This window comes from Heterodontus francisci, chromosome 48 (assembly GCF_036365525.1).
Source record: "Heterodontus francisci isolate sHetFra1 chromosome 48, sHetFra1.hap1, whole genome shotgun sequence".
Taxonomy (NCBI): Eukaryota; Metazoa; Chordata; class Chondrichthyes; order Heterodontiformes; family Heterodontidae; genus Heterodontus; species Heterodontus francisci.
This window is the reverse complement of record NC_090418.1, coordinates 5,974,407-6,031,249: the sequence shown is the minus strand read 5'-3', so window position 1 is coordinate 6,031,249 and position 56,843 is coordinate 5,974,407. Positions and strand designations below refer to the sequence as shown.

Below are 56,843 nucleotides of genomic sequence, written 5' to 3'. Positions count from 1 at the left end.
ACAGCTGCCATCTGAAAGCAAAACAAGAGAAAAAAGAGTAAAACTGAAACCTGCAAAGAAAATCGGGGGCAAAGGTTATGGCCTGACATTGTTGAAGTCAATGTTGAGTCCAAAAGACTATAAAGTGCCTAATTGAAAACTGAGGGGTTTCTCAAGCTTACATAGACCCTCAACTGGGGAAATCTATTTACTGCACTTCTGCTCTCATCCAGAACCATAATAGGGTTCCCCTTGTCCTCGCCTTCCACCCTGTCAGCCTCCATATTCAACAGATTTTCCTCTGCCCTCACCAAACACATCCTCCCCTTCCCTTTCAGCATTTCAAAGGGACCATTCCCTCCAAGGCATCCTGGTCCGCTCAATCATCTCCAACATCCCCTCCCCTCGCACCTTGCCATGCAGTCTGCTCCACACTGGGGAGACCCTCTGTTCCGTCTGCACGACCCTGAGCTTCAAGTCACCTGTCATTTTAATTCTGCACTTTGAGTTTGACAATTTCAGACCTTAATCTCAGCCCCTCCCCCCCCCCCCCCCCCCCCATTTTGTTTTCTTTCTCTTTACACATTTTGGTTTTCCTGCAGGTTCTCTTGTTTTTGCTTTTGGACGGCAAATGTTCATGTTGCCATTCACACCTCCTCTAGACACCTTTGGTTTTTACTTGTCCCATTACCACTCCCCTTTGGCTTTGTGCCACCAACATTGTCATTTCATCTCTCCTGTCTTCCATCCTATCACAGAACTTCCCTTTTGTTCTTGTGACCTCCCCCCACCACCACTTTTACTCACTCAAAACCGACTGCATTTCCAACTCTTCTCAGTTCTGTTGAAAGGTCACAGACCTGAAACGTTAACTCTGTTTCTCTCTCTACTGATGCTGCCAGACCTGCTGAGTATTTCCAGTATTTTCGGTTTTTATTGGAAAGTCTACTTAAGTCTCAACTGTTGGGGAGAGGGATGGGCGCAGTAGCAAGGAAGTCTGTATCTCAAAATATAATTTACATGTCAATGAATACTAACCTCCTGCTATCTCACTAGGCAGCCTTTGACATTCAATGGCATTACCATCACTGAATCCCCCACTATCAACATCCTAGGGACTACCATTGACTAGAAACTGGAGTAGCCATATAAATACCATGGCTACAAGAGGTCAGAGACTAGGAATCCTGCGGTGAGTAACTCACCTCTTGACTCCCCAAAGCCTGTCCACCATCTACAAGGCACAAGTCAGGAGTGTGATGGAATACTCTCCACTTGCCTGGATGGGTGCAGCTCCAACAACGCTCAAGAAGCTCGACACCATCCAGGACAAAGCAGCCCACTTGATTGGCACCCCATCTACAAACATTCACTCCCTCCACCACCGACGCACAGTGGCAGCAGTGTGTACCATCTACAAGATGCACTGCAGCAACGCACCAAGGCTCCTTAGACAGCACCTTCCAAACCCGCGACCTCTACCAACAAGGACAAGGGCAGCAAATGCATGGGAATACCAACACCTGCAAGTTCCCCTCCAAGTCACACACCATCCTGACTTGGAACTATATCGCCGTTCCTTCACTGTCGCTGTGTCAAAATCCTGGAACTCCCTTCCTAACAGCATTGTGGGTGTACCTACCCCACAAGGACTGCAGCAGTTCAAGAAGGCAGCTCACCACCACCTTCTCAAGGGCAATTAGGGATGGGCAATAAATGCTGGCCTGGCCAGCGACACCCACATCCCATGAATGAATTAAAAAAAAAAGCCTGTCCCATAGATTGATACACTTGCTCACAGAAATGTTTCTGCGGATTAGCTCTGAATTGACACCCCTTCAAGCACAGGCCATGTGCTCTGATTCTACCGTTCTTGATTTGTCAATGTTATCTAGTTCCCTTATAACCCATAAACAGTCACAATACTTCCTAACCTGCAACTTTCTGTGAGAACATGTCCATTGGACATAAACGTTCCTCATGATCCAATCCCTCTGTCTCAATCATTCAGATGCGTGAATTGGGGAAAACACTCCATTTCCCATCGAAGATATCCTTCAGAACAGCACAAATCAAAACAAAAACATACCTGAAACAACATCCAAAGCATCTTGCAACATTGGAATAGGCAGCTGGACTTATTTTAACACCTCCATTTCAAAATCGCCACCTGTGCGTTCAAATCCCTCCCTGGCCGTGCCCCTCCCCATCTCTAATATGCAGCCTGACAACCCCCTCCCCCCCCCCCCCCCCCGGGAGATCTCAGCACTCCTCTGATTTTGGTCTCTCGTGCATCCCTGATTTTAATCGCCTCATCAGTGGCGGCCGTCCCTTCGGCTGCCTGGGCCCTAACCTCGGGCATTTCCTCCCCAAACCTCTCCGCCTCTCTGTCCTCAAAGACTCTCCTTAAAACCCACCTCTTTGACCAAGCTATTGGTCACCAGTCCTAACATCTTGTTGATGTGGTTCGGAGTCAAGATTTTGAGTAAATTCCGTGAAACATCCTGGGAATATTTTACTACGTTAAAGGCAAGTAGTTGTTGTATAGTCTTGCCACAATGTTCTTCTAATGACCTACCTCTCCTCCAGTTAGAACAGCTGCAAAGAAACTCACCATCCTCAGCATGAGATAAGTGATGGTGCTGTACAAAACCTTCACATGGCAGCGATGCTTTCAAACGTCAGGGAGCACATTAACCTTTCAATGAAGAACAACTTTATGAAATGACCTTTATTCTAAAAAAAAACAATTGGGTACAGTTGTGTAAATTGGGACAACTTGTGTGATGATTTGTGTTGAGTTTTTTTTGCCCAGAGGCTCTGGTTGCTGTACCCTGTTGTGTCAGTATTTACATAGGTCTGCATCCCTCCCGGCAGGTGGCACTGCCCACCTCCCCTTTCCACCCCCCCCTGCACCCTGCTGCAAACCCTGCAGAGGCTGGCAGGACTTCAGTCGTCCTCTTTTCAGGCTGCTTGGAATGCAGAGGTAATCTTCCGTTCAACGTCTTCTGCCGGGCATTATCGAAAACCCCCCGAAAGGGGCTCTGTCTGCTACATCGAGGCTTACTGCCCCTTCACCTTCCGGCGAGACTTAGCCTGTGCCGGATCCGTGCGCACTCCTACGACTCACTCACCGCACTTGCTGAGTTTGTTTCCTATACACCAATTTCCCCCCCCCCCCCCCCAACTCTCCCAGTTAGCGGAGGACAGGTAGGAGCTGCAAGAGACAGAGGGAGAGTCAGCAATGGGATTCATTTAGGTGAGTGCTGCTGCAAGGTGTTGTTATTGGACTGGGCTTTGCTTTCCGAGGCCGAGGGGAGAGACACCACAATGTATTTCTGAGTGTTCCCAGTCACTGTGCTGCTAGGCGCAGTCTGCGAGGTAGAGACCAGCTTGACGATCGGCTGAATACTGGCCACTGTCGTGGTGACAGGAGATGTACTGCCAGTCCCACAAGGAGTCGTCCTCAGTGTTATCACCTGAAAAGAGAAACAAAAAGAAGAAAATGAGATTCCGACTGCATTCCTCTTCCATTGTATCCTCCGATCGTTGATTAAAACGGGACGGGAATGGGTTTTCGCTCAACTCTTTTACGTCTACCCGAGCGGGCAGACAAGGCCTTGGTTTAATGTCGCATCTGAAAGACGCCACCTCAGACAGTGCAACACTCCTTCAGTAATGCACTGGAGTGTCAGTCTTGATTTTGGAGCTTTTGTCGAGCAGGAGTAGACCATTCGGCCCCTCGAGCCTGCTCCACCATTCAATAAGATCATGGCTGATCATCTACCTCAACTCCACTCTCCTGCCCTACTCCCACATCCTTTCATGTCTAAAAAAAAATCTAGCGACCTCAGTCTTGAATATACTCATCGACTGAGCTCTCTGGAGTAGAGAATTCCAAAGATTGACAACCCTCTGAGTGAAGAAATTTCTCATCACTGTCCGAAATGGCTGACCCTTTATTATGAGACAGTGACTCCACGTTCTAGACTCTCCAGCCAGGGGGAAACAGCCTCTCAGCATCTACCCTGTTAAGCCCTCTAAGAGTTTTATACATTTCAACGAGATCACCTCCCATTCTTCTAAACTCCAGAGAATATAGACCCATTCTACTCAATCTCTCCTCATAGGACAACTCTCTCTCATCCCAGGAATCAGTCTAGTGAACCTTCACTACACCGCCTCTAAGGCAAGTATATCCAGGTGAGTCAGCTCCCACCCCTGTTCATCTCACCTCCACCACCCCCACCAACATATCTTCTATTCCTTCCTCCTGCATGTGTTCATCCAGATTCCCCTGAAATGGATCAGTACTATTCACCTCAACTACTCCATCTGGTGGTGAGTTCCACATTCTCACCATTGTAGTCCCTCCTGAATTCTTTTTATTGGATTGATCAGCAACTACCTTAATGTTTATGGCCCCTGGTTCTGGTCTTCTGCAAGTGAAAACATCTTCATGTTTACCCCTTCGAACCCATTCATAATGCTGAAGACCTCCATCAGGTCACCCCTCAAGCCTTCTTTCCTCAGTCTGTGTTCACAGAATGGTAACATGGTTCCCTCAGCCCTGGGGCTGGGAGGCAGCAAGGGTCAGGACTGATGGCAATGTCGCGGGAAACTGCCCTCCTCACTCCAAAGTGCTTGAGGCTCAGTGTGTGTGGTCTGCAGTGCTCGAGGGAGGCACTCGGAGGGAGTCAACGTTAAGGAGTGTTACTCTACATGTGTCCCCTTGCTTGGCCTGACCTTTCGTTACAGCAAATGCTGGGACAGTATTCCGTAGAACATTTCAGAATCCCTCTCACCCGCCCCACCTCAGACAAACACCGACTTCAGCCAACAGCAACTGTGGGGGCTGAAAAGGGTTAAATTACAAGGACAACCTGCACAAACTAGGCTTGCATTTCTTCAAGTATAGCAGATTAAAGAGGAGTTTAAAATGGTTAAAAGGATTTGATTGGGTAGAGAGAGAAACGACTTTCCCTGGTGGGTAGAGCCAGGCTGTTCAGGGATGATGTCAGGAAGCACTTCTCCACACAAAGTGGGTGTGGGAATCTGGAACTCTCTCCCCCTAAAACGGCTGTTGATGATGAAGGTCACTTGGAAAATTCAACACTCAGACAAGGCAGGTAGATGGAGCCAAGATACAAATCAGCCATGATGTAATGGAATAGAATGGCAGAACAGGCTTGGGGGGCAGAACGAAAGGTCTCCTCCTGTTCTCATCCTCGTTTTCAAATCCCTCCCTCTTCCCCGTGTCCATAACCTTCACAAACCTGGCCTCATGCTTCCAAGATTTGCACTGCCTTTCCATTGGTGGCCGTGCCTTCAGCTGCCTGGGCCCCAAACTCTGGAATTCCCTCCCTAAACCTCTCCGCCTCTCTCTCCTCCCTTAAAGATGCTCCTTAACCCCCACAACACTGTTCTGTCCCAACATCGCCTAAAGGGGTTCAGTGCCAAATATTGTTTGATGGTGCTCTTGTGAAACACCAGGACATTTTATGTTAAAGGTGCTATATAAATGCAAGTTGCCATTATCAAGCACAGTTAGATACTGAGCTACAGAAGGAGATATTTGAACAGATGGCCAAGAGCTTGGTCAAAGGTTTTAAGGAGGAGAGACAGGCGGAGAGGTTTAGAGAGGGAATTCCAGATGGAGTTAAGATACAGACCAGCCTGGATCTAACAGAATGGCGGAACAGGTTCAAGGGGCTGAATGGCCTACACTCCAGTCACAATGTCCCTCACCCATTTGCTCACCTGTTGAGTGCTGGAGGAGCCGGAGCTCGAAGACATTACGATGTAGTTGGTTGGAGATGGGGACGACTGGGTCGGGGTGGATGGGCGTGTGAGCAGCGTCTGCATGGGCAATGTGATGGAGCTGGGGACCTTGAAGATGCTGGGGCTGGTCGAGGGTTGTGACGACTGTGGACTTTGGGAGATCGTCAGCGTCGGTCTGGGCTGCAACACAAAGACAGACAGACGTGAAGTGAACGCACTGTAGTTTCAGACACGCCCCACACTACACGACAGGAATATTATATAATCCGATAGGTCCAATCATCCCCGCTCTCCACCCTAGCTCGAGTGGGAAGGCCTGCAATCAGCTTAATCTTCCCTAAATCCCGTGGATGAGCTGCTAGCTTCCTCACTTCACTGTAATACTGAAGGAGCGCTGCACAGTCAGAGGCTCCACCTTCCAGATGAGATGTTAAACCAAAGCCCAGTCTGCCCTTCAGGTAGACATAAAAGATCCCACAGCCACTACTGTGAAGAGCAGAGGAGTTCTCCCTGGTGTCCTGGGGCCAATATTTATCCCTCAACCAACATCACAAAAAAAACATATGATCTGGTCATTGTCACATTGCTGTTTGTGGAAGCTTGCCATGTGCTATTTAGACCCCATGGGGGTAAGGAACCCCCCCCCCCACCCTCCCGAGGGAGTGGGGGGTCAGCCAAGGGCAGGGGCTTCTGCAAGGCAGCCTGGCTGCTTTGGCCGGTGGCACAGCAGGGAGAGCACAATGTACTTTAGGACGTGGCTGGTCACTGTGCTGCTGGGGGCAGTCAGAGAGGCAGCGGCTAGCTAGCTGGCTAGTGGCCGAACATTGGGCATAGCAGCAGTGAGAGGAGACGCAGTGACAGTTCCACAAGGCGAAGTGCTGAGGGTAATTAGCTAAAAAAAAAATTAAATTGGGCTTCATTCTTGGTTCGATAACCATTGCCTGCTTTCCCCCCCCTCCACCACCACCCCCTCATACTCCTCCCCAAGAAGCTAAGACTGCAGGTCCATTGAAAATAAATTTTAACACTGACATCGATAGCTTTTTGTTAGGCAGAGTTATTAAAGGTGACAGAACCAAGGTGGGACGATGGAGTTAAGACCAGCTGCGATCGAACTGAAGGGCTGCAACTGGGTGAATGGGCTGAATGGCCTCCAGCTGCTGCTATGTTCCTTCGAGCCCCCTCACTTTGTACTGCTCTGAGCATGCATTCTCAAGAGAGGTAAAGGAATCCTTTGAGAAGGCATCAAAAATGATGGGGAGGAGTGCTGCTCCCAGCCTTCATGCTCAGATTGCTGGAGGCAGCCTTGCTACAAGCAGAGGTGGTTTGTGCAGGTCTAACTGCACCCCCTCACTGACTCTTCTCCCCCGCCTCCGCTCTCCTCAGTCCCTCAGGTAGGACGTTCCACTGTTACAAAGGTACGTGTCTCAATGGTCCAAGAGATGGGGACACTTTTACATGCCCAGCGAGCGGATGAGAGTGACAACCAACGGTCAGGAGCTCTAAGCCCCTCAGACCATCACCACAGGAATAGTGAGAGGGTTTACAAAGGACTAACACAGAAACAGACCATTTGGCCCAACAGGTCCATGCTGGTGTTTATGCTCCACAAGAGCTTCCTCCCACGTCTGTTCACTCACCCTATTAGCATACCCTTCTATTCCTTTCTCCCTCATGCGTTTATCCAGCTTCCCCTTAAATGTATCTGTACAACTCGCCTCAACCACTCCCTGTGGTAGCGAGTTCCACGATCTCACCACTCTCTGGGAGAAGAAATTTCTCCTGATTCCCTATTGGATTTATTCGTGACTATTTACGGCTCCTGGTTTTGGTGTCTCCAACATGCGGAAACATCTCTACAAACCTCTTCATAACGTTAAAGCCCTCCATCAGATTGCCCTGTCCGTTTTCTCCTTTCTAGAGAAAAGAGCCCCAGCCTGTGGCGTCTTTCCTGATGGGTATAACCTCTCTATTATGGCATCGTTTGAGTAAATCTTTTTAGCACCTTCTGCAGTGGCTCTGTAATCTTTACGATACGGAGACGAGAACTGTGCACAATATTTCCAAGTGTGGTCTAACCAAGGTTCTATCTAAGTTTAAGAAGGCTCCCCTACCTCTCAACACCATCCCTTGTGGAAAGTCATTTTACGGCAACACTTTTAACTCCGGAAAGAAACTTTTCCTCCTGTTGTAAACTTGTGCGGGGGAACAAAGATACCCTAGGGTGCTTACCTGCTGCGTGCTGGAAGAGCCCGACGAAGACGACATCATGATGAATTTAGTCGCTGGGGGCGAGGGCTGGGTTGGGGTCGATGGGCGCGCAGAGACCAGAGTCTGCATGGGCAGCGTGATGGAGCTGGGGACTTTGATGATGCTGGGCGCCCGCGACGTCTGCGGAGACTGCGATATTGTCAGTGTGGGTCGAGGCTGCAAGCATCAACAACAGCACTCTGAGTAAAACTATTCCACGAGAGATTAAACCAGCACTGCCTGCTCTCCTTTCCTGAAGATACTGACTCATGACACATGGCACTCAAAATGTTTTGACCTTTTCCCATTTAATGGGCAGTCTAGTTGCCTAGTCACTGGCACAAATTTCAGAAGAAAACACCTTAGACACAATACAGGTAAATGTACTTCATGTGTATATATACACTTAACCATCTACCACTGTTCAGTGACCAAGCCAACATCAAAAAACACTCATAGATTCTGCTTTTCATCTCACCATCCCTACATTCCAAAAAAAAAGACTTGCATTTATATAGCGCCTTTCGTGACCACCAAATGTCTCAAGGTGCTTTACAGACAATGAAGTAGTTTTGAAGAATAGTCATTGCTGTAACATGGGTAGCACGGCAGCCAATTTGTGCACAGCAAGCTCCCACAAACAGCAATGTGGTAATGACCACATTATGTTAATTGAGGAACAAATACTGGACAAGACACCGGGGAGAGCTGCTCTTCGAAATGGTGTCATGGGATCTTTTACGTCCACCTGTTTAATGTCTCATCCCAAAAGATGGCACCTCCGGCAGTGCAGCACTCCCTCAGCACTGCACTGGAGCGTCAGCATTAATTTTTGTGCTCAAGACCTGGAGCGGGACTTGTGATGGGCGGCACAGTGGCGCCGCACTCCTGGGACCCGGGTTCAATTCTGGGTACTGCCTGTATGGAGTTTGCAAGTTCTCCCTGTGACCGCGTGGGTTTCTGCCGGGTGCTCCGGGTTCCTCCCTCAGCCAAAGACTTGCAGGTTGATAGGTAAATTGGCCATTGTAAATTGCCCCTAGTGTAGATAGGTCGTAGAGAATATGGGATTACTGCAGGGTTAGTATAAATGGGTGGTTGTTGGTCGGCACAGACTCGGTGGGCCGAAGGGCCTGTTTCAGTGCTATATCTCTAAATAATTTTTTTTTTAAAATTGTGATTCAGAGGCGAGAGTGCTGTAGATGCTACCCACTGTAGATGCTACCCACTGTAGATGCTACCCACTGTAGATGCTACCCACTGTAGATGCTACCCACTGTAGCGATTACACTTCAAAAGTATGTCATTGGCCGCGAAGCACTTTGAAACATCCTGAGGTTGTTAAAGGAGCCAGAGGAACTAAAGTTGTCCTTTCTCTTAGAGATTACGCAGCCTTCCTTACATCCCCTCCCATGGCTCAGCGGCCATCAGTGTCTGATTACACTTCCGTGAAGGGCCTAGGGTCAGTTTTGCTCTGCACGTCAAAAGGCGCTCGATATATGTAAGTTGTTGTCGCTCCTCACCTGTGTGATGGTTAGCGTGGTTCTGTTCACCTGCTGCGCCTGCATGGCCGCCTGGGCACGAGCTTTCACCACGTGGGTACACAGCATGGGGCCCAGGTACCCGTAGTCCGTTTTGTACGACTCCTGGTTGTCGGGAGGGGAACGGATCTTTGCTACGACTGGTGCACAATGTTTCTAGAAAATAAGAAAAACCCCACAGTATTTAAAAAGATAAATCGAAAAGGGTCAAACCCGAAAGGGCAGTAGAAGCAGGTTCAAGAGCAACTTTCGAAAAGGAGAATTCAACATACATGTGCAAAGGAAATATTTGCAGGGTCAGAGAGGAAAGAGCGATGGGACTGGGACTCATCGGATAGCAAGAACAGGCATGATGGGCCGAATGGCCACCTTCTGTGCTGTAAGCCGCTGCATTTTTAATCTCAATTTTGTTTTAAAAATCATTGCTTTGGCCCCAGCTGGAGCATTGCATCCAATTCCGAGCTCCACACTTTAGGAAAAACGGCAAGATGTTGGAAAGGGTGCAGAGGAGATTTACTAGAATTGTGCCAGAGACGAGACTTCAGTTACGTGGATGGACTGGAGAAGCTCGGGTTGTTCTCCTTAGAGCACAGAAGGTTAAGAAGAGGTCTAACAGAGGTGTCCGAAACGATAAAGGACTTTGACAAAGTTAAATGGGGGGAAACTGTTCCCACTGGCAGGAGCGTCGATAACTAGAGGACACAGATTTAAGATAATTGGCAGACGAACCAGCAGGAAGCAACGAGGAGAATTTGTTTTTTTTAAACGCAGTGAGCGGGGATAGAACTTTCAAAGAGCTAGCACAGGGATGATAGGCCAAATAGCCTCACTCTATGCTTTATGATCCGTGAACACAATGCAATTCATCATTCTGCAGGCAGCCCCTCAGTAGGCCATATGCACAGCCCACCCTGGCTTCCGGATTCAAAGTCAGATGTTACAACTGCATGCACAGGTCACCTACCAGGAGTAAACTTTGCACGTGATCCGCTCCGATCTTGTCGATGTTACTGACGACGGGCCCCTCCAGCACAGCTCGGATGCGCTCACCTTCTATCTGAAGTCTCTGGATAATCAGAGTCTTGATCACCTGTTTGTCAATTGCAATTGGTTAATTTGAGAGATGTGTTCAGACAGCCACGATTTATATGTTGATGACATATTTGACATTTTAGGCCAATTATGTATCATACTAAATAGGACAGAGAAGGGAGATTAAAAAGGAAAACAACTTCAGATTTACAAAAGGGAATATAATAATATTCACAGTGAACCGTTTTTGAAGACAAGGGCTGTACGGAGACAGTTAAACTTTTAACAGACGACGGTACGGTTAGTGGCAGACACAAGTTTGTATAGTTCTATGAGTTAGGGTTTTGCAGCCGAAGCTATTATGCTCTCCAGGCTCTGTCAACTTTGCTTCACGAAGGTATGTTAATATTTTTAAGACACACTCACATCGTGACCTAATTCAGCCAATCCTGCGATGCAGCCGTACCTAGTTGTCCAGGGAGTCTTGTCATCCAACCAACTCTGAAATCATAAACAGCGAGGCCAAGTTACATATAGAGGGCTGAATGTACCAAGCGTAGAGTCAGACAGCACAGAAACAGGCCCTTCAGCCCATCGTGTCTGTGCCGGTCATCAAGTACCTAACTATTCTAGTCCCATTTTCCAGCACTTGGCCCGTAGCCTTGTATGCTAAAGCATTTCAAGTGCTCATCTAAATACTTAAATGTTGTGAGGGTTCCTGCCTCTACCACCCCTTCAGGCAGTGTGTTCCAGATTCCAACCACCCTCTGGGTGAAATTTCTTTTCCTCAAATCCCCTCTAAACCTCCTAGCCCTTATCTTAAATCTATGCCCTCTGGTTATTGACCCCTCCGCTAAGGGAGAAAGTCTCTTCCTATCTAACCTATCAATGCCCCTCATAATTTTATATACCTCAATCATGTCCCCCCTCAGCCTTCTCTGTTCTAAGGAAAACAACCCTAACCTTTGCAGTCTCTCTTCATAACTGAAATGCTCCAGCCCAGGCAACATCCTGGTGAATCTCCTCTGCACCCTCTCTAGTGCAATCACATCCTTCCTATAGTGTGGTGACCAGAACTGTACACAGTACTCCAACTGTGGCCTAACTAGCGTTTTATACAGCTCCATCATAACCTCCCCGCTCTTATAGTCTATGCCTCGGCTAATAAAGGCAAGTATCTCATATGCCTTCCTAACCACCTTATCTACCTGTGCTGCTGCCTTCAGTGATCAATGGACAAGTACACCAAGGTCCCTCTGACCTTCTGTATTTCCTAGGGTCCTACCATCCATTGTATATTCCCTTGCCTTGTTAGTCCTCCCAAAATGCATCACCTCACACTTCTCAGGATTAAATCCCATTTGCCACTGCTCTGCCTATCCATATCGTCCTGTAATCTAAGGCTTTCCTCCTCACTATTTATGACACCACCATTTCGCGTGTCATTTGCAAACTTACTGATCATACCTCCTACATTGACGTCTAAATCATTAATGTACACTACAAACAGCAAGGGTCCCAGCACCGATCTCTGTGGTACACCACTGGTCACAGGCTTCCACTCGCAAAAACAACCCTCGACCGTTACCATCTGTTTCCTGCCACTAAGCCAATTTTGGATCCAATTTGTCCTGGATCCCATGGGCTCTTACCTTCTTAACCAATCTCCCATGCGGGACCTTATCAAAAGCCTTACTGATGTCCATGTAGACTACATCAACTGCTTTACCCTCATCTACACATCTAGTCAACGCCTCGAAAAATCCAATCAAGTTCTTTAGACACAATCTCCCCCTGACAAAGCCATGCTGACTATCCCTGATTAATCCCTGCCTCTCCAAGTGGAGATTAATCCTGTCCCTCAGAATTTTTTCCAATAGTTTCTCTACCACTGATGCTAGACTCACCGGCCTGTAATTACCTGGTTTGTCCCTGCTACCCTTCTTGAATAATGGTACCACATTCACTGTCCTCCAGTCCTCTGGTACCTCTCCCAGAGGCCAGAGAGGATCTGAAAATTTGTGTCAGTGCCAGATCCTGTGCCCACAACAACCTGGGATACATCTCATCTGGGCCTGGGGATTTATCCACTTTTAAGCCGGCTAAAGCTTCTAATACTTCCTCCCTTTCAATGTCAATATGTTCAAGTATATCGCAATCCCCCTCCCTGATCTCTACACCTACATCATCGTTCTCCACAGTGAAAACAGATGAAAATTAATCATTTGAAACCTCACCTATGCCCTTCGGCTCCACACAGATTGCCACTTTGGTCCCTAATGGGCCCTACTCTTGCCCTGGTTATCCTCTTGCCCTTAATATACTTATAAAATGTCTTCGAATTTTCCTTTATATTGACCGCCAATGTTTTTTCATGTCCCCTCTTCGCTCTCCTAATTACTTTTTTTTTTTAAAGTACCCCCCTACACTTTCTATACGCCTCTAATACCTCCACTGTTTTCAGTGCTCCGAATCTGCCATAAGACTCCTTTTTTTTCTGATCCAATACTCTATATCCCTTGACATCCAGGGTTCCCTGGACTTTTTGGTCCTACCCTTCACCGTAAAGGGTACATGTTGGCTCTGAACACTCACTATTTCCTTTTTGAATGACTCCCAGTGGTCTGATGTAGACTTTCCTACAAGTAGCTGCTCCCAGTCCACTTTGGCCAGATCCTGTTTATCAAATTGAAATCGGCCTTCCCCCAATTCAGTAGCTTTATTCCTGGCCTGTCTTTGTTCTTTTCCATAACTACCTTAAATCTTAGAGTTATGATCACTATCCCCGAAATGCTCCCCCACTGACACTTCTACCACTTGTCCAGCTTCATTCCCTAGGATTAGGTCGAGTACTGCCCCTTCTCTTGCAGGACTTTCTACGTACTGGCTCAAAAAGCTCTCCTGTATGCATTTTAAGAATTCCTCCCCCTGTAAGCATTTTGCACTAAGACTATCCCAGTTGATATTGGGTAAATTGAAATCCCCTATTATTACCCTATTATTTTTACACCTCTCTCAGATTTGCCTACATATCTGTTACTCTATCTCTCCCTGACTGTTTGGAGGCCTGTAGTACACACCCAGCCAAGCGATTGCCCCCCTTTTGTTTTTAAGTTCCACCCATTTGGCCTCATTTGAGGAACCTTCTAAGATATCATCCCTCCTGACTGCAGTAATTGACTCCTTGATCAACAGTGCAATGCCATCTCCTCTTTTATCACCTCCCCTATCACGCCTGAAGATTCTATACCCTGGAATATTGAGTTGCCAGTCCTGCCCCTCCTTTAGCCATGTCTCTGTGATAGCAATATCATAATCCCACGTGCTAATCATCGCCCTCAATTCATCTGCCTTATTAGTAAAACTCCTTACATTAAAATAGATGCAATCCAGCCTTGCATTTTTCACTTGTGCCTTAACAGGTCTATATTTGCTCTGCCTTCCAGACTGACTCATTTTCTCTTCTATATTTGTCTGTGCCTCACCCCCTACTCTACCTCCACTCTGTATCCTATCCCCCTGCCAAATTAGTTTAAACCCCCCCCCCCCCACCCCCCCAAACCCCCAACAGCACTAGCAAACCTCCCAGCAAGGATGTTGGTCCCGTTCCGGTTCAGGTGCAACCCGTCCAACTTGTACAGGTCCCACCTTTGCCAGAAACAGACCCAGTGATCCAGGAACCTAAAGCCCTCCCTCCTGCACCATCTAAAGTATTTCGCAGGCTGATTGACAATAATCTAGCACTGGCTCAGCTGAGTGTAGTATGGTACGGAATCAAATCAAGACCAGGCCACATGTTCGACATCTGAGCTGTGCCACATCTGGGACAATGGCAGGACATTAAAATAACACAGACAGATGACACCCAGCTCAACCTCACCATCACCTCTCTGGACCCCTCCACTGCCTCACACTGCTTGTCCAACATCCAGCACCACACAAGGGAAAGTTTCCGCCAATAATGTGAAGACGAGTCTGCGATTCCCCACCACAAACTCCGTTCCCTAGCCACCGAATCCATCCCTCCCTGGTCACTGTCTGAGAGTCAGCATCCTATATGACCCCGAGCTGAACATACTCAGTAACCAGGACCGTCTACTTCCACCTCTGTAATTTCACCCGCCTCTTCCCCCACTCCGCCTGCTGCTGAAACTCTCATCTGTGCCTTCGTTACCTCTAAACTCGACAATTCCAACCCTCTCCTGGCCGGCCTCCCACCTTGCACCCTCCATCAACTTGAGATCATCCGAAACTCTGCTGCCCCGTATCCTAATTCACACCAAGTCCCGTTCACCCATTACCCCCTGTGCTTGGCTCCCAGTTCAACAACACCTCGATTTTAAAATTCTCATCTTTGCTTTCAAATTCCTCCGTGGCCTCTCCCCTCCCTGTCGCTGTAACCTCCTCCAGCCCCACAACCCTCCAAGATCTTTGTGACCTTCCACCTCTCGCCTCTTACCCACTCTTTGCTTCCCCCCCCACCCCCCTTCCCAGTGGCACTGCCATGCCTTTCGCTGCCTGGCGCCTAAGCCGTGGAATTTCTTCCCTAAACCTCCCTCTCCTCCTCTAAGATGCTTCTTAAAACTCATCGCTTTAACCAATCGTTTGGTCACCTGCCCTAATACCTTGCGTGGCTCGGTAACAAATCTCTGTCTGATAATGCTCCTGTGAAGCGCCTTGGGAGGTTTAACTACATTAAAATGAAAATTCTGCAGCTTGTGAGGTCAATTAAGAGCCTGCAGACATTAAATTGCTTATATTTTCCAAAACAAATTAGAAATGGGCTTCGAGAATTACATTTAGAAACTCTGCAATTGCATATGTTAATTAATTCTTGGCCTCCCACAATAACAAGATAGACTGGCGGCATGAAAACAGTCTCCGGTTTGTGCGCCAGACTTGAAAAAGAATCTGCAGCATCATATAGATTCAGGCTAAACAATCGAAATGAAGGTTCCTCCTGCTCACGAGGAGCTCCTTTCCCCAAACCGAGCACCTTTTGCCTTGACCGCAGGGTTGGTCAATGAAGCAGTGGCGACCTCCTGAGGTCACAGGTCAATGGCCATCCGCCATGTAGAGTGCAATGACGAGAATGAAGGCAGGCGGGCACGAGTCAGAACCTTTACCTTGGTGAAGGTTTTGGTGATGCGGGACTGGATGTTGTTGGTGGTGGTGCTGAAGTTCTTGCAGATCTGCGCCATGAGGCGGGCTGCAAAGTCACGCAGTGCCCAGTGATTATCCATGTCCGGGCGAAGGCAGAGCTGTCGGCTCACAATGCACGTCACCACCGCAGGGATCAGTTCATGTAGCTGGGGGAGTGGAGAAAGGAACAGTAGCAGTAGCAATTCCAAGCTTATTTTTTAAAAAAAGAGGAAGATTCAGATCCACACCCTGCCCCCACCCCAAATCTCAGAGTTCAAATCCTCAGCGGTCTCGCCCCTCCCTATCTCTGTAACCTCCTCCAGCCCTAAAGTTCTCAGATTCCAGTCTCTTGTGCATCCCATTTTAATCGCTCTGCCATTGATGGCCATGCCTGGGTCCTAAGCTCTTTAATTCTCTCCTTGAACTACTCTGCCTTTCAGATGCTCCTTAAAACCAAAACTCTTTGACTAGGTTTCTGCTCACCTGCCCTCATATCTCCTTGTGCAGCTTGATGTCTAATGTTTATTGATATCGCTCATGTGAAACACCTTGGGATGGTTAGCTACGTTAAAGGCGCTATTTGAATGCAAGTTGCTGTTTATCCACTGAGTTACGCAGCTACACGTTCCACTCGAGATTAAAGTTCCTACGGTGTGGGCTGTGGCTCAGTGAATAGCTCTCTCTCGCCTCTGGGTCAGGTCACCGATTCAAGTCCCACTCCTGAGGCTCAAGCGCACAATCCAGACAGACACTCACAGTGGCTGTACCGAGGGAGTGCTGCTCTGTCAAGAGGTGCCGTCTTTCGGATGAGGTTGTCTGCCCTCTCTGTTGAGCGTAGAACATCCTACGGCACTATTCTGAACAGCAGGGGAGTTAGCCCCAGTGTCCTGGCCAATATCTATCCCTCAATCATCACTACAAAAGCAGATGATTTGGTCACTGATACATTGCTCTATGTGGGATCTTGCTGTGCGCAAATTGTCTACCGCGTTTCCTACAACAGTGACTCTGCTTCAAAAAGTGCTTCGTTGACTTTAAAGCACTTTGGGACATCCTGTGGTCATGAAAAGCGCTATAGAATTGCAAATTCTTTCAAACACTCAGAGGAATGCTGAATGGGATAACACTCACGTATTTTTCCAGGTAAAGTGTAGGATTGTCCATCAACGCTTTCACCATCCGCATCAGGTAAATCAGCAGGGCCAGGTTATTCTGTACCACATTTACACGCACCTGTGGAGCACAACAAGAAAATAGCAAGACTCAGAATATCCCAATCAGCAAGTCACACAGACTTAAATTCCAGGTCAACACTCCCAGTGCAGTACTGAGGGGAGTGCTGCACTGCCGGAGGTGCCGTCTTTCAGATGAGACGTTAAACCTGTCTGCCCTCTCAGGAGGCCTCTAGTTCAAAGAGGAGCAGGGGGCAGTTCTCCTCGGTGTCCAGGGCCATTATTTATCCCTCAATCGACATCACAAAAACAGACGATCTGCTCATTACCTCACGGTTTTGTGGGAGCTTGCTGTGCGCAAATTAGCTGCTGCGTTTCCTACATTACGACAGTGACTCTACTTTTTAAAAAAAAGTACTTCAATGGTTGTAATGTGCTTTGGGAGGTCGTGAAAGGCGCTATACGAATGCAAATCTTTCTTCAGTCAACTGTAGGGACTGGGCAGGGCCAGTGTGCCTCCAAACCTGCCTGTCACTTCTGTTGAATTTCTAATGCAATCATAAATAAGGTTTCCCCCAGGCTCTCAACATCCATTTGGGAGTGGGGAGGGGGAGAAACAATGAAAAAGGGATCAATGGGATTCTATGTTATGAGGGGGCTTTTGATAAAAGTGGGTTTTTGTAGAGTTACACACAGCATTATATTTGGGCTATTATGTGCTACATTTTACACTGGCTGTTCTTAGATTACTCTCCTTAAAGCAAAGAAAGTCAAGGGAAGATTTAACAGAGGTGCTCAAAAGTATGAAGGGTTTTGATCGAGTAAATCAGGAGCGTTTCCAGTGATAGAAGGGTTAGGAACCAGAGGGCACAGATTTAAGATGATCGGGAGAAGAGCCAGGTGAGATGAGGAAATGTTTTTGTGAGTTGCTGTGATGTGGAATGCGCTGCCTGAAAGGATGACAGAAGATCAATAACAACTTGAAAAAAAAAATTCAGCTCTTTTGGGAAAGAGCAAGGGGATTGGGATTATTTTGAAGCTCTTTGAAAAGAGACGGCACAGGTACGATGGGTGGAATGGCCTCCTTCCATGCAGAACGATTCTGCGAGCGTAGCTGCTTGGTTTGGACGATTAGCCAGGGTTGGAACTGGAGCAGAGTTCTCAGCTGCAGTGCAGTGTGAATAGAATAGTAGAGTTCCCAGGGCTGAGGGAAGCTTATTACAGAGAGTGTGCAGCACAGAGTCAGGCCATTCGGCACAACAGGGCTATGCCAGTGTTTCTGCTCCACACGAGCCTCCTCTCACCCAGTCAGCATACCCTCCCATTCCTCTCTCCCTCATGTGCTTATTCAGCTTCCCCGTAAATGCATCTCTGCTCAACAGGCACTTGAGGGAAATAAACTTGCAGGGTTACGGGGATAGAGCGGGGGAATGGGACTGACTGGATTGCTCTTCGGAGCTGGCATGGACTCGACAGGCCGAATGGCCTCCTTCTGTGCCATAATGACTACTTTCACCACTCTCTGGGCAAAGATGCCTCTCCTGAATTCCCTATTGGATTTATTAGTGACTGTCTTATATTTATGGCCCCTAGTTCGGTCTCACTCTCAGGTGGGAACATCTTCTCTACGTCTACCCTATCAAACGCTTTCACATTAAAGGCCTCCTGCAGGTCGCCCGTCAGCTGTTTTGTGAAACACTGGGCTACAAGTTGTGTTGGGCGATATGGATAAAATGGAGCCAGTAGAGAGAGAGCAAAGTTATGAGTCTCACCCCTTCAGATATAAAGGTGCTGAATCTGGGCAGCATCTGGTACAAGCCTGGGTCAGTGGCTATGCTCTGCAGTGCCTCCTGTGGGAGTTAATGAGAAAAACAGTCAGCCTTGAGATAATGGCAAACAGAACGGACTTCTTTGTAAAACACAACCTTAAAGAAAAGATCATACTGCTCTCTTGGCCTCACAGGATCCAACGCAGGCCTCGGTTATCTCCTTATAATATAGCTGCTGCTCCACCGAGAGCTCGTGAGTGGTCCTCGGTTTCAACTTCATTACACCCCCATCCAGCAGAGACTTCTTTTTATCTTTGCCTGAAGAGGGAGGCAGGGGAAAGAAATACCTTATTACAGAGCAGACAGGACAGAGGGGGAGAGAGAGGGAAAGAAATACCTTATTACAGAGCAGACATGACAGAGGGGGAGAGGGACGGAGAAGAAATACCTTATTACAGAGCAGACATGACAGAGGGGGAGAGGGAGGGAGCGGGAAAGAAATACCTTATTACAGAGCAGACAGGACAGAGGGGGAGGGGGAGGGAGAGGGAAAGAAATACCTTATTACAGAGCAGACATGACAGAGGGGGAGAGGGAGAGGGAAAGAAATACCTTATTACAGAGCAGACATGACAGAGGGGGAGAGGGAGGGAGAAGAAATACCTTATTACAGAGCAGACATGACAGAGGGGGAGAGGGAGGGAGAGGGAAAGAAATACCTTATTACAGAGCAGACATGACAGAGGGGGAGAGGGAGGGAGAGGGAAAGAAATACCTTATTACAGAGCACACACGACAGAGGGGGAGAGGGAGGGAGAGGGAAAGAAATACCTTATTACAGAGCAGACATGACAGAGGGGGAGAGGGAGGGAGAGGGAAAGAAATACCTTATTACAGAGCAGACACGACAGAGGGGGAGAGGGAGGGAGAAGAAATACCTTATTACAGAGCAGACATGACAGAGGGGGAGAGGGAAAGAAATACCTTATTACAGAGCAGATAGGACAGAGGGGGAAAGGGAGGGAGCGGCAGAGCGAGAGACTAACAGAGAAAGAAAGAGGCGTCATACGATGGGGGTGGGGGGGGGGCGGAAAGAGGAGAGGCTGAGAGCGAGAGAGCGATTTGCAATATTTAGCTAGTTGAGAGTAGGTGTTTTTCAATGTTTTTACTGGTTACGTAGCCTCTTACAATTAATCTGCATGTTTACTCCAGACTCCAACCCACAAGAGGGAATATCTGAGAGAGTGGAAGGCAGCAGCGTTTAGACAATGACGTGATGATGGTGCAAGGCAAAAAAAGGTGATCATGGGACAAGTATAGGAACAAGAAAATGGGTTCAGAGAAAGCGTAAATGGCTACAGAACATACAAGAGAAAATGGAAGCTGGGGGTTAAGACGTACAGTTGTTAAACTCCAGGAAACGCGAGTTGAAACACCCGAAGGGCAGTTCGAATATTTGATTTACAGTTTGAAAAAAAAAAAAATCTGGAAATAAAAAGCTAACAACAGCAAAAGTGGCCAAAAAGCTGTCGGATTGTTGTTAAAAAAAACCCAACTGGTTCACCAATGTCCTTTTGGGAAGGAGATCTGCTGTCCTTACCTAGGGTGGCCTGGTAAGGGCGACTTCAGACCCACACTGATGTAGTTGACACGTAATTGCCCTGTGAAAGTAGCATAGTGCGCCCGGGTTATACCACCACCTTTTCACAGCATTTAGGGATGGGCAAAAAAAACACCAGCCTTGGCAGCAACTCCCGAGCACGTGTGAAACAAAGTGCTATATTAACCCGAATCCCACACCTGTCTTTTTATCTGGGTTCCTTGTAAAAGCAATAAAGGCAAGGCCAAAATAAACCAAGGCGGAAAAAGTCTAGGATCAACTTCATTTGGTCAGAATTCATAACTTGAAGATTTTTTCCCCCCCAAAGTTAATTATAGGACAGTTGAAGTCAACCTGCAAGCATTTAAACACCAGTTCTCTATCACTGTAAAACACTAGTTAGACCACAGCTCGAGTACTGTGCAGATTATGGTCACTGAATGTTTTTGGCCAGCATAGACACAATGGGCTGAATGGCCTCCTTCTGTGCCGTATACATTTGTGTTTCTTCTCTATTCCCTAGGTAGATCTCAACAGTTTTGTGCACACCCTCAAACTTCTACAGACATTTACTGTGGTTTTCGACTTGAAGCCAAGGCATGGTTCCCTGACCTTTGCCATCAGCAGCTGCAGCCCCTTGACCTATGCCCTTTGCTTGGCCATCTTCCTCTTGCCCCGGTTTGATGACCTTCAGAGGCTCGGTAGACTCGATCTTCTGCTGCTCTTTAGGAGCTGAGGAGAGGGGGAAAAAAGCAATACGATTAGCAGCTCGCAATCCGAAGATCGGAATTTAATTAACGGGGAGGTTGCAGCTATGGACACTGGGCTGTATTGAGTGTGTTAGACAGACGCAAACAGTGGAAGAGCCATCACACACCGACTGAACAGCTCAGTTCCAGGACTGGCTTAGTTGTTATGCCACAGTCGTACAGTGCCTTTGTCAGACTCCCATCTGGAGTAGCTGCGCTCAGTTTTGGGCACTGCACCTTAGGAAGAATATACTGGCCCTGCAGGGGGCTGCAACAGAACGATACCGGGACTTAGAAGATTAAGCTATGAGGACACGAGTTGAGACTTGCATTTCCTTGTATATAAAACATTAAGGGGTGATCTAATTGAGGGGGTTACGGATGATAAAAGGATTTGATAGGGCAGATAGTGAGAAATTATTTCCTCTGGTGAGGGGGGGGGGGGGAAGGGGGGGGGGGTGTCCAGAATGAAGTGGCATAACCTGAAAATGAGAGCCAGGCTGTTCAGACATACTGCCAGTAAGCACTTCTTCACACAAAATTATTCAGCAGCTTGACAGGGTTGACTGGCTGGAGAGTCTAGAACGAGGGATCATAACTCAGGATAAGGGGTTGGCCACTTCGGACAGAGAAGAGAAATTTCTTCACTTAGGGGCTGGTGAATCTTTGGAATTCTCAGCCTGAGAGCTGTGGATGCTGGTCGTTGAGTATATTCAAGACTGAGATTTTTGGGTACTAAGGGAATCGAGGGATATGGAGGGGGCATAGGATGGGAAAGAGGAGATGAGGTAGAAGAGGAACAGTCATGATCTTATTCAATGACGGAGCAGGTTTGAGGGGCTGAATGTTTCGTATTTCTTATGATCTTAAGCACAGAGAGAAGTATTGGTCGCAGATGCGACAGCTGACATCCTAATGTCTTACCTGGAGGCGGATTCTCTGGAATAGCGGGCTGCACTCCTTCAATACTGAGCCAGTGGGCTGCAAAGTAAAGAGAGGTGGTTACATTGGAATCAATTCTTTATCCGTTTCCCCTCAGTGCTCTGGGATCTTTCTGGAGCTTGTCATGGGGAGACGACTGCAAGAAAGGGTGGGAAGGGCAAAGGTTTGACTTGCGGGTTTGCGTTTACCTTTGAGACAGACGTCTAACGGTACCCGAGGGAGGGGCGTGTTGATGATGTCACTGAGGTCGACCTCCTTCTCCTCGTAGAAGTGAAGTTCCCGCCCTCCTCCGCTGGCGTAGCGGAAGGGAATAAACTCCTGAGCGTGGAACCCATACAGGGGCTGGAAAGAGGAGCGAGACGGCAGTGGTTTATACACGTCCTCGAAACCCTCGGCCGCACCCCCCACCCCCCGGCAACTTCACTCAATAACGACACTTACCTCTGCTTCACTGTCACCAGCAGAAACTCCAGTACCGAGGACGAGGGACTACAGTCTTGTGGAGAGACTAGACAAGCTGAGACGGTGCTCCTTAGAGCAGAGAAGGTTAAGGGGAGGTTTAATAAAGATGTTCAAAATCACGAGGAGCTTTGATAGGGTAAATAGGGAGAAACCTTTTCCACTGGCAAGAGGGTCAGCAACCAGAGAGGACAGATTTAAAATAACTGGCAAAAGAACCGGGTTGGGGGAAGGGAGGGGAGGCCGGAAAGAGAGATGAGAATTTTTTTTAAAACTCAGTGAGCTGTTACGATCTGGAATGCACTGCCTGAAAGGGTGGTGGAAACAGATTCAACACTAACTTTCAAAAGGGAACTGGATAAATACTTGAAAAGTTAAATAAATTACAGTGCTGCATGGACAGAGCAGGGAAGCGGGACTAACTGGGTAGATCTTTCACAGAGCCAGCAAAGGCAAAGTGGGCCGAATGGCCCCCTTCAGCATTGCATGATTCTGTGCTTTAGCCAGGAGGCAGAGTGCTCCTTGGGGAATAAAGTCCATCGCAGTGCATTCTGTGCCTCAGCTCGAAGGTGAAACCCTAAAGCAGGAGTAAAACCCATCGAGCACCCGGCCAGACAGGCCATGCGGCCAACTTGTTTCACACTCTCTCATTCTTTCTCTCTCCTAAAATGTAGAAGTTTAACCGTGAGAAACGATTGGCAGAGACTGGCGTACCTCAACATTTTTCAGCTTCAGGGCACAATCGATATCTACAGTCGTCAGCTTCTTCCGTTTTCCATGGTGCATATATTTCAAAGCATCCTGTGGGGGGAGACCGCAAGTCACAATAATTGAAAACTACGCTTTAACTGGGTTAATGAGGACATTAAAGACCATTCAATCTCGTTCTGCCAGAACACAGACCCCACCCCGCCCCCACCCCCTGGCTGTACAGCTTTAACATCTACCTGAACAGGTAGGCAGGCTGTTTTTTCACATCTCGCTCAAAAGATGAGGTCTTGGATACTGGAGGATCAGTCTCTGATTATGGGCCGAATAGTCAGTGAGCCCAAAATGTTGTGAGTGGAGATGGGAAAGCTACCAATTGAGGCCAGCTGTACTTCTGTATAACCCCATTACAAATAATGCAGATCAAGGATAACAAAGTCTGTGTAACTGCTCAATTACCATCACCCACTGTGCTCACTGACCGACACTGGCGACTAGCCCACTAACGCCTCGATTTTAAAATTCTCATCCTCGGTTCCCCTCCTTAACTCTGCAACCTCCTCATGCCCTACAACCCTACGAGATCTCTGCACCCCTCCAATTCTGGCCTCTTGCGCATTCCCCGATCATCACTGCTCCACCATTGCGGCTGTGCTTTCAGCTGCCTGGGCCCTAAGCTCTGGAATTCCTTCCCTAAACCTCTTTCCCCTCCTCAAGACGCTCCTTGAAAGCTATCTCCCCGACCAAGCTTCTGGTCATCTGTCCTGACCTCTCTCTGTGGCTCAGTTCAATTTTGTCCGATCACGCTCCTTGGAACATTTTACGATGTCAAAGGCGCTACATAAATGCAAGTTCTGGTTACTTTGAAGGTAGAAGACCTACATTCTCCTGGTGCTCAAACTTCTTACAATGGCCTTCTAAACTGGCTGAGTCAGGTCAGATGACACAAGGACAGACAAGGTCATGGGTGAGCTCAGCATCTACTCGGAAACTTTCAAACAGGATTTATTTTACTGACTGATACTTTTTATTGCTTAAAATTGGAGAACCCCCCTCAAAGACCCATGTCTGCTCTCCGACAGATCTATTGGTCAACTACAAGGAACACAGAACCAGTCTTCATATCGCACAAAGATTGAGAACAGCTTGGAGCTCCTCACGACACAGATGGACACTGCGATAGAGGGCTTCAAGCTGTAAGACAGAATAAGCTCAAAGGACCAAACCTTCTCCCTCGTTTATATTTCACTTCATTTCAGTTCTCCAAGCCTGCCTCCAATTGGCACACAGGAGGCAAGAACTGAAAATACAGCAGACAAGGGTACGGGATAGCATGGAAATACAGGCAAGCGAGAGAGAGAGAAAGAAAGAAAAAGAGAAAAGAGAGAGAGAGAAGCAAATCTGCAGGGAAATCACAGAAATGTGCAAGAACTAGAGTGGTGATATTGGGTGACTTTAATTAGCCAAATATCGATTAGGATAATGTTAAACTAAAGGGTAAGGAAGGGGAGGAATTGCTGAAATGTGTTCAGGAGAACTTCCTTGATCAGTATGTTCTGAGCCCAACTAGAAAGGAGGCATTGCTGGATCTGGTGCTGGGAAATGAAATTGAACAAGTGGACTAAGTATCTGCAGCGAGGCCTGGACAACGTATGTCAGCCAAGAGCGACGTCTCAATTCATTCCATCTTCGCTGCCTCCGGAGAATACTTGGCATCAGGTGGCAGGAGGTCTCCAACACAGAAGTCCTCGAGGCGGCCAACATCCCCAGCTTATACACACTACTGAGTCAGCGGCGCTTGAGATGGCTTGACCATGTGAGCCGCATGGAAGATGGCAGGATCCCCAAAGATACATTGTACAGCGAGCTCGCCACTGGGATCAGACCCACCGGCCGTCCATGTCTCCGCTTTAAAGACGTCTGGAAACGCGACATGAAGTCCTGTGACATTGATCACAAGTCGTGGGAGTCAGTTGCCAGCGTTCGCCAGAGCTGGCGGGCAGCCATAAAGGCGGGGCTAAAGTGTGGCGAGTTGAAGAGACTTAGCAGTTGGCAGGAAAAAAGACAGAGGCGCAAGGGGAGAGCCAACTGTGTAACAGCCCCGACAAACAAATTTTTCTGCAGCACCTGTGGAAGAGCCTGTCACTCTAGAATTGGCCTTTATAGCCACTCCAGGCGCTGCTCCACACACCACTGACCACCTCCAGGTGCTTACCCATTGTCTCTCGAGACAAGGAGGTCAAAGAAGGAGGGCAGCACTTGGGTAACAGTGATCATAATATCATAATGTGTAGACTCATTATGCAGAAAAGCAAGGTTATAAAGTAGAAAGGCTAGTTTGGAAGAAGGCTAATTTCAATGCGATGAGAAGGGATCAAAGCCAGGCTAAAATGGAACCAGAGACTGACAGGAAAAACTGTAACAGAATAACGGGTTATCTTTAAGGCTAAGTACATTCCAACAAAGGCAAAAGGTAGAGGAACCAAAAACAGGACTCCTTGGATGGCGAGGGAGAGAGAGATTATGATCAAACAAAAACAAAAAGAGGGTGTATGCTGCATGTCAGGTGAATTCTTCAAGTGAGAACCAGGTCATATACAATAAGTTGAGAGAGGAGAAGAGTGTCTACTTCAATGCCAGGAGCATCCGGAATTAGGTGGGTGAGCTTGCAGCATGGGTTGGTACCTGGGATCTCGATGTTGTGGCCATTTTGGAGACATGGGTAGAGCAGGGGCAGGAATGGATGTTGCAGGTTCCGGGTTTTAGATGTTTCAGTAAGAACAGAGAAGATGGTAAAAGAGGGGGGGATGTGGCATTGTTAATCAAGGAGAGTATTACAGCGGCAGAAAGGACGTTTGAGGACTCGTCTACTGAGGTAGTCTGGGCCGAGGTTAGAAACAGGAGAGGAGAGGTCACCCTGTTGGGAGTTTTCTATAGACCTCCGAATAGTTCCAGAGATGTAGAGGAAAGGATAGCAAAGATGATTCTCAACAGGAGCGAGTAACAGGGTGGTTGTTATGGGGGACTTTAACTTTCCAAATATTGACTGGAAATACTATAGTTCGAGTACTTTAGATGGGTCAGTTTTTGTCCAGTGTGTGCAGGAGAGTTTTCTGACACAGTATGTAGACAGGCCAACCAGGGGCGATGCCACATTGGATTTGGTACTGGGTACTGAACCCGGACAGGTGTTAGATTTAGATGTAGGTGAGCACTTTGGTGATAGTGATCACAATTCGGTTAGGTTTACCTTAGCGATGGGCAGGGACAGGTATATACCGCAGGGCAAGAATTATAGCTGGGGGAAAGGAAATTATGATGCGATTAGGCAAGATTTAGGATGCGTAGGATGGGGAAGGAAACTGCAGGGGATGGACACAATCGAAATGTGGAGCTTATTCAAGGAGCAGCTACTGCGTGTCCTTGATAAGTATGTACCTGTCAGGCAGGGAGGAAGTTGTCGAGTGAGGGAGCCGTGGTTTACTAAAGAAGTTGAAGCGCTTGTCGAGAGGAAGAAGGTTTATGTTAGGATGAGACGTGAAGGCTCAGTTAGGGCGCTTGAGAGTTACAAGCTAGCCAGGAAGGATCTAAAGGGAGAGCTAAGAAGAGCAAGGAGAGGACACGAGAAGTCATTGGCGGATAGGATCAAGGAAAACCCTAAGGCTTTCTATAGGTATATCAGGAATAAAAGAATGACTAGAGTTAGATTAGGGCCAATCAAGGATAGTAGTGGGAAGTTGTGTGTGGAATCAGAGGAGATAGGGGAAGCGTTAAATGAATATTTTTCGTCAGTATTTACAGTAGAGAAAGAAAATGTTGTCGAGGAGAATACTGAGATTCAGACTACTAGGCTAGATGGGATTGAGGTTCACAAGGAGGAGGTATGAGCAATTTTGGAAAGTGTGAAAATAGATAAGTCCCCTGGGCCAGATGGGATTTATCCTAGGATTCTCTGGGAAGCCAGGGAGGAGATTGCAGAGCCTTTGTCCTTGATCTTTATGTCGTCATTGTCGACAGGAATAGTGCCGGAAGACTGGAGGATAGCAAATGTTGTCCCCTTGTTCAAGAAGGGGAGTAGAGACAGCCCTGGTAATTATAGACCTGTGAGCCTTACTTCGGTTGTGGGTAAAATGTTGGAAAAGGTTATAAGAGACAGGATTTATAATCATCTTGAAAAGAATAAATTCATTCGCGATAGTCAGCACGGTTTTGTGAAGGGTAGGTCATGCCTCACAAACCTTATTGAGTTTTTCGAGAAGGTGACCAAACAGGTGAATGAGGGTAAAGCAGTGGATGTGGTGTATATGGATTTCAGTAAGGCGTTTGATAAGGTTCCCCACGGTAGGCTATTGCAGAAAATACGGAAGTATGGGGTTGAAGGTGATTTAGAGCTTTGGATCAGAAATTGGCTAGCTGAAAGAAGACAGAGGGTGGTGGTTGATGGCAAATGTTCATCCTGGAGTTTAGTTACTAGCGGTGTACCGCAAGGATCTGTTTTGGGGCCACTGCTGTTTGTCATTTTTATAAATGACCTGGAAGAGGGTGTAGAAGGGTGGGTTAGTAAATTTGCGGATGACACGAAGGTCGGTGGAGTTGTGGATAGTGCCGAAGGATGTTGTAGGGTACAGAGGGACATAGACAGGCTGCAGAGCTGGGCTGAGAGATGGCAAATGGAGTTTAATGTGGAAAAGTGTGAGGTGATTCACTTTGGAAGGAGTAACAGAAATGCAGAGTACTGGGCTAATGGGAAGATTCTTGGTAGTGTAGATGAACAGAGAGATCTTGGTGTCCAGGTACATAAATCCCTGAAAGTTGCTACCCAGGTTAATAGGGCCGTTAAGAAGGCATATGGTGTGTTAGCTTTTATTAGTAGGGGAATCGAGTTTCGGAGCCACGAGGTCATGCTGCAGCTGTACAAAACTCTGGTGAGACCGCACCTGGAGTATTGCGTGCAGTTCTGGTCACCGCATTATAGGAAGGATGTGGAAGCTTTGGAAAGGGTGCAGAGGAGATTTACTAGGATGTTGCCTGGTATGGAGGGAAGGTCTTACGAGGAAAGGCTGAGGGACTTGAGGTTGTTTTCGTTGGAGAGAAGGAGGAGGAGAGGTGACTTAATAGAGACATATAAGATAATCAGAGGGTTAGATAGGGTGGATAGTGAGAGTCTTTTTCCTCGGATGGTGATGGCAAACACGAGGGGACATAGCTTTAAGTTGAGGGGTGATAGATATAGGACAGATGTTAGAGGTAGTTTCTTTACTCAGAGAGTAGTAGGGGCGTGGAACGCCCTGCCTGCAACAGTAGTAGACTCGCCAACTTTAAGGGCATTTAAGTGGTCATTGGATAGACATATGGATGAAAATGGAATAGTGTAGGTCAGATGGTTTCACAGGTCGGCGCAACATCGAGGGCCGAAGGGCCTGTACTGTGCTGTAATGTTCTAATTCTAAAAAGAGGATAAGACTGCCAAAGAGAGAATATGAGAACAGAATGGCAGTCAACATAAAAGGGAACCCAAAAATCTTCTACCAGCATGTATATAGTAAGAAGGTAGTAAGAGCTTGAGGGGGGGGCCTATTAGGGGCAAAGGAAAATATATGCTTAGAGGCACAGGGCAAGGCTCGAATACTTAATGAGTACTTTGTATCAGTCTTTACTAAGGAAGAGGAATCTGAAAATATCAGTAGAAGCGGAGAGAGTAGAGGCAATGGATAGGGTAAAAATTGAGAGGAAGGAGGCACTAAAAAAGCTGGCTCCGTTTCAGGTAGATAAGTCACCTGGCCCAGATGGCTTGCATCCCAGGTTGCTAAAGGAAGTGGGGGTTGCAGATAGCAGAAGGGCTTGCCAAAATCTTCCAGCCTTCCCTGGATACAAGGGAGGTGCCAGAGGATTGGAGAGTGGCAAATGTGACACTCTGATTCAACAAAGGGTGTAAGAACAGTCCGAGCAACTACAGGGCAGTTAGTTTAACATTAGTGGTGGGTAAGGTTTTAGAAACAATAATCAGGGGAAAAAAACCAAGAGGCATTTTGAGAGGTTTGAGTTCATTAATGATAGCCAGCAGGAATTTGTAAAAGGCAGATTGCACTTGACTGATCTGAATTTTTTGATGAAGTAATGGAGAAGGTTGATGAAGGGAACGCGGTGGATGTTGTCTACATGGATTTTAAGAACACGGTTGATAAAGTACCATATAAAAGGCTGGTTAACAAAATTGAGGCTCATTGAATGGGAGGGTTAGTGTCCAATTGGATTAAAAAATTGGTTTAAGGACAGAAAACAGCAAGTTGTAGTAAATGGTTGTTTTTCAGACTGGATGATGGTAGACAGTGGTTGTCCCCAAGAGTCAGTGCTGGGACCACGGCTTTTTCTTTTTGCACAGTAGAATTTCAAAATTTGCTGATGACACCAAACTTGGAGGAGTGGCAAACAGTGAGGATGATACGAACCGTGTGCAAAAGGACATAGATGTGCTAGCAGAATGGGCAGACAAGTGGCAGATGGAATAGGGTTAGGTAATACAGACTTAATGACACAGTTCTAAAGAGTGTGCAGGAACAGAGGGACCTGGGGGGGGGGGGGGGTGTGCATGTGCATCGTTCTTTGAAGGTGAAAGAATATATTGAGAGAGTGGTTAGCAAAGAATATGGGATCTTGGGGTTCATAGAGGCACTGAGTACAAGAGAAGGGAAGTTATGCTGAACTTTTTTAAAGCTCTGGTTAGGCCCCAAATAGAGAATTGCATCCAGTTCTGGTCACCACACTTTAGGAAGGACGTGAGGGTCCTTGAGAAGGCGCAGAGGAGATTTACCAGAGTGGTTTCAGGGATGGGGGATTTTTGTTACAAGGTTAGGTGAGAAAAGCTGGGGTTGTTCCCCCTGGAGCAAAGGGCATTGAGGGGAGATTTTTTTTATTTTATTCATTTATTTATTTAGAGATACAGCACTGAAACAGGCCCTTCAGCCCACCGAGTCTGTGCCGACCATCAACCACCCATTTATACTAATCCTACACTAATTCCATATTCCTACCACATCCCCACCTGTCCCTATATCTCCCTACCACCTACCTATACTAGTGGCAATTTACAATGGCCAATTTACCTATCAACCTGCAAGTCTTTGGCATGTGGGAGGAAACCGGAGCACCCGGAGGAAACCCACGCAGACACAGGGATAACTTGCAAACTCCACACAGGCAGGACCCAGAATTGAACCCGGGTCACTGGAGCTGTGAGGCTGCGGTGCTAACCACTGCGCCACTGTGCCGGTGTACAAGATTATAATGCTTATCTAAGTCAAACAAAGTAAAACTTTGAGTTGTGCGATTACCAGCAACTGTGAAACAGAACGACAGTATCAAGGCAGGTTTACCTGCGCCAGCTCCTTGATCCTATAGCTGACCTCCTCGGTCAAGTTTTGACACGTTTCCTCGGAGAGTTGGGAAATTCCTGTGGATTCCGCAATCACTTTCATGGACTCCGTAGGGAGCAGTGTATTGCTGATCTTCAGCTTCTTCTCTTCAGCCATACTAACCTCCCATCATACCCTAGAGAAAACAAAAGCAGGAGTCAAACAACAAAAGCCACTTTAGAACAAACCCCCTATTCATCCAAACTGCCTGGCGCACGTCCTGGGAGATCCCACTTAAGACGTCTTTGGAGAACCATGGAGTAACAAAGCTCTAATCTCAAGGCACTTAGTATAAAAACGCAAGCTCCTCTTATCCGCTGGAGGTAGAAATTCAAGCAAGACGACAAGTTCATCGAATCAGAGCACAGAAGGAGGCCATTCGGCCCTTTGTGCCTTCTGAAAGAGCTATCCAATTTGTCCCTCTGTACCATTCTGGTAAACACGTAGCAGAAACAGCCTAGGTTGCAGCTTGTGCGTCTTAACCAAAGGCCCAAGAGCTTGTAGGAGTAGCAAGAGAGTGCAGAAACTGACTCGTGAGTTCCACATTCTCACCACTCTGGGTAAGACAATGGAGGGGCAGCTGTCACTCATGACAGGTCTGGTCCAGCAACGCCTCAATTTCAAAATTCTCTCCCTCGTTTTCAAATCCCTCCTTGGCCTCACCCCTCCCTATCTCTGGAACCTCCTCCAGCCCCACAATCCTCCGAGATCGTTGTGCTCCACCAATTCTGGTCTGTTTTTGCACCACATCCCCTTGCTTCATCCCAGCATTACCAGCCATGCCTTCAGCTATCCAGGCCCGCTAGCTCAAGTTCCCTCCCTACACCTCTCTCCCCTCCTTTAAGACACTCTTTAAAATCTACCTCTTTGACCAAGCTTTTGGTCATCTGTCCTACTCCCTCTTTCTTTGGTATGGTTTAAACTTTTGGCTGATAACACTCCTGTGAAACACCTTGGAGGTATTTTACTATGTCAAAGACAGACCATAAATACAAGTTGTCATTGCTCGCGAGGAGGTCATTGGAGAGCCTGTGGACACGGAATAGGCTACATTTTCTTTAAAAAAAAAAGTGACTGGAAATGTGCTTTGATAATTACATTAAAAATTGTGCAACTACATGTGTGTTTTAACTCCAGGGTCTGACAATAACAAGATAGACAGGAGGCAGAGAAATAATCCCTTGTTTGTGCAGGCAACTTGCATAACAAGAAACTACAGCACCATATAGATTCAGGCCAACAAGAACTTAAGCTAAATGATGATTCCTCAAGCAGCTTTATTCTGAACAGCCCCTACTATCCAGTTGCAACGTTGGCTCCTATTTTTCTTCCCCGTTATTCAGCAAGCAGAGAGAAGGATAAAAATTCAAACTACAAACTTCGTTTTTACAGGAATTAATCGCTAACCCCACCACCCATGACACAATATCCATCAAGACATCAAACATATGTTAACCCATTCTTACAATAGTTTATAACTATTTATACAAAAGAGATTAAACATTAACACAAGTTATTTATGCATTTATACACTAATCCTGCAGTACAATTCTCCCCCAGGTAAGGAGGGTTTTTCTGGGAACAACTGTAGCTCAATTAGTGGTTCTCTCACCTCTAAATCAGAAGGCTGTGGGTTCAAGTCCCACTCCAAAACTTGGGCACAAAGAGCAAAGTGGACACTCCCAGTGCAGTACCGAGGGAGCGCTGCACTGCCAGAGGTGCTGTCTTTTAGTTTAGACATTAAGCCGAGGCCTCATCTGCAGCGACAGCTGGATGCAAAAGATCCCATGGCCACTGTTTCGAAGAGCCAGGAAAGCCAATATTTATCCCACGAGCAACATCACAACAAAAAGAACAGCTTATTTGCCCATTATTATACTGCTGTTTGACAGACCGCGCTGTGCACAAATTGGCTGCTGCATCGCCTACATTACGACAATGACACTTGAAAAAATACTCCATTGATTGTGAAGCACCGAAACGTCCTGCAGTTGTGAAAGGCGCTAGAGAAATGAAAGTCTTTTTTCTTTTCTAAATTTGGGAGTTTAATTTCACTTTAAAACTTTTGTTTTAAAGTTAGAACATCTCAGATTTTTTAAAAAATGGGATGCAAACACTGTAAACTCAAAAAAAGGAGAAAATGCAGACCAGGCAGCAACTGTGGAGGGAACAGAGACACAGATTCATACACCCTCACCCACTCAGAGCGCCACACATTACTGGGAGAATCAGGCTAACTAGGGTAGGATGATAGAATCGTAGAACGGTTACAGCATAGGAGGCCACTTGGTCTGTCATGTCTGTGCTGGCTCTCTACAAGAGCCTCCCACCTAATGCCACCACCCCCCACGCCTTTCCCCACGGCCCTGCAAATTCGCTCTGTTCAGGCAACTAGCCAGCTCCCATTCCAGATCTTAACCACTCGCTGCGTAAAGATGTTTTGCACGTCGCCTCTGGCTTCTTTAGTCTAATCACCTTAAAAAATCAGCGTTCTCTGGTCCTCGACTCTTCCGCCAACAGGAACAGTTTCTCCCTATCTACTGTGCCCAGACCCCTCATGAGGGTGAACACCTCCATCAAATCTACTCTCGACCTTCCCTTCTCCCAGGAGAGCAGCCCCAACCTCTCCAATCTGCCCATGTAACCCAAGTTGATCGCCCCTGGCACCATTCTCGTGAATCTTTCCTGCACCCGCTCTAGTGTCTTCACATCCCTCCTGAAGATTGGTGCCCAGAACGGGACACAACACTCCAGCTGAGGCCGAACTGGTGTTTTAAACAGGCTCCCCATAACTTCCTTGCTCTTGTACTCGATTACCCCTGTTCCTGAAGCCCAGGATCCCTGTCTGCCGTATGAACCGCTTTCTCAACCTGCCCTGCCACCTTCAATGATTGGTGCACATATAACCCCGGGTCCCTCTGCTGTTCATAAACCCAACCCCCACCTCCACCCCGGGATCCGGGAGGCGCGGCGCCGCTCACTCACCCGCTGGAGTTGCTGCTGGAGCGGGGCTGGAGCTGGGGGGCTTTGCCCGGCCTGTGCGGTCAGAGGGGGGACAGTGCAGGGAGGGCCCCAAGGAGTAATATGCGGCTGGCTGTGGAGGGAGGGAAGGGAGGTTTGTGTGTGTATGCGTGTGTGTATGAGAGATCGCGGGCCGGGCTTTCTCTCGCTCTCTCTCACCGGCCCCGGGGCCGCGGCGCCTCCACTCCGCCACAATCCGCCATCTTACCTCCCCTCCCCCCCACACACACACACCAACTGCCAGGTCCTGTCAGCTCGGTAAACGCCACCCTCCCTCTAGGACCTCTGTCCCACCACCACCACCCCTCAGCACAAGTAAAATTAAACCCTTTTAATAAACAACAAATTCTTCTCCTCTCCCCTCCCCGGCAGCAGCCGCGCTCAACCCTCATGTCCCTTCTTATGAGTGAAGTACTCAGCGGCCAGGACCTGGCGCTGGAGGCGACCTGACGTCTTCGCTCCCCGCCTCTCCACACCCCACGTGACGCCCTCCCTCCACGCCGTGGATTGGCCGCACGCTCACGTGACTCCGTCCACGCCGTAGATTGGCCCCGCCCCCACGCGACGTCACTAAGTCCCCCCACGTGATCTGCCGGCGGCGTGGAGCGGGGATGGCGGCCCAGAGTGGCAGGGTGGGCCGGCGCGTAGGGCCTCCAGCCTCGGCCTTTCCCGCAGCATCACCGAGAGCGAAGGCGGCCGGCAAGAGGCAGCCCAAGGCCAGCGGCCTTCCCAACACCGCCGCCACGAAGAGGTGGGCGGCCCAAAGGGCCGAGTACAAGGCGACGCAGACCCTGTACCAGAGGGACCGAGGCCGGCTGGCACGGCGGGCCATGGGGGTGCCAACCGTGGCGCGGTGCCACCTCGACACCCAGGAGCTCCAGCAGTACTTTGTGGCCAGGCTCGGCCTGCCCAACGACCGGGCCAGCGTGGATGGGTCGGCTGCGGCCGCCAGCTCGGTTGCCCAGGACCGCAGCCAACTGATGAGGGCCTTTGGGCCCGAGGAGGTGGGAGCAGCGCTCGGGACCATGAAGGAAGGGAGCTCAGCCGGGCCGGACGGGATGCCCGTCAGCGAGCTCTTCGCCACGGCGCGGCGGGACCCGTCCGCGCTGCCGCGGCTCTTCACCCTGTGGCTCAACTTGGCCTCCGTGCCCGAGGCTTTGAAGAGAAGCCGCACCCTCCTGGTGCCCAGAACCGAGGAGGCCGAGCTCTTGCGCCGCATCGATGGCTGGCGGCCCATAACCATCGCGCCGGTGCTGCTGCGCCTCTTCACCAAGGTCCTGGCCAAGAGGCTGTCCGCCGCCCTCCAGCTCAGCCCCCGGCAGCAGGGTTTCCTAAGCGGGGCCGCCCACAGTGACAACGTTGTCCTCCTGCAGAACATGCTGAAGGGAGCCAAACGCAACAAGAGAGAGCTGGCCGTCCTCTTTGTGTGCTTGGCAGATGCCTTTGACTCAGTCGGGCACAAGATGTTATCGAGGGCCCTTGAGAGGATGGACATACCCAAAGGGTTCATTCACCTGATTGAGAACCTATACACTGACACAACAACGTTTATAGCGTGTAAAAGATCCAAAACAGACTCAATCCTCATTAAGAGGGGCATCAGGCAAGGAGACCCCCTATCGCCGTTACTGTTCAGTATAGCAATGGACCCCCTTGTAAGTTTGCTGGAGAAAGCAAACATGGGCGTCGTGATGCCGCATGATGGCAGGGCTATCAGTTGCTCATTGCTTGCTTTGCCTAACAGCATTGCAATCCTCAGCGACTCCCACGCTGGAATGACCCAAAACCTTCGAATCGTGCAGTCGTTCTTCGAAGGCGCGGGGCTCGAGATTAATGTGAAGGGGTCGGCGGGCTTCCATTTTGTGAGCGAGGGGGAGAGCTTCCTGTACAACCAGAAGGAGAGCTGGATGATAAATGGGAGCCCAGTCTGCAACATCCCTCCAGGGGAGTTGGAACGCTATGTCATGGCCCAGATAGACCCCGGGGCTGCTGTTGCGGAGGATGAGTGGATCGGCAAGCTCGGTACATGGATAGGGGGTCTCATGGCGCTGGAACTGAAACCCACCCAAAAGTTGGAAATATTGATGGCCCACATAATCCCACGGATCCATCGTGCCTTAATCTTGACTGAAGCTTTACAAAGCACGCTTGCAGAGTTGGACACGCTAATTAAAAAGTCGGTAAAGGAGATACTTCATCTGCCTGACAATATCACCGACGGGATCCTGTATGCGAGTAACCGAGATGGGGGACTGGCTCTGCAAAAATTGGAGATTCAAGTTCCCTCCGCGATCGTCCAGAAACGTGAATCTCTCAAGAGCTCTCACGATGCTGTCCTTGTGGCATCATTTCAGTACTGTGGGGAGAGCAGTGCTGGCAATATTGCAAGGTTTAGGGACTCGAAATCCCTTGAAGAGGTTGAGGAATTGCTTGAAAATGAGCAGATGCACCCAGCTGAAGGCAGTGAGGATTCCGCAGCAGAGGAGAGGCTGGATGCGGTGGCAGGGTGTGTCAGTCCACCCAGCGAGAGCGTGGCGCCTGGTGGCGAGGACTGGAGGCGGGTGGAGTTTGCAAGATGGGTGGCCCACAAGTGGCAAGGCTTGGGTATCAGTTATTACCAAAATGACAGAATATCCAATTTGTGGACAAACACTCATCATAAATTTAATCAGGGCCAGTTCAGAAATGGGCTTTTGCTTAGGTGTAACCTATATCCAACCAGATGGACCCTCGCGTATGATAAAGACCATGTGCCAATGTTATGCAGGGGATGCAGGTTGGCTAATGAAACTCTGGCACACATCTCTGGAATGTGCCCGTCTGTCAAAACTGCGCGCATGAATCGACACGATAAGATCCTGCGTCTTCTTCGGGATCGAGTGTGCAAGCACGGGTGGACCGCGCATGTAGAGCCCAGAATTAAGACAGCGGACGGAACCCTATGGAAGCCCAACGCAATATTTCAGAAAGGGCAGGACGTGGCAGTGGTGGTCGTCACGGTAAGGTACGAAGACAACAACATGTCTCTGGAGAAAGCGTGGGAACAAAAGTGTGAAAAATACAAACATTTAACCCCTCAGATCATAGATCTGACCAGAGGCACCTCGGTTGAGTTCTTTGGCTTCGTAATGGGAGCCAGAGGGAAATGGCTTGAGAAGAATAATGAGCTCATGAAGTATTTGGGCATTAAAAGGTACAAGGCCTTTGCACAACATATATCCACACTAACCATCTCGCATACTTTGAAAATGTTCAAAATCTTCAAGAGCATGTAACACCTGCTAAACAGTCAGGAGAAACACCTAGGAACAACGGTCTACCAAATCAAGGATTTCTGAGCAATTTCAGAGAACTGGGAGTCGCAAAGAGATCTTCCAGTTGGCGACATTGAAATGGAAACGTGAGAAGCACCTGTCTGAAAGTGGCCAATTACTGCAGTGTCCAAGCTCCTGATTGTGGGAATGGAAACTGTCTGGAGCAGAGCCTGAGTTTCTGGGTATGGTGAACCAAGATGACACCATGTTCTAACTGTGAGAGTTAAAATTTGTTTTTATTGCTGCTGTTTTGTATGTTTTCTACAATAAACTCAAATGTTTGGGTAATGGTGGACAGATAATGTTTCGATTGGTAATGGTTAACAGACCATAAATGTTACGTCTCCCATTTGGTGGGTGATTCTGCACTTGAAGCCTGAGGGTAGTTAGTCTGTCAAAATCTACCCAGTCTTTCTTATCACTAGAGTACTTGCAGTCCTCCCTTGGCCTGTGCTGACTTTCTTGACCAGCCATGTAAAGACTGGAAATAGGTACTCATCAATGAAGCATTCCATGAGTGTATTACAATAGCCATACAGTTAAGTCTCGTTGAGTGGGAGCTGAAAATGTCATCTTGCATTGCATCTGTTTGAATCTCTGATTCGTGCATTGCAAAATCACAAAGGGACAGAGCAGGAGATGTGGGCAAGGTTAAGATAATATGGTGGAACCAGATTCAATGAAGGGCATTGCATGAACACTTGAAAGGGAGAAATTTTGCAGGGATCTGAACTAACTGTTCTTTCGAAGACCCAACACAGGCATGATGGGCTGAAAGGCCTCCTGGTCTGAAGCTCGACAGCCTGCAGAGATCTCTGTACTCTCGAGCTTCCCTGATTTTAATCGCTGCGTCATTGGTTACTGTGCCTTTAGCTGTCTGGGCCCTAAGCTCTGGAATTCCGTCCCTAAACCTCTCCACCCCTCTCTCCTCTTTAAGATGCCACTTAAAATCTACTTTGACCAAGCTTTTGGTCACCTGCCCTAATGTCTCCTTATGTGGCTCAGTGTCGGATTTTGTTTGCTAACACTCCTGGAAAGTGCTTTGGGGTGTTTTATTATATTTATAAACACACTTTATAAAAAGCAAATGGTTGATTCTGTCCTTTTGTGGCTGAACGTGCCAGTTGAGCTACGAATTTTTATTTATTGTAACTCTTCACCCTTCCCCCGTTGGTACATTTTTGTCAGCTATGGTTCAGTGGCAGCAGTTTCATGCCTTTTGAGACTGAAGGTTGCGGGTTCAAGGCCCACTGAAACTCTGGGATCTGGAGTGGAGAGTGTTTGCATGGAGCACTTCTGTGCAACAGGTTTTTATGCACCTTCATGGACTCCCAGGCCACGTGTAGTTTTTGTGACTCACGGGCTCTGCAGCCCATGTCTCGGTGGGGAATGAACAGCCTGGATATTTGTATATATACATCCACCCTGCCAATCAGGTCACCCCTCAACCCTCTGCTAATTTGGGCTAAAGGTTAGGTTGCATAATTGGGTAAATAAGCTTTTCCAGAATCAGTTGTATTTATTAGTGATTTATGTTTGTGGGCCACCCTCTAACGTGGGTTTTCATCCCACAGAGAGTGTTTCAACCCCAGCAGAGCGGGAGATTCAAATTGAAGCCACAGCCAATAGCGAAGGGGCAGTGTCGACGTCAGGGGCGTGATGACGTAGACGGGCTCCCACGTGGGGGGGGGGTGAGAACAGCGGCGTCCCACTCGTTGGTGATTGGCTGCCGCCTGCCAGCTCGAGCCGGAAGGGTGCCCGGATGCGGGGACGATGCTGAGCTGGCGGCGGCTGCTGCTGCTTCTTATCCCGCTGCTCGCCAGCGGAGCGGCAGCGGAGGAGTCGGAGGCCGAGAGGCTGCCCACCAAATGCGAAGGTGAGGAAGCAGGAGGCCGCTCCGTTGGCGTTGGGGAGGGGAGGGGCCACGATGTGGGATAAAACGTTTTTTTGGGGGGGGGGGGCGGGGGGTTGGGGTTTAAGGAAAGGTAAAAGGTTAAAATTGGTTACCCGTAGCAACCAGGCATCCAAGATGGCGGTGAGCTATGGTGGAGATGCTGCAATTAGGTTTATAATGCAGTATTATAATAGTGTCTGCCCTGGCTCAGTGGGTAGCACTCTGAGTCAGAAGGTTGTGGGTTCGAGCCCCACTCCAGAGGCAAACCTCCATGCTGATACACCCGGTGGGAGTGCTGCACTGTCAGAGGTGCCCTCTATCAGACAAAGCTCAGCTGCACGGAAAATGATCGCACTGACACTATTTCAACAAAGGGGTGGGGGAGTTCTCCCTGGGGCCAATATTTATCCCTCAATCAACAGCACAAAAACAGATGATCCGGTCATTATCACATTGCTGTTTGTGGGAGCTTAGAGTCAGACAGCACAGAAACAGGCCCTGCAGTCCATCGCGTCTGTGCCGGCCATCAAGCACCTACCTATTCTAATCCCATTTTCCAGCACTTGGCCCGTAGCCGCGTATGCTATGGCGTTTCAAGTGCTCATCTAAATACTTCTTAATTGTTGTGAGGGTTCCTGCTTCTACCACCTCTTCAGGCAGTGTGTTCCAGATTCCAACCACCCTCTGGGTGAAAATTTTTTTCCTCAAATCGCATCAAAACCTCCTGCCCCTCACCTTGAATCTATGCCCCCTGGTTATTGACCCCTCCGCTAAGGGAAACCTATCAATGCCCCTCATAATTTTGTATACCTCAATCATGTCCCCCCCTCAGCCTTCACTGCTCTAAGGAAAACAACCCTAGCCTTTTCGGTCTCTCTTCATAGCTGAAATGCTCCATCCCAGGCAACATCCTGGTGAATCTCCTCTGCACCCTCTCCAGTGCAATCACATCCTTCCTATAGTGTGGTGACCAGAACTATACACAGTACTCCAGCTGTGGCCTAACTAGCGTTTTATACAGCTCCATCATAACTTTCCTGTTCTTATATTCTATGCCTCGGCTAATAAAGGCAAGTATCCCATATCCCTTCCTGACCCCCTTATCTACCTGTGCTGCTGCCTTCAATGATCTATGGATAAGTACACCAAGGTCCCTCTGTACTTCCGAGGGACCTACCATCCATTGTATATTCCCGTACCTTGTTAGTCCTCCCAAAATGCATCACCTCACACTTCTCAGGATTAAATTCCATTTGCCACTGCTCTGACCATCTTACCAGCCCATCTATATTGTCCTGTAATCTAAGGGTATCCTGCTCACTATTTACGACACCAATTTGTGTGTCATCCATGAACTTACTGATCATACCTCCTATATTCACGTCTAAATCATTAATGTACACTACTAACAGCAAGTGTCCCAGCACCGATCCCTGCGGTACACCACTGGTCACCGGCTTCCACTCGCAGAAACAACCCTCGACCATTACCCTCTGCCTCCTGCCACTAAGCCAATTGGCTGCTGCGCTTTCTACGTTACAACAGTGACTCCAGTTCGAAAAAGTGCTTTGTGGGCTGTGAAACGCTTTGGGACATCTGGTGGTTGTGAAAGGTGCTATATAAATGCAGGTGGTTGTTGTCCACATATATAAAATTGTATATTTATCTCTCTAAACACACATATCACCTTCTAAAGAAAGCAAGACTTGAATTTATATAGCAGCTTTAACATAATAAACACCTACCCCCCCCCCCCCCCCAAACCCAAGGAGCAATTAGTAAGCAAATATTTGACGCCAAGCTACATAATGAGATATTAGGACAGGTGCTCAAAGCTTGGTCAAAGACATTAGCTTTTAATGAGCCTCTCAAAAGAGGAGAGAGGCGGAGAGGTTTAGGGAGGGAATTCTGGAGTTTAGGGCCCAGACAGCTGAAGGAATGGCCACCAATATTGGAGCAGTTAAAATCAGGGATGCTCGAGGGGCCAGAATTGAAGTAGCACAGAGATCATGTCAGGCAAGACCACAGAAACATTTAAAAGCAAGGATTTTACATCTGACACATACAGACCTTATATGTATGATACATATCTATCACATAGGGTAGTGGAAATCTGGAACTTGGGTCAGATGAGGTGAAAGCTAGGTAGGTACATGAGAACAGATAGAAGGATATGCTGATAGGGTCACAGAATAATACAGTGCAGAAGAGGCCCTTCGGCCCATCGAGTCTGCACCGATGCATTAAAACACCTGACCTGTCTACCTAATCCCATTTGCCAGCACTTGGCCCATAACCTTGAATGTTATGACGTGCCAAATGCTCATCCAGGTACTTTTTAAAGGATGTGAGGCAACCTGCATCTACCACCCTTCCAGGCAGGGCATTCCAGACCGTCACCACCCTCTGGGTAAAAAAGTTCTTCCTCAAATCCCCCTTAAACCTCCCGCCCCTCACCTTAAACTTGTGACCCCTCGTAACTGACCCTTCAACTAAGGGGAACAGCTGCTCCCTATCCACCCAGTCCATGCCCCTCATAATCTTGTACACCTCGATCAGGTCACCCCTCAGTCTTCTCTGCTCCAGCGAAAACAACCCAAGCCTATCCAACTTCTCTTCAAAGCTTAAATGTTCCATCCCAGGCAACATCCTGGTGAATCGCCTCTGCATCCCCTCCAGTGCAATCACATCCTTCCTATGATGTGGCGACCAGAATTGCACTCAGTGCTCCAGCTGTGGCCTTACCAAAGTTCTGTACAACTCCAACATGACCTCCCTGCTTTTGTAATCTATGCCTCGATTGATAAAGGCAAGTGTCCCATATGCCTTTTTCACCACCCTATTAACCTGCCTTCAGAGATCTATGGACAAGCATGCCAAGGTCCCTTTGTTCCTCGGAACTTCCCAGTGTCAGGCCATTCATTGAATACTTCCGTGTTACATTACACCTTCCAAAGTGTATCACCTCACACTCTTCAGCATTCAATTCCATCTGCCACTTTTCTGCCCATTTGACCATCCCATCTATATCTTCCTGTAACCTAAGACACTCCACCTCACTGTTAACCACTCGGCCAATCTTTGTGTCATCCGCGAACTTACTGATTGTACCCCCTCCATAGTCATCTATGTCGTTTATATAAATGACAAACAATAGGGGACCCAGCACAGATCCCTGTGGTACACCACTGGACACTGGTTTCCAGTCTGTCATCACTCTCTGTCTCTTACAGCTAAGCCAATTTTGAATCCACCTTATCAAGTTACCTTGTATCCCATGTGCATTTGCTTTCTTGATAAGTCTCCCATGTGGGACTTTGTCAAAGGCTTTGCTGAAATCTATGTAAACTACATCAACTGCACTACCCTCATCTACACACCTGGTCACATGCTCAAAAAATTCAATCAAATTTGTTAGGCATGACCTCCCTCTGACAAAGCCATGCTGACTATTACCAATCAAATTTTGCCTCTCCAAGTGGAGATAGATTCTCTCCTTCAGAATTTTCTCCAATAGTTTCCGTACCACTGATGTGAGAGTCACTGGTCTGTAGTTCCCTGGCTTATCTCTACAACCTTTCTTAAATAGTGGGACCGCGTTAGCTGTTCTCCAGTCCTCTGGCACCTCCCACGTGGCCAGAGAGGAATTAAAAATTAGGGTCAGAGCCCCTGCAATCTCCACCCTCGCCTCCTACAGCATCCTGGGACACACATCGTCTGGACCTGGAGATTTGTCCACTTTTAAGCCTTCCAAAACCTCCAATACCTTGTCACTCCCTATGACAATTTGCTCAAGAACCTCACAGTCTGTCTCTCTAAGTTCCATATCTACATCCTCTTTCTCTTGGGTGAAGACAGATGTGAAGTATTCATTCAACACCCTACCAATGTCCTCTGGCTTCACCCATAAATTTCCCTCTTGGTCCCTAATGGGTCCTACTCTTGCCCTGGTTATCCTCTTCCCATTGATATACTTATAGAATATCTTGGGATTTTCCCTACTTTTACCAGCCAGAGCTTTCTCATATCCCCTCTTTGCTCTCCTAATTGCTTTCTTAAGCTCCATCCTACACTTTCTGTATTCCATTAATGCTTCCATTGATTTGTTCTCCTTGTATTTGCTAAAAGCCTCTCTTTTCCTACTCATCGTACCCTGAATGTTTCTGGTCATCCATGGTTCTCTGGGCTTGTTGCTCCTATCTATTACCCTAGAGGGAACATGTTGGGCCTGTACCCTCCCCATTTCCTTTTTGAATGCCCCCCACTGCTCTTCTGTAGATTTCCCGACAAGTAACTCTTTCCAGTCTACCTTGGCCAGATCCTGCCTTATTTTACTAAAATTTGCTCTCCCCCAATCCAAAACCTTTTTTTGCAACTTGTCTATTTCTTTCTCCATAACAAGCTTAAATTGTACCGTGTTATGGTCACTATCACCAAAATGCACCCCCACCTGTCTGGCTTCATTCCCCAGAATTAGGTCCAGCACTGCACCCTCCCTTGTTGGATCCTCTACATATTGGGCTAAAAAGTTCTCCTGTATACACTTTAAGAACTCCACTCCATCTAAGCCCTTAACACGATGACTATCCCAATTAATGTTGGGAAAGTTGAAATCACCTAATATAATTACCCTATTATTTTTACACACCTCTGCAAATTGCACACATATTTGCTCCTCAATTTCCCGCTGACTATCTGGGGGTCTATAATAAACACCTAGCAATGTAGCTGTCCCTTTTTTATTCCTAAACTCTACCCATAAAGCTTCATTTGATGCCCCCTCCAAGATATCATCTCTCCTTACTGCAGTAACTGACTCCTCAACTAATATTGCAATGCCCCCTCCTCTTTTACCCCCTCCTCCGTCTCGCCTGATGACTTTATATCCCGGGATATTGAACTGCCAATCCTGCCCCTCCCTCAACCATGTCTCCGTGATGGCTACTATATCACAATTCCACGTGTCAATCCTTGCCCTTGACTCATCCGTTTTACCTGTAATACTCCTGGCATTAAAGTAGAGGCCATCCATCCTGGTCTTACTCCCTTGAAGCTTACTTCCGTTGTATTCCCTCTGACTTGTTTGCTTTCCTGTGTTTAGCTGTGTCCCTATTCTGCTAGGAGTCTGCGTCCCCTCCCCCTGCCAAATTAGTTTAAACTCCTCCCAACAGCACTAGCAAACTCGCCAGCAAGGATGTTAGTCCCCCTCTGGTTCAGATGTAGACCATCCCGCTTGTACAGGTCCCACCTTCCCCAGAAACGGTCCCAGTGGTCCAGGAATCTAAAACCTTCCCTCCTGCACCAACTTTTAAGCCACGCATTCATCTGTGCTATTCTCCTATTTCTATACTCGGTAGTACGTGGCACTGGGAGTAATCCAGGGATTACAACCCGAGAGGTCCTGCTTTTTAGTCTACTGCCTAACTCCCTGAATTCTTGATGCGAGACATCATCCCTCTTTTTACCTATGTCATTGGTACCAACATGTACCATGACCTCTGCCTTATCACCCTCCCCCTTCAGGATGGCCTGCAGCCGTTCAGTGACATCCCAGACCAGGGAGGCAATACACCATCCTGGAGTCACGTTGATGGCCACAGTAGCGCCTATCTGTTCCCCTGACTATAGAATGCCCTATTACTATTGCTCTTCCTCTCTCCCCCTTCCTGTGCAGACAGGCTGCTTGCGGTGCCAGAAGCTTGGCTCTGTCCGCACTCCCTGGAGGAACCAGCCTCATCAGCCTCCAAAATGGAATACCGATTTGCAAGCGGGACCCCAGGGGACTCCTGAACTAGCTGCCTGATTCTCTTGGACTGCCTGGTGGTCACCCATTCCCTTCCTTCCTCAAGTCCCTTCAGCTGCGGTGTCACCACCTCTCTATACGTGCTATCCACAATGCTCTCAGACTCGCGGATGCTCCACAGTGTTTCCAGCCGCCGTTCCAGCTCTGAAACCCGAGCTTCCAGGAGCTGCAGCTGGACACACTTCCTGCACACATGCTGGTCCCGGGGACTGGAAATGTTCCCGGATTCCCACATGCAGCAAGAGGAGCAAACCACGGCTTCAAGCTCTCCTGCCATGACTAAACCCTTTAAATTAAAAACTATAGAAGATTATAATTTTAAAAAAACAATTAAGTCTTGCTAAAACAATGACTTACAATTCAATCCACTTTGATGAAGAGGGGTGGGAGGAGGCTCTTGGGGCGGCACAGTGGCGCAGTGGTTAGCACCGCAGCCTCACAGCTCCAGCGACCCGGGTTCGATTCTGGGTACTGCCCGTGTGGAGTTTGCAAGTTCTCCCTGTGTCTGCGTGGGTTTCCTCCGGGTGCTCCGGTTTCCTCCCACATGCCAAAGACTTGCAGGTTGATAGGTTAATTGGCCATTATAAATTGCCTGTAGTATAGGTAGGTGGTAGGGAGATATAGGGACAGGTGGGGATGTGGTAGGAATATGGGATTAGTGTAGGATTAGTATAAATGGGTGGTTGATGGTCAGCACAGACTCGGTGGGCCGAAGGGCCTGTTTCAGTGCTGTATCTCTAAACTAAACTAAACACCGGCATAGAACAGTTGGGCTGAATGGTCTGTCTATGTTGTAAATTGGTGTAAGGTTTTTGATATATCAGATTAAAAGTCTTGCGTGAAGTAGGCACTTCCTAGCGTAGCTCCTGGGATGCTTTCCCCTTGTTTTGATGCAACTAATTGTGATTTTCCAGCTGCCACAGATCAGTAACCACATAGATAACAGCCTTGACACTGAACAACACGATAGGCGTGGGGGAACCACCCGAGAATATAAAAATAAAAGTTGGGTCTTTCTCCTTTCTGAACCAAAAGCAGATTTCAGACCTAAGGATGGAACTCCATGCAGTCCTTGCATGTTGCACCACAGCTTCTGACAGAACCCCACATCTGCAATATCTCTGTAATTGTTTTGAAGATTTAAAAAAGTCCATATGTTTTTTCGAGTATATTTTCCACCGCGTAGGCTCCATACTGATTCAGTGCTTAAATTGTGAAGTGAAAGGAGAATGAGCCTGTCGGGAACGGTACGTGTTAGGGCTATCCTGCCAAAGTGCAAGATGGGTTTTAATTGCCCTCTTGCGGGGAGCGGGTGGTCACACCCCTCGTTTGGTCAGTGGTGGTGCATCACGAGCTGTGTGCAGCAGGCGGGCATTTGAAACTGTAAGCAAGACCTTACAAAGAGGAGAGAAACATCCCTAGTGCATCATTCGACTAACTCCAGTTTTCTCCCTCGTGTGTGAAGTGTGCAAATTCCTGACAGTGGAGCTCCAGTCCGCACTGGACAAGACCAAACGTTCCAAAGAAGTGTTGGAGCTCGGGGAAGTGCTGGACAGTGGGAAGCGCAAGAGAAGGATAAAATACAATACATCGTAAGTATTGGACAATAATCTACTCTGGGCACATTCTTGTAGTTTATGCTTTATTTTCAGTGTTCTACTGGGTGTTACCCTTTCAATATTAGCACTAAAATGTTTCCCCAATAGTTCTCCTATGGATTAGAGCGTAAAGGCACAACCCAGTATATCAGCAAGAAATGAAGCATTTTACTTTATGTAAGGGAATCTCCAGCTGACGTCTGGGTCTCCTACAATCAGCAGGACCTCCAGATGTAGCTGAACAAGCCTCCATCCTGTTCTTGGCCCTGCTGGTCTGCTTCTAGGCTACTAATTGGAGCAAGGCCACTTTGGTGTCACTTTACCATAACGCAGCTTATAATGTAAAGGTGAGGGAAGAGGTTGCAAGGTTCCCAGTTTGATTTCCAGTCAGCTGATTTCACCTGAAGAAGGGGCATTTGGGTGAGGTATTGGAGGGTGTCACGGACCCCAACTAATGTCATTGCCTTCGGGGTGGGTGGCGGACGTAAAGGAAAGCATTGGCTGCGTTCCCAAATGTCATTGTATTTGGCTCTATATTCTACCCCGTGTACCCCCACCCCTTGAGCACTGCATGTCCCCATTCCCTTTAAACACTGTGCTGTGAGGGGCTGGGACAATGGCTGGTACCCGCCGTTTGTCCACATGGTAAGTTTTGAGTTTGGCAGAGTGCTGAGAAGTGGCTGCGTGTTCCTCCCTCGGCGGAACAGCTACTGCTGGATGGTTGCGGAATACTGCTCGGAGAGGCCTGGGGGCAGTTTGCCTTGCTTTCTATCTGGAGTTGGTCGGTGACTCTCAAAGACCACAGAGTGGGGAGAGAATAAGAAAAAGTATAAAATGGGCAGATCATTCCCAGTGCAAGTCATAAATCCAAGGAAAGGGTTTTCAAAATAAGTCAAACAAGATCTTTCAAACTACATTAAACTGTTTTAAGACTGTGGCATTTACAGCTTTAAAAGGAAAATTCAGACTTCAAACTGGAAATTTTCAGGAAGGGAAAGGTCTATGGGATCAGCTAACTGACTATTTTAAAACTACATCTAACATCTTCAGATGTTACATGTTTACTATTAGCAGACCAACGTTAATCCTAAATCCTGTCTCTTGTTTCAGATTTACTAGCCCTGAATAAAAATGCAGACTTGTGGGTGAGACCTGCATCAAGAGTGTTTGCGGTTTTTCATAAACAATGCCCTGGTCTCTACAGCAAAGTTACATAGAATCTTCAGCAGTAACAGGCCATTTGGCCCTTCTGATCCATACTGGTGTTTATGGTCCACACGAGCCTCCTCCCACTCTCTCTTCCTCTCACCCTGTCAGCACATTCTTCTATTTCCTTTCTCCCTCGTGCATTTATCCAGCTTCCCCTTAAATGCATCAACACTATTCACCTCAACCACTCCCTATGGTAGCAAGTTCCACATACTCACCACTCTGGCTAAGGTAGTGGATGGTGTCACAAAAGCAGACCCCAGTAAGAGTCAGCACCTTCAGGTGAGGGAGAAAGTCAAAGGGAGAGGGTGGAAAGAGGGAAGGTTTGGAAGAGAAAAAAACTCGAGGATATATATATATATGTATATATATATATCACCAGTAACCTGTCTCTAGATGCAGAAATCAACAAGCGCATGGGAAAGGCTTCCACTATTATGTCCAGACTGGCCAAGAAAGTGTGGGAAAATGGCGCACTGACACGGAACACAAAAGTCCGAGTGTATCAGGCCTGTGTCTTCAGTACCTTGCTCTATGGCAGCGAGGCCTGGACAACGTATGCTAGCCAAGAGCAACATCTCAATTCATTCCATCTTCGCTGCCTCCGGAGAATACTTGGCATCAGGTGGCAGGACCGTATTTCCAACACAGAAGTCCTCGAGGCGGCCAACATCCCCAGCTTGTACACACTACTGAGTCAGCGGCGCTTGAGATGGCTTGGCCATGTGAGCCGCATGGAAGATGGCAGGATCCCCAAAGACACATTGTACAACGAGCTCGCCACTGGTATCAGACCTTCCGGCCGTCCATGTCTCCGCTTTAAAGACATCTGCAAACGCAACATGAAATCCTGTGACATTGATCACAAGTCGTGGGAGTCAGTTGCCAGCGTTCGCCAGAGCTGGCGGGCAGCCATAAAGACGGGGCTAAATTGTGGCGAGTCGAAGAGACTTAGTAGTTGGCAGGAAAAAAGACAGAGGCGCAAGGGGAGAGCCAACTGTGCAACAGCCCCGACAAACAAATTTCTCTGCAGCACCTGTGGAAGAGCCTGTCACTCTAGAATTGGCCTTTATAGCCACTCCAGGCGCTGCTTCACAAACCACTGACCACCTCCAGGCGCGTATCCATTGTCTCTCGAGATAAGGAGGCCCAAAGAATGATATATATATATATATATATATTCGGTTTGCGTTTCTGATCGTTTACTAGTTACCTAGCTTGGATTTTGTGTAGCAGGCATAGTTCGAGCAAGAGTGTTTAGACTGGTCGGCACAGTGGTTAGCACCGCAGCCTCACAGCTCCAGCGACCCGGGTTCGGTTCTGGGTACTGCCTGTGCGGAGTTTGCAAGTTCTCCCTGTGACCACGTGGGTTTCCACCGGGTGCTCCGGTTTCCTCCCACAGCCAAAGACTTGCAGGTTGATAGGTAAATTGGCCATTGTAAATTGCCCCTAGTGTAGTTAGGTAGTAGGAGAATTGAGGGAAGGTGGGGAATATGTGATTAATATAGGATGAGTATAAATGGGTGGTTGATGGTCGGCACAGACTCGGTGGGCCGAAGGGCCTGTTTCAGTGCTGTATCACTCAATGACTCTATATCTGCTTTGCTTGTGCAAGTTGGGAGGTCAGAGTGAAACAATAATTTGTTTTTTTAACGGCCTAGTCACTCACCCCTCTCTGGGCTTTCTGGGGTTCAGTCAGTGGCAATGACTTTGTTTACTCCAAGTGACATTCTCTCTCTCTCCTGGTCTGATAGGGAAACTCGACTAGCGGATGCCATGGATAACATCTGTGAGAGGATCCTGCAATATAATGTACACGCGGAGCGTCCCGGCAGCTTAAGATATGCAAAGGTAGAAGCGGGATACTTCCGAAAGCAAAAACACCAGCGAGCGTTAGACTGTATACAGTTCAGTGTGGGTGGGATATACAGAATCCCTGTTAAAGTGTCTGTGTACTTTCACTGGGGTCCTAGCTCACGCCAAGTACTGGTCACCCCGTGACCTACATTGGCTCCCAGTCTAGGAACACTTTGATTTTAAAATTCTCACCCTTGTTTTCACATCCTTCCATGGCCTCACCCCTCCCTAACTCTGTAGTCTTCTCAAGCCCCACAACCCTCCGAGATCTCTGCGCTCCTACGATTCTGTCCTCTAGAACATTCCCAATTTTAATCGCTCCACCATTGAACTTCCGGGGCCCTAAGGGCCGGAATTCCCTCCCTTAACCTCTCCACCACTCTTATTCTCTCGTCTTTGAGACGCTTCTTTAAAACCTAGCCCTTTGACCAAGCTTTTGGCCGCCTGCCCTTATATCCTCTTACGTGGCTCGCTGTCCAATTTTGTTTGCAAATGCTCCTGTGAAGCGCCTTGGGGACATTGTACCATGTTAAAGATGCTATATTAATATAAGTTCTTGTTAGGTTAATGTTTGTCAGTGATAGGAAAGCTGAGGGCCACCTGTGCTGTCCCCCCTGAGCATTGTGTTCTGTTGTTTGCAGGGCACTAGTGAGACTATGAATACTCTGAAGAATCTGGTGAACAAGGGTGTCAAGGTGGAGCTAGGGATACCAGTCGAAATGTGGGATGAGCCCTCGGCCGAGGTCACAGATTTGAAAAAACAGGTAAAAGCCTCCTGCTCTTTTGTGGATGTCCCTTTTTTTTTGTTCCTTTTGTCTGCTGAAGGCGTTAGCAGTTCCATGGGTACTGTTACCCTGTCCAGGAGTTCCGTGTTTGTATGTGACCCGCCTTTGCGCGTGACCCTTGACAGCAAGTCAGATCATTCAACTGCAGCGAGAATCACCCTCTTTCCACACACCCCCGCCCATCCACACTTTCCAAACCGGGATTACAGGATAGCAAATGGGAGCAGGAATCCTGGCCAATTCTCCACCAATTAAATGGTGCTGAGGCCAACACCCGAGTTGAGATCAGCTAACTCTGCAGTTGTATTAAAAACCGAAAATGCTGGAGATACTCAGCAGGTCTGGCAGCATCGGGGAGAGAGAAACAGTTAACATGTCAGGTCGGTGACCTTTCATCAGAATTAGGAAAGTTAGAGCTGTAATTGGTTTTGAGCGGGTGAAAGAAGAGAGGGTGGGAAGAAGAACAAAAGGGAAGATCTGTGATAGCGTGGAGGGCAGGAGAGATTAAATGACAAAAGGTTGCCTGGTACAAGGCTACAGGGAGCGGTAACGGGACAAGTAAAGAAGGAAAAGATATACTTGGAGATGGTGTGAATGCAGGATCGTGAACAGCTGCTGTCCAAAATCAAGAAGATGGAGAAACGAGAGAAAAATCCAAACCAGCAAAGAAAAAGATAACAAAATGGGGGCAAAGGGTTACAATCTAAAATTGTTAAACTCAAGGTTGAGTCCAGAAGACTGCATTGCAAACAAGCACCATCCACAATTGTACTGAATCCAGTCTGATCTCCAACAGCTCTTGGTGTTTGTCCTTTCAGTGTGAGAACATGTTGGAAAAGTACGAGGAGGTTGTGGAGGACTGGTACTTTCAACATCAGGACCTGGATCTGGAGAGGTTTCTGTGTATGTCCCATGTGCTGACAAAGGATGATCAAGGTCAGTCCAGTGTGGTGGGGGGTGGGGCGGTTCTTTTTTAATAGCTTTCTGTCCTTTCCTCATTTCTGGCGCTGACACCTTTCTGTGATACATTTCCATCAGTCGATTGAGGATGGAAAGGGGACAGCTGTACCTGATCACACACTTTGTACCATGGAAATCTAGCTTGGCCCATTCAGTCGGACTGTTGCTTCTGGTTTGCAAACCTGGCTGTCTGTTCAAATCCCCCACTCTAGGACTTCAGCGCAAAGTGTCGGCCGGCACTTCAGTGCTGTCCAGACGCAGTGTTGCAGTCCTTTGGTAGAATCTTGGATCAGTACAGGAGGGGACCATTTCATGCTGGCTCTCTCAAAGGGCAATTCCGTTAGTCTCATTCCCCCAGCTCCTTCTCCTTATCCCTGCAATTTTTTTCTCCTTCAAGTATTTATCCAATTCCGTTTTGAAGGTTACTATTGAATCTATATCCACCGCCCTTTCAGGCAGCGCGTTTCAAATCCTAACCACTTGCTGCATAAAAACATTTTCCTCATGTTGGCTCTGGTTCTTTTGCCAATCATCTTAAATCTGCTGCGTCCTCGGGTTATCAACCCTTCAGCCGTTAGAAACAGTTTCTCTTTATTTACTCTATCTAAACCCTTCATGATTCTGAACAGCTCCATCAAATCTCCTCGTAGCCTTCTCTGCTGCAAGGAGAACAACTCCAGCTTCTCTAGTCTCTCCACGCATCTGTAATCCCTCATCCCTGGAATCATTCAAGTTAAACCTACCCTTGCCAAAGCCTTCGAGTCCTTCTTAAAGTGTGAGGTCCAGAACTGGACACAATACTCCAGCTGTGGCCGAATCAGTGATTTATAACTTCCTGGCTTTTGTACTCTGCCTCTGTTGATAAAATTCAGGGTCCCATATGCTTTGTTAACCTGTACTGCCACCTTTTAATGATTTGTGCGCAAACATCTTTAAATGAGATGTTTGATGGCGGTCCCTGTTCAAATTAATGTAAAAAATCCAAATCAGTGCCTCTCTTTTTTAAAGAAAAATGTTTTCGGTTATACAGTATTCCCATTTCTCTAAAGTCTGATTGAATCTCAATTTCTGTGTATGCAGCTTACAGTTATGTGAAGTTGAAATTCAAGTTGCCAACCCTCCAGGATTGCCCAGGAGCGTCCAGGATTTAAAGATTAATGTTTAGGACATTGCTGTGAGCAGTGTCCAGGAGAAAAATCAGCAGAGGCACTAAAAGAACTGTGTATTTTTCATTTTCTTCTGAATAGCTCATTTAAAAAAATATTCAGATGCAACACAAAAGGCTGGGTAGGGAGGTTGGGGACGGGGGGGAAGCCGTGCGATTAAAACCTCCAGGAATCTGTCCCGTCAGTGCAACTTTAACCCCTGACTGTCGACTTAATTGTCTACGGCTTGGCTCTCTCCATTTCCAGATTGCCTGACTGAAGTGTGGAAAGGGCGGAAGGGTGCGTCAGCCGACAGCGAGGAGAAGAGGAGAAAGAAGACGAAAGAGGAAGAGAAAACACGGAAAGACGATGAGCTCAGTGAAGGAGACGAGGCGGAAAGCGAAGAGGGGGAAATGGCTGCACCGGAAGCAGTGCATCACGATGCTGCTGAACTCTGACCCAGTGTCACGGACTTGCATCGGAAAACTATCGCAACGCCCGTGACTGATGGGAACTGACGTTGGTTTGGTAATCCTGTTCAGTACGGTTAATGACCAACATTTTATCTTCCTCACTCTCTTGCATCTCTTTTCATCCAGGGCTGTCTAAAACTACACACAGCCTTGAGCCCCGATACTCTACTGTTAATCGTTCTGTTTCCTATCCCCTATCTGAGTAGTCAGTTAGTACCGGTGACGTGGAAGTATTTGAGAATGGATTTGTGATTTTAAACGTTATACGTCTCCCATACAGCTTGAGCAGCCCGCCACGATTAAAAAGCTTGGATGATCCTTTTAATAAACAGGTTCCCATTTCCGACACCCAGTAGCCCAGGTGAGCATCTTGCAAACCTGCCAACTAGTTGGGGATATTTTAATTGTCCCAGATCTATAAAGGGTACAATATGTGGTTTTTTTTAATCCTCTGACTTTAATTTCCCTCACTCAGCGGCAAAGAGGGCCAGCGGTAACACGACTTAGATACAGGCCCTGTATAACTTTCCCAGGATGTTGTAACAGCCCATGCTGATAACTTCAATCCATAGGGGAATTTGCACAAAGTTCCGCAGAGAATTCCTGCTACCCAGGAATCCGCTTACTCCCAGGAGCCTGGAAAGGCTGACCTGTAAAATAGGCGGCTGCTGAGACCAATTCAACTTGGCTCAAATTCATATGAAACCAACAGATCTATTCAGTACAGATTCTGGTACAATTCAGATAGCTGAATTGCATTTTGGCCTCATTAGAAATTTATTTTATTGGGTTATTGAATGAGCAACCGTCCTTTAATGTGCAAACTAAAATATATCCCTGGTGTCCGAAGAAAACGTGTCCTTGTTGGGTGTTTTGGTTCTCTTGCCTGGAAGGTGCCCTTTGCAAGGTGAACAATCTTCTGCCAGTGCATCTCTGACGCTGGTCACTGGGCAGGGCCCTGAGCATGGCCTTCACTATAAACTTTATCCCCCCTGCCCCCCCACCCTATCCCAGGAACTCCTCAGAACCCAGCCTGCCCATGTACTTGCGAACTTGCAAAGCATCCATTTTCCCTCTTCTGTGTACACGGGTGAGCTGAATGATTAAATTTCCAAGGCAGCAGAGGACCCTTTTCCTCCACCACCACCACCCCCTGCCACTGCCCCAGAACCTAACCTGCTACAGTTTCAGGTGGGCTGGAAGGAGTGCAGTCTTAGAGCCATGTTTTAAATCAAACTTTCAAATCATCATCAGAAGTGCCAAAAGCCTGCAGCTATTTTTGAAACGGGGTGATGAGCATCTGCCGTTTACTAAAGCACGGAACTTGCAACTCCATCCCTTTCCTGGAGGGGAGTCGTGCCAGTCACTCGCAAGCAAAATATTAATTTACAACAACTTGCATTTAACAAAGTTAAACGCTTCACAGGAGCAATTATCAAACAAACTTTCACACCAAGCCATAGAGAGATTAGGAAGATGACCAAACGCCTGGTCAAAGAGAACGAAAGAGTTTGAAGGAGGAGTGAGAGATAGATTTACAGTGTTCTGGCAATAATGTATCTGCCAAACCACAGATGAAGCAATATTGTCATTCAATGTTCAAGGCTTCATTGAGTTGTTGAAGCACAATGCATTCGGATCTACCTTATTCACCTTGCAGTCATAGCTATTTTTAAACTTGCTCTTATTGATATTTATATAAAAAGTGGTGTATCAGACACTCAATGAGTAAGTGCATGAAATCCAGCTCCATGGCTTTGCGTTTGATTTTTATTTTAAGCTGTGCTGTTTATTCTTGGCTGGGCACCGTGTGGTGCTGATGGGTCTGGGTGACAGCAGCAAAGCTATTCCAGGTACTTCCCGTAACACAAGCATCAGTTACCCGCAGATGTGTTGGCCTTTTTAGACTCTGATAAATGTCCACTACTGTTCAGGATTAGGGAATTGGCATGTTTTGCCATCATGGTCTGTGCCTTGGAAAACTTATTTGGAGCCTCACTCCTTTGTCAGACTAACCAGTCATGTTCTCCACCACCACCCCCCACTCCCGCCGGCTCTGCTTGAATCTCTAGTGAGCTGAGAGGAGGAGGAAATGATAGCACTTTTTTCCCCCCTCAAACTTTATATATCCGAACTGTGTGTAGAGCGGCAGGTATCCTGCGGATGTGTCTGTGATCAATACCTCATCGAGCTGGGCCTTGTTTTCTTTGATGGACCAGTAAGGGTTGCCCCAGGCTCACCAAACAAGAATCATCACAACAAGTGAAGAAACAAATGCTCCAGTCAAACTAAAATAAGCTAAATTAAGCAACCAACTCTTAACAGAAGCAAATGGAAACTTCCCAACCTAATCGTAATGTTATCAATGTCTACGAGACACTCTGTGCCCTGCAGCGACCACCAGTCACTGAAGACATCAAACACTATATTCTCCCTCTCAGGGTCACCCAGGGCACGGACCTCACTCGCCTGGGGAATTGGTTGGTGCAGTGAATTAGCAAACTGCCCCTCTTTTGTCTTAGCTCTTAAACTATCACTTCAAGGGATCACAGGTAGGGGGAAGCACTGCCACAAAACGAACATCTGGGACAGGAGGTGAAAGTGTCTGAGGATCCAGCAGGAACCGAGACTTGGCAGTGTTCTCCGCAAATCTCGAGTCTTGCTTTCGAAGCTGACCCAGTGAACCATTTTCTGTGCTCACTTTAGTTTGTCCAGCAAACACTCATAGACTGCTGAGCAATTTCTGCTTTATCGTGTGGCAGCCTGTGCAGCTGCAGCTAAATTTAGACCCACGTGGCAGCATGTTACATTTTTACAATAGCTTTCCACATGACTGCTAGAATTTTATATTTTGTATTTGTTTCATATGTTTACTGTTTTTTAAAAATGTGTTTATACTTAAAATATATATAAAAAAGGGAGCTTTCTGAATATATTCTGTCTTTGCAAACACTCTTGTCTTTGAAATATTTGGACTATAAGAAAGGACTGGCGTATCCAACGAGCTGTTTGCTTGGACATTGAAATTATTGTAATTACAGTATGTTCATAATACAGTTAATAGCTGAAATAAAGACCGCTGATACCCGAGTCTGAATCTGATGATTGTGAGATGGAAAGAGAGTAAGAGCGAGAATTGTTTATTGTCTTGGGATCCAACACAACAGTTTAAAAAAAAAATTAGTCGGGAAAAGTGTTGCATAGCAACAGTGTTCATTTAAGATGTGAAATACTGCACACCATAACCTGTCTGGGGTGGGGGGAGGGGTCTCGGATGACGTGATGATCCTGCTCCCGTCATAGCTCCAAGCACAAGCTCGCTGCCTTAAATGGAACTGTGCCATACATGATTCCAAGGTTGAATCAAGCTTGGACACAGTTTTGCCCGGCACAGACACAATGGGCCAAGTGGCCTGTTTCTGTGCCTTAAACTTTCTATGATGCAATTGGGCTCAGTGTCCTGCTGGAAAGTGTGGGCAGCATCGGACTTGTGATGATCAGGCTTTCTGTGGAGTGAGCTGCCCAGTAATTTTTAACCTTGGAAGAGAAGATGGCAGCTAGCTGGAGCTACCCACACACAGCTGGATTAATGCAGCACTGAGTGCAGAACTTTTTCACTGCTTGGCCCTGTAGGATTAGAGCAGCTCCCACCCTGTCGGTTATGGTGCTCTGTGATACCCTGCTGGGACTGGCTTGTAGTGTGGGCGATGCCCTGGAGTGCTGGGAGCGCCTGTGGTGCTAGAGCCCAGCAAGAACCAGTAAAGGAAGAAGAGCAGCTACTTCAGACCCAGGGCAGGGTCACGCAGGAACCTTAGGAATTTGGAGGTCATTCAGCCCCTTGAGCCTCTTCAGCCATTCAAGTAGATCATAGCTGATCCGTCATGATCCATCTACCCACCTTGGTTCAGTAACCCTTAATGAAAACCAGGTGCAGTAGCCTCTGGAGCATCCCCAATTTTAATCACTCCCACCATTGGTGGCTGTGCCTTCAGCTTCCTGGGCTCTAAGCTTTGGAATTCCCTCCCTCAACCTCTCTGCTTCTCTCTCCTCCTTTAAGACACTCCTTAAAACCTACCTCTTTGACAAAGATTTTGGTCGCTTGCCCCAATATCATCACATCATAAAAGCAGAAAACGCTGGAAACACTCAGCAGGTCTGGCAGCATCTGTGGACAGAGAAACAGTTAACATTTTAGGTCGATTACTTTTCCTCAGAACCAGTTCTGGCAGAACCTCATCAACCTGAAACGTA

At 47.7% G+C, this 56,843-nt stretch overlaps 2 protein-coding genes across 4 annotated transcripts; one reads left to right on the top strand and one right to left on the bottom strand.

The window, feature by feature from the left end:
- Positions 1-2,695: 2,695 nt before the first annotated feature.
- On the bottom strand, positions 2,696-33,795 carry taf6 (TAF6 RNA polymerase II, TATA box binding protein (TBP)-associated factor). Of its 3 annotated transcripts, none has more exons than XM_068023998.1 (16): positions 33,519-33,795; positions 30,495-30,669; positions 23,128-23,214; positions 22,143-22,296; positions 21,937-21,993; positions 20,837-20,995; positions 18,839-18,981; positions 18,667-18,744; positions 16,854-16,955; positions 15,707-15,889; positions 11,007-11,081; positions 10,513-10,638; positions 9,531-9,704; positions 7,993-8,187; positions 5,740-5,940; positions 2,696-3,458 (listed from the first exon to the last, which is right to left on the bottom strand). In XM_068023998.1, exons 2-16 carry the CDS (start codon positions 30,648-30,650, stop codon positions 3,231-3,233), a joined length of 2,118 nt encoding a protein of 705 aa, XP_067880099.1. In that variant the 5' UTR covers positions 30,651-30,669; positions 33,519-33,795; the 3' UTR covers positions 2,696-3,230. The 3 variants fall into 3 exon arrangements, with proteins under 3 accessions (XP_067880099.1, XP_067880101.1, XP_067880100.1); XM_068024000.1 differs by having other exon boundaries at positions 20,876-20,995; XM_068023999.1 differs by lacking the exon at positions 33,519-33,795 and adding an exon at positions 33,009-33,496.
- Positions 33,796-38,400: 4,605 nt separating this feature from the next.
- On the top strand, positions 38,401-55,682 carry LOC137357338 (uncharacterized). Its single transcript, XM_068023592.1, has 5 exons — positions 38,401-38,744; positions 46,031-46,157; positions 49,871-49,993; positions 50,833-50,950; positions 52,387-55,682. Exons 1-5 carry the CDS (start codon positions 38,401-38,403, stop codon positions 52,575-52,577), a joined length of 903 nt encoding a protein of 300 aa, XP_067879693.1. The 3' UTR covers positions 52,578-55,682.
- The last annotated feature ends 1,161 nt before the right edge of the window (positions 55,683-56,843 follow it).

Coding starts and splice junctions, on each gene's coding strand:
- taf6 (XM_068023998.1), bottom strand. CDS start 30,650: ATGGCTGAAGAGAAGAAGCTGAAGATCAGCAATACACTGCTCCCTACG. Junction 23,215..30,494: donor GGATCAAGGAGCTGGCGCAG/GTAAACCTGCCT, acceptor CTCCCCCCACAG/GATGCTTTGAAATATATGCA. Junction 21,994..22,142: donor GTTAGACGTCTGTCTCAAAG/GTAAACGCAAAC, acceptor TTTACTTTGCAG/CCCACTGGCTCAGTATTGAA.
- LOC137357338 (XM_068023592.1), top strand. CDS start 38,401: ATGTTTGTGGGCCACCCTCTAACGTGGGTTTTCATCCCACAGAGAGTG. Junction 38,745..46,030: donor GCTGCCCACCAAATGCGAAG/GTGAGGAAGCAG, acceptor TCGTGTGTGAAG/TGTGCAAATTCCTGACAGTG. Junction 50,951..52,386: donor GCTGACAAAGGATGATCAAG/GTCAGTCCAGTG, acceptor CTCCATTTCCAG/ATTGCCTGACTGAAGTGTGG.